The sequence below is a fragment of the Furipterus horrens genome, unplaced genomic scaffold, assembly GCF_987537825.1.
Source record: "Furipterus horrens unplaced genomic scaffold, mFurHor1.1.pri manual_scaffold_6, whole genome shotgun sequence".
NCBI classification, from domain to species: Eukaryota; Metazoa; Chordata; class Mammalia; order Chiroptera; family Furipteridae; genus Furipterus; species Furipterus horrens.
In genome coordinates, this window is record NW_028327176.1 from 193818110 (window position 1) to 193886266 (window position 68157).

Genomic DNA, 68157 nt, shown 5'->3' on the forward strand with positions numbered 1-68157 from the left:
TGCGTGGCAAGCGGGAACATAGCTCTGAATGTAACGGCAGCTTTCTAACCAGAACCAGAGGCTGGCTGTCAAAGTTAAGTTGTCCCTCAAATGTACCCAAGGGCTAAAACGCTGCCTTTTCCAGGTCAGGGATGATGGCTGAATCACCTAGAAAAGTTGCCCAACGAGCTGGAGTCAGAGTGGGCAGCAGCACGATCCACAGATCAGCCTCCTTCAAATCCAGGCCTTCAAATGAGGCTGCGTGCAAGGCCCAGAGGAAAACCAGGTGAGACAGTTTGTAACTGAAACTGGGAAAGACACCATGGATTTGGAGAACTTCCCTAGAAACCTTGAGAGGTGACCTCATAGAAAATTCTAGACACACCAATTTATGTAACTTCAAACTGAAAAACTAAATCCCCAATTCAACTAGAAACCCTCTGAAACAAATAAAACAGATAAAACTATCCCTAGCTTTTATCATCGCAGTGGTTAATTTTGTGCCAACTTGACTGGGTCACAGGGTGCCCAGACATTTGGCTGTTATTTCCGGTGTCTGAGGGTTCGTAGGTGTGAACACTGACATCGGTAACCAAGCAGAGCAGGGTGAGGAACCCCAGTGGAGGGAGCATCTGAGTGGGGACAACGGTCCCCTGGTCCCAGGACACAGGGCCCAGCACCGGCCGCTGTCCTGTTTCGCGGCCTTCACACTCCACCTGGAGTCCACGCCCCCAGCTCTCTGGTCTCAGGCTTGCGGACGGCAGCTCATAATCGTGAGTCGGCTCCTCACCATCAATCTGCCCGTGTCCCCTCGGCTCCGTTTCTCTAGTGAACAGGCTGATACAGTGAACACGGACAGCCTGTGGCTCTCACCTGGGACCTCGTAGGAGCAACGTGGGTGAGACCTCACCATGGCGTGTGCGACAGAGGACCTAACAGCTATCTGTAGGACAAATTTTAAAACACATGCCCACTAGGGGCTTTAATCGTTTTAATTAATTCCTGATGAGGTCAACAGTAAAACCCATTAGGCCACAAAGCAAATCTTAACTCCTAGGTTGCGTTGTATAATTTGACTTGCTCGCAACACCAAGAAAACTAGGCCAATGTCCTACCAAGGGGAGTTAAAATGTATGTAATAGCTCTAAAACAAAAACTACCTTAGCTCTATCGAAATATTTAGGTCTCAATTTTAATATTCCTAAACTATTTGGAAAAATCATCCCAGATTTCTGGCAAAAGCCTATTTAAAGAGCTATTTTGCTTTTACAACTTTCTTCTCTTTTGGTGATTTGACGATGTGTCTCTAGAACAGCCACTACACCTTTTTTAAGTATTTACTTAATTTTAGAGAGGGGAGGGAGAAGGAGGGGGAAACATCGACTTTCTTGCAGGCCCCCGGCCAGGCCTGTACCCCGACCAGGAATCAAACCGGAGACCTTCTGGTTGCAGAATGAGGCCCCCCAGTGAGCCACTGGTCAGGGCAAACTTTAAGGTCTTTAATTTATATCCACTAATGTTTTAATACAACCAAGATAGATTAAAGGTTAAATCGGGAGGTGTAAACCTGTCTTAATAGATGGGCTATCTGCACGGATCAGAGTCATCTTTTCCAGGCCAATTTCTTGCTCATGAATGTAAGAAAAACGGACACGCTCTGTTTTTTTCATCCTTAAAACGCAAAGATAGCTCCGGAAGACAGAAAAGTATGGGAAGAATGAGGAAAGTGAAAGGAAGAAGAAAGTGAACTTCCCGGAATAAGACAAGTGGTAACAGAACGAGGACGGTGGGGCTTCTTTTTTAATGAAACACGAAACACAGCAGCGCGATGGCCCGGACCTCAGTCCTTCCTCAGGGGGACGGTCTCCTCCCGGATGCCGTCCTTGGTCACAATGCAGATTTTGAGCGTGTCCCCCGTGTACACGTCCCTCTCGGCGGCAGAAATGAAGACATCCTTCACCAGCCGCATGGCTCTGTCCAAAGACAGTGGGACGTGCTCCACATTCTGCATGTTCTTGAAGCCAACCTGGTGGGACCGGAAACCTGGATCAGGCACCGTGTGGCGCACGAGGGTGGGCCAAGGCCCCGCGCCTTCACGTGCCTGCGAGTGGGGGACAGACCCAACGCTCCTCAACAAGGGTTCACGGGGCCAGCGCTCTGGCTCCTGAGCAGCCTGCGCTGCGGGGAGGCAGACACAGCTGGGCAGAGCCTGCGAGGGTGAGGACCTGAGGAGGAGGAGGAGGAGGAGGAGGAGGAGGAGGAGGAGGAGGAGGAGAACCCCGGGGCCATGACCAAACCCACCAGGAGAGGGACATTCTAGTCGGGCGTGAAGGAGAAGCGTGGGAAGGACCGAGGCTGCAGCAGGTGAGGGCGTGGAGACAGGACAGCGCGGTGCTCCCAGGGACAGCGGCGTGAGCACGGACGGGGGAGGAGGCAGGGGAGCAGTGGGCAGAGATGCTCCCGCCTGTGGCCCATTTCAGAGGAATGAGGAGGACGAACCAGGGCCGTGAGCCGGAGGCAGAGCACGTGTGAGGGGACAGACAACCCCCCAGGCCAGACCGAGCCGGCAGAAATGGAAAAGGAGGCGAAGTGACACAGAAGTGGTATCGGGAGAAAGGGGTTTTCATGACAAGAGTGACGCTGCAGGAGCAGTGAGACCCGTGTCAGCCCCAGAGGCCCGGCGTCCACGCGTGTGGGAGCGGCGAGGCTGCTGTGGGGAGGTCTGAGGGGCACGTCAGCCCAGCTGTCCAGTGATTTACGAGACCCTGACGGCCCCCGCTCCCCAGCTGACAGAGGAGACTCGAGGGGAGGGCGCGTGGCGTCCCCACGCCTGGGGCAGGGCTGTTACCTGGTTGTCAAGCAGGGGCTGCAGCATGGCGCTCGCGGACCCTCCGGCCTTGAAGGAGTCTCTCTGGTAGGACCCCACCGGGTCGAAGCTGTACACGGCCCCCTTCCCTTCAAGAAGGAGAACATTTCCGTGAGGACACACCCCGACCCCACATCAGGGTGAAACTGAGCTCAGGCCCAAGGGCACACGCACGACCCCTGACCCCGCCAACAGCCCAGCCAGCTCAGAACGCAGCACCGCCAGGTGCACAGGCCCCGCCGTCTGTCCCCCGCCCGCCCGCAGAGCCCACCTGCGCACGTCCCCACCCGGCATCTGCCACCAGACTGCACCCTCTCCGTGGTGATACCGCCCATCTCCACCCTGTGACTCCCTCTGTGGACATGACCTCGCAGGCACGCCGCGTGACGGTCACAAAATGCCTCCCAGACGTCCTAGTCAACAGGCTGGTGCGCTGAGCACAGACTGGAGTGCCCCCCGCGCCGATGGGAGCAGCCGCGGGAACGCTGACTGCGCACCTCTGACCCAACAGGAGGCACACTCGGCACCCCGGAAACGCAGTCGAGGAGAAACTCCGACAGACGCCCACACAAGGGTTCGTTCTGCCCAAACGAAAGCACTTGCTTTGCGCCGCAGAACGAAGGGGCGCCCCGTTCTTGCTGCAGTACTGCAGTGGGTGGGCCCTCCCGAGGGAGCAAGGCGACAGCGCCGGCTGAGGAGCGATCCGGTGGCAGAACTGGTCACACCGGGAAGTTCTGGCAGAGCAGGGCTCCCCACAAGAGCGCACACGCAGGCCAAGCCTCCTTTGCCCCCGCGGCCAAGGAGCGGCACCGGTTTTTGCAACGCGCGCCCTTCTGCGGTCGGTGCGGAGCACAGCCGCCGCCTCTGCCGCTCGCCCGCGTGCACACAAGACCACTGCCGCGCGCGTAAGCCGCCTCAAGTCCATGAGCAGAACACAGCACGCCCACGGGTGACAGCGCTGAATACACACGGCGCAGTCCTATCCTTCCGTACAGCCCAAGGGAGGTGTCTCCGTTACCTGTGTCACACACACGTGTGGAAAGATGAGCAAACGGAGACGGGGGGCAGGAGAAGGGTCACCTGCAGCTCTGCACCGTGGGGGCGTCACAAAGACGTCTCTGCCATGACACGCAGGCCTGTGAAAGCCACCTGTGCTCCGCATGAGAGCAATGGTGGATCCCTTACAAGGCACGACTCCCCAGGGGCATAAGTGACCCTTAAAGCACAGGCCGCCGGAACCGAACGCAGGAGCTGAGGACGTGGGCACGGGTGACAGAGCAGCCGCCACGGGCTGCTCTGCTTTGTCCACTGCAGGGTGGCAGGGCCCCCGCTCTGGCAGAGACGGGGCACCAGGCCGCCGGAGACCTGACGCCCGCAGGTGGGGGTGTCTGTCGGGGTGAACGGCAGCCGACAATCAGGAGAGAAATTTGAAGGACGCCCCCAAAGCAGAAGACAGAGACCAAAACAAACAAAATGAAAAAGCAACCTGATAAAATGCAGATAACCCAAGAAAACTTCCAAGAAAGTGCCAAAAAATCTAATGAGAACAGGATACTTAAAGAAACGTAAGGAAACCAGGAAATAAAAAGGAGAGCTGGTGGTGAAGGCAGAGGAAAAGGCACAATGAATGAGAGAGGACCCTGGACAAGGGATTTCAGGTCCCAGGATAAAAAAAAATAACGTAAAAGCGAGGTCTCTAAAAAGCTCTCCTGATTTTTTCTTCAGAACCCTGCTGGAGACACACTGAGAAAAGCGGAGGCGCTGGCCAGAGCTGAAGACAGTCTGGGGGGAGAAAAAGGCAGGACTGTTACTCCGCTCACCCACATCTCTCAGAAATAAAGTCACTGCAATGACAGCCACAGCAAAGCAGGCGAGGAGGGAAGAGGCAGCCGGAACGGCCTGCGGACACGACCAAACCGGGATCCCTGCCCCGCGGACCGCAGAGGGCAGCCCACGGCCCAGCCCCACAGCCTCGCTCCGCCACGGAGCCAACGGCCACGTTCCCAAACCAGCCTGGCTCTCAGGACGCTCACGGCCCTGCCTGCCCAGCTGAAAGTCAACGGTAGCTGTTATGGATGTGGTTAAAACCTGAATTTATTAATCTGACATTCAAGTCAGACATAATTTAAGTCCCAAAGGCACCAGACGTGCTGTGCTGGGCCAGGCAAGCTCATCTGTGGCTGAACGTGACGACCCAGGTCAGGGCAGCTGATGGCTGCTTGCCGCTCCCGTTCTTTCCACGCCGTTTTCACAGGAGGCTGAAAGCCCCGAAGGAAACTGCCCACATGAGCCGGGGCAGGGGTAAGATCAGAAAGCTCCCAGAGCCTGTGTGCACGGGTAACAGCTGAGAGAGGGGACAGCAGAAAACCTGGGGGACAGCAAGGGACACCAGCCTGGAGCGGAGGGACTAAGGGAGGCTGGACTCCTCCCTCCCAGAACTTGCCCCTCAAAAGTGAAGACTCACTTCCCGACACCCTCACCCAGACGCTGCACCAACCACACGGCACGGCAGCGCCGGTCTGTCCTGGGAGAATGTTTGGTTTTTGGAAGCAACCAAGTCACCACAAGCCAGACCTGGGAGAAGCCCAGATCAGCGCTCGAGCTGAGGAACAGAGGCAGATGGGAACACCCTGGTCTGGCTCGGCCAGCAAACTGGGGGAGTTTAAGGAACGTCCTGAAAACACCGGTGGAAACGCAGGCTGTCCTTCTCAGACGTCCCTGCTCACAAACTTTTTGAGGTCAACTAGGTTTGTTAATGAACGGCCATTATTAGGTTAAGCTTCTCGAGGCCGGAGTTGTTTTTGTAAGATCAAAACGTTACTCATCCCTTTCTGAAGTCATTTAAGATCTTGAGAAAATAGTAAAATAATGGCCTGCCTCACCATCACTGTCACGCCACCGGTGTCCCCGGCCACTACTTTACTTCCCTCTCAGCCCCAGTCTCCTCATCGCTGCGATTATCAGAAAACGAAAAGGTCGGGCAAGGTGGCCTCGAGGGTTCTCTTCCCCCCCGACGGAAACGCACACCCGAGGACGTGCCGCCCCAGCCGCCCGCACGCCGTACCTTCCTCGTCGAGCCCCCCGATGATGTTGTAGACGTAGTACGGGAAGAAGCGCCTGGAGTAGAGGATGGTGGACAGCAGTGCGGCTATCGCCCCGGTGGTCATGGCCTTGTTGTTGGAGTGCTTGTACATCTGCCGTCGCGACAGACACGGGCGTGGGCGCGGGCCGCATGACAGGCCGGAGCAGCGAGCAGGCACGTGGAAGGAATAAATGCATGTGTCGGTAAAAATAGCACACCTGCTTCTCTCATCATCAAAACCCACACTACGACTAAGATAAAATAATGACTCATTACACCCTGTCACTCTGGGGCTGTAAGAGCCTTTAGGTGAAAGAATGGGAAGTCTGCCCGCAGGTACCCGTTTACAGACTATTTTCCGTGCCATCCCGATCTCGACATAAGGACGCAAACTCAAGAGCAAATGCACCCTCGCGGGGCAGAGGCAGCGGCCCCGCGCCCCACGCGCACCCAGACCGCAGCCAGCCCCCCGCAGCCAGTGCTGCGTCCGGCCCACCCCGTGTCTCCACAGAAGGAGAGCCGCCTCTCTCCTCCGTCACATACTGCCTCCGTCTGCTGCGGCACTTCACCAGCTGCCACAAAGACCAAGTGACCCGTACAGCTGAGAGCATGAACCGTCCGGGCCTTCACAGACACTGCCGACCCGGCTCAGACCCAGGGCAGGGCCCTCTCTGCACGCAGCCACCTGGGAGAACGGAGGGCAGAGCCACCCCCACGCTGCACGGGGCTCCCGGACAGCGCGGTGGCCTTGCTCCCGAAAGCAGCTGCCATTGGGGACAGGCCCTTACTCACTGACTCCCGAGCCTGCATTTGCCTCTCCCTCAGGAGTCCTAACTTAGCTAACAGCAAACAGAAAATGAAATTACGTTCCCCATTTTGTCAGCTACACAGCAAATATCTCTACCTAAGAAGTACTGTGAAATCATACAGGGACGAGATACTGAAGACAGCGCAGAAATGAGCTGGGAGGGATGGGTAAGTGTGTGTCCAGAAGCTTTTCCCAAGTGGAAGCCATAGAAACTTCTTACTTCCACTTCAAAACCGGCACCAGTTATTCACCTTGCTGTGTACGTAACGATGTCAGAGATGCCGCAGGAAGGCCTGTGCATGAAGCTGAACTCAGTGACTCTCGTTTTATTTACAAACGGCCCTCCCCCCGTCACGTGTGCTTTTGTCCCCAAAGTTCCATTTGTGAAATACGGATCAGAAACCACACGTACACAAGACGTGTAAGTCACTGACGCTCTCCACGTGAGTACAACTTGCAGGAAGTACTGACGGCTGGCGAAGCGTGAAGGACACCGCGTCTGTGCACACTCAGGAGGCAGACGCAGGTGAGCACACCCCTGCAGTCCTGCGACCGCGACAGGGGAGAGGCGCTCAGGGCCCCTCCTCACTGCTGCCACTCACTTTTTCCTGTCCCAGCGGGACTCACCAGTGACTTAAGAATGACCATGTGAGGCCACAACATGACAGGGGAAAACCACAGGCTGCAGGGCTGGTACCGAAAGACCACCAGCAGCTCAGACAAGCCCCCCTGGCTGCGCCGTCTGGAAACACTACACCTCCGAGTGCCAACGACGGGGACTGGATCCCACCCCACCTGAGCCGAGTGTGTCCTCACTGGCTGCTGTTAACACCTGCCCCGTCCAAATAGCCCTGGCCTCCTCTGGAACCCACTGGAAACCAACTCACCTACAGAGCTGAGGCCACAGACCAGCCCCGCCTCGCCCTGGCTCACAAGCGCAGCAGCCCAGCCCTCCACGCCCACAGTGCCGGGCTCAGACCTCATCCCACTGCTGGTCTCCCTCCTCTGTCCCTTCCTCCTATCACCACCCCTCCCTGCTGGCCCACCTGCCTTCTGACAACCAAATCTTATGACGGTGGGAGGCAGGGACAGCTCAGGGTGCACCTGGCCGGACCCCCGACTCCTGTGCACGTGTCCTGTCTGTAAGGGGACGCAAATCAGCCCACAGCATTCCCGACCAAGCGCCTGCCAAAAGGCCTGTCTTCTCCACAGAAATCGACCTGCTTTGTTCTCCAGGGAAGAGAACCCTCCTGGGGTGGACGGTGCCCGCAGGGCCGCTGCAGGGCACGGGTTGTGTGCCAAGGAGTCTAACGAGTTACCAGCTTGCAGTGGTCACACATGTAAAACGAGTCTACCTTCAGTCTCGCTTCAATAATCTTCGTCAGGGTAAGACAGTCTCCATGGAAACCGCTGCATCCAATGACTGTTTTATCTGTCCTGTAAAAGGCACATTTCAGGACACTGAGTTGGTTAGACAGTAAAGCAAAACATGTTTTGGGCAATTTAAAATTTAAAACTCCTATTCCCTTTATTCACTGCATAGTAATGGGACTAGTTCGCCCTTTTTAATCTGACATCTAACTTCAACACCAAATAAGTTACAGATGAATCAAAGATTTAAAGAAATAATGAAACTATGAAAGGACTAAGGAAAACAAGGGTGTTTTTTTCCCCCATAATTTACAGTTGTGGGCAGCTGACTTAAATGGGATACAACCCAGTGTCCCCACAGAAAAGGTTCATTTTTGACTACGTACAAAATAAAACTGCTATAGAGAAAAATACAAAGTCTAACAGAAAAAAACAAAGAAAACGTACTTGTAGGACATATGACCAATGTCTAGTGTAACCTCCCCCCCAACAGCTGGCGCCTACGATGGGCACCGTGACGGCTCACGGGGCAGTGACGTGCAGCCTGGGGCCGTGCTGTCCTGTGCGCTTGACAGATGCTGAGAGAGATCTCAGAAAAATACCAGCGCAACCACGTGTGCTGACAGGTTTAAACTAGATTTACTGTGATTGTTTTGCAACATAAACAAATTAGAATCATGGTGTACACCTGAAACTAATTATATGACGGTCACATTAAAAGACACACAAGTCACCATAAACATGTGGCAATGGCTCCTTGGCACTTGGAAATCTTTTTTTTCAAGTATATTTTATTGATTATGTTGTTACAGTTGTCCCAATTTTTTTTCCCCTTTGCTCCCCTCTGCCCAGCACCCCCCTTCCCTCCAGCAATCTCACCCCCCTTAGTTCATGCCCATGGATTGTGCATATAAGTTCTTTGGCTTCACCCTTTCCCATATTATTCTTAACTCCCCCTGTCTGTTTTGTACCAACCGTTTATGCTTCTTAGTCCCTGCACCATTTCCCCCTTTCTCCCCTTCCCCCTCCCAGCTGATAACCCTCCAAATGATCCCATACCAATGATTCTGTTCCTATTCTGGTTTGCTTAGTTGGATTTTGTTTTTATTTTTTAGATTCTGTTGTTGATAGTTGTGAGTTTGTTGTCATTTTAGTGTTCATTGTTTTGATCTTTTTCTTAAATAAGTCCTTTTAACATTTCACATAATAATGGCTTGGTGATGATGAACTCCTTTAGCTTCACCTTGTCTGGGAAGCACTTCATCTGCCCTTCCATTCCAAATGATAGCTTTGCTGGATAGAGTAATCTTGGTTGTGGGTCCTTGCTTTTCATCACCTTGAATACTTCTTGCCAGTCCCTTCTTGCCTGCAAAGTTTCTTTTGAGAAATCAGCTGACAGTCTTAGAGGCATCCCTTTGTAGGAAACTCTCTGCTTTTCTCTTGCTGCTTTTAAGATTCTCTCTTTATCTCTCACCTTTGGCATTTTAGTGATGATGTGTCTTAGTGTGGTCCTCTTTGGGTCTAGCTTGTTTGGGACTCTGTGCTTCCTGGACTTGTATGTCTATTTCCTTCTCTAGATTAGGGAAGTTTTCCTTTATTATTTTTTCACATAAGCTTTCAATTTCTTGCTCTTCCTCTTCTTCTGGTACCCCTATGATTCTGATGTTAGCACGTTTAAAGTTGTCCCAGAGGTTCCTAATAAGCCTCTCATTTTTTTCATTTCTTGTTTTCTTATTATGTACTGGTTGACTGTTTTTTTCTTCCTTATGTTCCAAATCATTGATTTGAACCCCGGTTTCCTTCCCTTCACCATTGGTTTTGTGTGGATTTTCCTTCGTTTCACTTAGCACAGCCTTCACTTCTTCTAAGTCCGCCATACTCAAGCATATCTGTCAGGCCTGAGTATCTTTATCACCACTGTTTTAAATTCTGCCTCCATTAGGTTGACTATCTCCTCATCTGTTAGGTTGGCTATCTCCTTGTCGCTTAATTCTCCCATTGGAACCTTGATCCTTTCCCCTTTTTGGGCCATACTTTTGTCTCTTCATCTTGACAGGCTCCTGTGTTTGTTTGCCTAGAGCTGTCACACCTGTTACATTATAAGGGGTGGAGCCTTAGGGATTCGTCAGTACAGGGAAACCCGCTGTGTCACTGTGTGGGGGGGAGGGGTCACAGAGGGAATAATGCCTCTTGCTCAGCACTGGCCCCTTTTCCAGGCATCTCTCCCACTTCCATATGGGACTGGCGCCTCTCTAGCAGTTGTCCTGGCTGTCGTTCCCAGAGTGAGTGGGTCTGCAGATGTTCTAGGACCATGGGGGCCCTTTAAACAAGTGGACTCTGCTGAGACCAGCAGTTTCTGCCTCCACCCCAACCCCCACTGGTCTGCACAGTCAGAAGCAATGAGGCTTCATTTTCCCTGGTGCTGGGACCGTGAGCTGCGTGGTCTGGTCAGGAGCTGGGAGCGCTCCCCGGGTGTCCCTCCCCGCTTTTTAAAACATGTGACTGCGCCTTACACAGGCCTGCTGCCGCCGGTGTTGCTGCTGCTGCTGCCGCCACCACACCACGTCCTCTCCGCCTGGGCTCCGCCCCTCCTACCTGTCTGGGTGAGTATTTCTTCTTTATATCTTTGTTTGCTGGGCTTCCATGCAGCTCTGTTTCCTGGAACTTCTGGTTGTCTCTAGTTTTGAGGTAGTTGTATTTCTTCTTAGTTGTGGAGGGAGATGCAGCGTGTCTGTCTAGACCCCCATCTTGGCTGGAAGTCTGGCACTCAGACACCTAAACCTAAACCAGACGTGACCTCAACCTGTTCCACTGGCTGATGAGGCCCGACGCTGCTCAGCCATGGAGGACAGTCCTTGGACGCTGGGCATGAGTCTACACGACCTCACCTCTTAGAAGCTCCCCGCCTGGCAGGATCGAGCAGAAGTGTGAGCGCCCATCCGTCCCTGCAGTGCTCTGGTGCCGACGGGGCTGCCCTGACCCAGGAGGGACAGAGCTCCCCTCTCTGCCGCCTCCCTGCAGCCCCGCAACCGACCATCATCAGTCCCTTCCTGTTATAAGCAGGGCTAACAGGCTCTTTGGACTAACCCGGGAGTCAACCACCATTTATAACTGTTTCTAGAAACGCTGAACACAAACCACTGCCAATCTGAAAGGTGCATTTAGGTGACTTACGCAGACACTGATTTTCTTTCTGCGCACATGACTATTTTTGTGTTTTAGAAAACAATGTAGCCAGCCCATTAAAACTGTGAGCCACAGTGTGACTGCTTAGGACGTGGCCAAATGTTTCAGGTTAGAAAGAAATTAGGCAGATTAAAAAAAAAAAGTTTAATGGATTAATGAATAGACAGAAGGACAGAAAGATATGGCCAAGTAATCACACAAAATGCAAATAAGATCTTGGTGGTAGTGTATGTGCGCACATTATAAAATTTTATTTTTGGTGTACGTTAAACATTTTTCAGAACAAAATGTTGAGATAAAAACATTTAGGTTATCAAAAGCATTGTTCGTACCCAAGTACAGCAAATATCATGAAGATAGCATACTGAATTATTAAGAAATAAAAGTTTAGAAAACTGTTTCCTAACAAAAATGCAAACTGAGCTTCAAACAATCTAAAAACTCATGAGAATACATTGTTTAGAAGTTAAATCTCCTGTATCATTAAATTATCACAGGACACTGGGAAATGTGTCCTTAGAAATAGCTACTTACAATTTGTAACATTTGGGGCTGTCCCGGGTGTGGATTGAAAATCCTTCACTCAATCGAGTATCAGAAGCAACAATTGAAAAATCTTCTCCAGCAATTGCCAATATCGTCCTAAGGAAAGAAGACAAAAAAACAAACAAAAAACCCCATGAATTCTGGAAGGTAAATGAGCCTATCCCAATATTGAGTGCGGGTCCAATTCCAGCCACCGACCACAATAAAGCAGATATCACCACAGAGCGAGCCACATAGAAAGCTCCTGTTTACCCTATTCTGCTGTAAGTGCGCAACACCATTACGTATTTAAAAAGATATATACCTTAATTAAAAAATGTTTCTGCTAAAAAACGCCAACCATCCAGAGCCCCTGGGGAAAACAGGTCCCACTGACTTGCCCCATGCAGGGCTGTCACACAAGTTCACTCTGCAGAAAAACACGGCATCTGTGACAAAGTGAGATGTGGGCCCTACAACAACCACCGCCAGGCGGGAGCAGGCGCCTGAGTTGGGCAGAGGAGGGAAGAGGTGGGAAAGGAGCCCTGGCTGAAAGTCACCTGGAAAAACATCAAGAGCGCCCTAAAAACACTGGCCTACATCCCAGCAAAGGTTGCCCAGCAGGAGATAACAGAAGAGCCACTGAGTTATAGCCATTATCAAAATATTAAACACCAGCCTGGTTGGTGTAGCTCAGTGGATTGAGCACCAGCCTGCAAATCAAAGGGTCGCCGGTTTGATTCCCAGTCAGGACACAAGCCTGGGTTGCGGGCTGGGTCCCCAGTTGGGGTTGTATGAGAAGCAACTACACGTTGATGTTTCTCTCTCTCGTTCTCCCTCCGTTCTCCTCTAAGAATAAAAATAAAATCTTTTTAAAAAGTAAATACCTATTCTGTGCAAGGTTCTGATCTCATAACAGCCAAAGGCCATGGCTCTGCCCACGGAGTCAGGTGTAGACAGTTACCTAAGCTCAAGAGGTCAGGGCTGCATTTCCAGTGCTCAGCAGACACCCAAGTATCCGTTGGAAAATGAATGAACAAAGAAGAAACTTTTTGCGTTGTGGCTGTGCAGTTTACGATGGAGTTTACTGAAGAGGCCTAGAGTATGAACTGCAAAAGCAGACTGCCAGGGTCTAAGTCTGACTCTCCCCTTTGTAGATCCGAGATGCTTAACTCTGCAAAGCCTCAATGTCCTCAGCCATCCCTCGGAGAGCATAACAGCAGCTGCCCTTTAGGGTGTTACGAGGATCGAACGAGTTAATGATTGTAAAGCCCTTTGACTGGTGTCCAGAACAACCTGGTCCCCCAGAGTCAGCTGTGGCCACATGTGGGGGTCGGTGCGGGGCCCCCACCGGTCTCCCGAGAGCTGGTCTTGCCCTGTGAGTGTGGGCAAGTTCTCCAAGTTCACCTTTCTGTGTTACGTGACCATGAGAGTTAAATGGTGTCATTCGCATGAAGTGCCTCAAAACAGAAGCGCTCAGACAACTTCAGCCATTGCTGCCACGGAGGCCGCATGCGCACGGAAGCGCTCACAGGTGGCGTCCCAGACCATGCGGACGGCGGAGGAAAGGAAATGGGTAACTGTTCAAATAAACACTCCCAACAGCTTACTCAGCTGTCCCTTCACGTGCCAGCAAGTGCAGGGACATAAAGCTCGTGTGATGGGCAGGGGTCCGACTGTAAAAACAATCCGAAGTGCCAAACTCAAGATTTTTGCATCTTCGTGAGAAACCATAAAGGTTACACGAGCAAGAATGAGAAGAGTTCCGTCTGCAGAGTGCAGTTTCAAGGCCACTGAGAGGACCACACAACACGTGGAACGGAATGGAGACACTTCCAATAAGGCCAGCACATGGGAGGGCAGTATGTGAGCAGGGAAAAATGGGTAAACCCAACACCCAAACACCCAAACTGTACCCGTCTTCACAGCCACGGCAATGTGTCCGAGGCTGGAGCACCGCTTGTGAAGTCCGAGACTTTACACCTGGGCGGGCAGCCTGACACGTGACGATGAGGCGTGTGAAGGAGGTGGCTGAGGCCGTTAGCTCGCTCTCCGCTTTAATCCCTTGAGTTATGGTGGGAGCACAGCACCCAGGCAGAAACGTTTTGCCTAAGGAGCAGCAGCAACAAGAGGCCCTGACAGGTGACACTGGGGCAGCAGACGTGGGGATATTCGTCCAGGAATGAGACACGTGATCAACACAGGGGCTAACGACTTGGAGTTTAACCACGTTTTAAAAGTTAAAGTGTTAAAAGATACAGAAGTAGAAGCAAAGGCTGCCCAAGAGTCGGCAGCAATACCTACTGCAGAGAAAGAACAAAGACTCAGAGAAGGTCACTTAACTGAATGATCAGAAAGTACTAAGTGTTTGGTACTTAAACTGGGTTACAGGGGGTTGAAAAGTGAGGACTGAGAATGGAGGACTCAACACTGGACAGGCTTATAAAGAATCTGCGACTGCCTTACTAAATGGGTCTAGTAACTCATCTTACGAAGCAACTACGTCGTTAGTTCTCACAGAAAGTGCTAGAAGTGAAAGTGAAAGCATCAACTCAGGGGCCCGGAGTCCCAGCTCCACTTCACACCAGCGCGGGGGCTGGAGCCCCAGGCTCTCCATCATGGGCAATAAAAAAGATACCTTCTTGTAACTGACAAAATGCTTGATCCTACCCTGAAACGCCAAGGAGCTGAGGAAGAGTGGGGCTTTGGGGTTCAGAAAGTGGCAGAGCCAAGACTAAAACTATACCTTCCACTCCCTTCCAACACTTCCAAAACCTGCACCTGTATCTCAAACCCAAAGCCTATGAAATGACCAGGTCATGTCTACCATCGGTGCGTGAGCCGGGCATAGACGCTGTCAGCACAGTCTGGTCAGCAAACCGTAACCACTGCCCCCACTCACAGCCGCCCGGGGTCCTACGGGGTTGGCCAAAAGTCCGCGGTGTTTTTTCTGTGTGATGGCTGCAGTAGTGCTTAGCTGCCTTAAACTTCATTTGAAACAATTTTGTTAGACTGTATTATGACAGCTGTCATATCTGTGCAATTACAAAATATCAAAATTGGTGAATTTTTGTGCAGCCATTTTAATATTGAAGATGGAAGAAAATACTTAGCATTTTCAGTATATTATGCTTTATTATATCAGGAAAGGTAAAAAATGCAACTGAAACACAAAAAAAGATGTGTGCAGCATATGGAGAAGGTGCTGTGACTGATTGAACGTGTCAGAAGTGACATTTGGCCAAGTAATTCTGTGCTGTGAGGCTGTCTCATGAAATTAAGAGGTTTAGCAGCACTCCTGGCCTCCACCCACTAGATGCCAATAGGGGAAGACAGCAGACATATTCAAAATATCCAAATCAATAAAGTTATTGGTGAAGATGAAAAACACTTGAAAAATAAACTTTTGGCCAACGCTACAGACAAAGCATCTTCCTACAACCCCCCTTCTTTCAGTGGACATCAAGAAAAAGTACCGCTTACGATAATGCTAGTTTTGCCCCGGCTGCTGTGGCTCAGGGGACTGAGCGCCGGCCTGTGAAACAAAGAGTCGTGGGTTCGATTCCCAGTCAGGGCGCAGGCCTGGGTTGCAGAGTCCCACGTTGGGGGCCTGCAAGAGGCAGCCACACATTGACGTTTCCCTCCCTCTCTTCCCCTCTCTCTAAAAATAAATAAAATCTTTTTAAGTCAATGCCGGTTTTCTTCTTTTTTTGTTGTTTTGAAAAAGGGGCCACTGGACTGTAATATGCAAGTATGACATTTCCACAGGCCCCCTCCGAGCATTTCTTCCTCTGAACGTACGCCAACCCTTAGAAACAAGGGCTTGGCCGACTAATCCTACTTCCCACCTAAGATAACAAAACAACGACAGTCTGAGGAACCCTTTTGGGGACAAACATAACGATGCCTCCACAACGTGGCCCGACCCACCCTCGCTCTCAGTCCCCACGTGAACCCGGACCCTCCGGGAAGCGCTCCCGCCGCGGAGGCCCGGCCTCCGCGCCCACCCGCGGCCTCATTGCACGCCTGGCCGTCCACACCGAGACCCCAGCGGCCGCCCGAGCCGATCACGGCCACAGAGGCCGCTGCGACCCCCGCGGGCGAGGGTAGGGGCCGGACAGGACGGGGCGCGGCTGCCGGGCCTCACCCTCCGTTGAAAGCGTAGGGAGAGAAGCGCAGCTGCACGGGGCCAGCGCTGCGAGGCTCCATCACCGGGTCTCCGCCGGGGCCCCAGGCCAAGGCCGCGCAGGACGACATCCTCGGCACCACTCCTGCTGTCTCACGGCGCGATGGCTGTCCGGCCGGAAGTCGGAAGTGGCGCTTCGCCCGGCGCTCCGGTGCGCACCCAGGCCCCGCTCCCGGCGGTCCGCGTCCCCGCCGGGCCCCCACTCCGAAGCTGACGGAGGTGGGAGGGTTTTTTCCTTCGGCAAACATTCGAATGCACCCTCAGTGACAAAAAACTTAAAGTCCGACCATACAAATAGATTGGCGACACTACGGGCAGCGGAGAGTCGAGTCGTGGATCGAAGTGTAGGTTGCTGCCGCCGCACGTGGAGACGGGACTGGCGTCGCCCGGCTTCGTGAAGAGGTGCGCGCCGAGTCCCCACCACAAGGCGTGTCCGAGAATGTCGACGTGAAATTGCTCTCGATAGCCCGAGTCTGGAAGTGAGCAAATGCTCGTCAGCTCAGGGTGTCACAGCGACGTCGGCCACGGACGGGTTTCAGCTCAGGACGCACCCCACGTAACTGAGGGGGACGCGCCGGCAACACTCGGTTTCTCGATTTATAACCGTCTGTTAATCCGCACATGTGTGTATTCACTACCTTATGTGAATATGTTCTACAATTTTAAGTTCTTTAATATATTTTTAATTAACTTATTTTTAACAAGGTTAATTTTATTTTATTTATCTATTTTTAGAGAGAGGGGAAAGGAGAAAGAAAGGGAGAGAAACGTCAATGCGCAGTTGCCTCTCACGCGCCCCCAGCTGGGGACCTGACGTGCAGCCCAGTCATGTGCTCTGACTGGGAAAGGAAGTTTTTTAAAAGGACGAAAAATTCCAGGTGGAGAGGCAGGTAACTTGCAAAGGTCAGAAAGATTGTCATGCCTAATTCCAGCAACGGCCAATCAGAAAACGCCCTGGCCTAAGGGCCCCGCCCCGGAACTCCTGGTAGCTCCGCCCCCCTGCACCCCCCCCACCCCCTTAACCGATTTTCCCAGGATGCACAGGAAGTGAGGGACGCCCGCACTGCCCATGGTGGCCGCTCCAGCTGGGGCTGCTCGCTGAAGCCGGGCGCGGAACTGGCAGAAGTGACGCGATAAACTCGCGCCGGGAGCTCAGGAGGGGTCGCCGAGGGTCGCCGTGGCGGGCTCCGGGCCGGCTCCCGTTTGACTCGGTGTTCGCGGGCGGGTGCGGCTGTCGGCCTTGGCTCCAGGTAACAGCCGTGGTGGCGTTTCCTCTTCTCGGAGGCTGGTGCGGCGAGGCCCGAGGAGAGGGCGGGTGGAGGCCGGGGCGCGCAGGCCGCGCAGGAACGCTCCCCGCCGACCCGGCCGCGCCGTCCCGACTCCGTGCGGGCGAAGGGCCGCAGGGGCCGGGCCGGGCCGGGCAGTCCGCGCGCGCGAGGCCGAGGTCCCCGCCCTGCCGCCATCTCTCCTCCGTGTTCTTGTGTTTGCAGCACTTCTGTGGCTTTAGGGTAACAGTGTCCCACGGGGAACTTTCCGGGCACCTCTGACACTTGTCATTTTCGGGTTCTGGCCTGTGCTCAGGAGGGAGCGCCGGGACTGGCCGCCTCTGTGGCCCTTGGCCCGCGAGGCGATGGGCGGATGCCTCGTCCACCCCGGAAACACCGGTGCGCGCTGCGGCGGCGCCTGCCTCCCAACTCGCAACCGAGGCCCGCAGGGGCCCTGCTGGGCGAGGCCTTCAAACTGCAGTCGAGGGGGAGGGGCGCGCGCTCGGCCTGTGTGACAACCAGACGCCGCGGGTGCTGGGCCGTCGCTGCGCCGGGCGTGGTTCCGCGCCCCCCCCTGCCCCTCCCCCGCCCCCCGCAGCGCCGCGCGCCCTACGCGGACGGACCACGGGCCTCTGAGCCGAGGCGCTCGGTTCTCCGCTCTCACCGTCGCTTCACGTGTCCAGCCAAGCAAGAAGGACAGCCCGGGGCAGGCGCGCCCGTGTGCGTGTTCCGAGCAGGTCGAGTCTTCGCGGCAACGAAGCCCTGTGTCCAGGCCGCCCCCGTCACAGCGTTTTATTAAACGGCAGCTGAGTCAGCGACCGCCCAGGAGCGGATGGAGCCAGTTACACACCCACCGACGCGGAAGCGCCGCGCAGTGCGGGTCAAGGCTGGTCAGCATGTTTAAGGGCCCGAAGTTGGCCCAGTACGCGGTGTGTGCAGCGCCTTCACGCGTCTGTGCTCGGGCGTGGGGGCTGCTTAGGGACGCGTCTTCCCCGAGTGGTTTTCCCCCCGAGTTTTCAGCGCTGACTGACGCCTTCATTCTGAGCATTGCGAGTCCTGCACGGAGCGCGGAAGCAGACGGGCCTGTCCTGGCGGCCATTTTGCCCGCGGCCCCGAGACACGTGAAGGGACTCACCCCAGTGTTAACACGTAGAGTGCCTTCCACAGGAGCTTCGTCCGTGGGTTTGTGTTGAGGGGCTGTGTGTGACCCCGAATCTGGTTTCCCGGGTCGAGCTTCTCTGAGTTCTCACGGTGAACTTCCGACTTGTCTCAGCAGCGGCACTTTCTCGCGGCGCAGGGACCGGAGCGCGGAGGCAGCTGCTCGGAGAGGCCGTCCCGCTGGGGATGCTCCAGGGAAGCACCGGGCGCTGAGGCAGCCGCGGAGCCGGGCACCGAGTCGCGCGGAAGGAAGTGAGCGCCATGGAGCAGAACAGCAGCCTGCCGCCCTACGCCCAGGGCCTGGCCTCCCCGCAGGTAACGCCGCGTCTGCTGCCCGGGGCGGCCTCGCGGCTGTAAGCCGCCGGTGTTTCGTTGAGAAGGTCTGCGGGGCTCTGAACACGCGTGGGAGTGTGGAGTGTGGGGGGTTACTTGGAAGCTAAAATATGTATTTTTCTGTAAAAACATTAAGTATGTTTCATTGATTATGTTGTCCCAATTTTACCCCTTTGTTCCCTCCACCCACCCAGCACCCCCTTCCCTCAGCAGTCCCACCCCCTTAGTTCGTGTCCACGGGGCATGCATGTAAGTTCTTTGGCTTCACCCTTTCCTATGTTATTCTTAACTTCCCCCTGTCTATTTTGTACCAACCGATCATGCTTCTTAGTCCCTGCACCATTTCCCCGTTTCTCGCCTCCCCCCTCCCAGCTGATAACCCTTCAAATGATCCTAATACCTGATTCTGTTCCTGTTCTGGTTTGCTTAGTTGGGTTTTGTTTTTATTTTTTAGATTCAGTTGTTGATAGTTGTGAGTTTGTTGTCATTTTAATGTTCGTAGTTTTGATTTTTTTCTTAAATAAGTCCCTTTGACATTTCATATAATAATGGCTTGGTGATGATGAACTCCTTTAGCTTTACCTTGTCTGGGAAGCTCTTCATCTGCCCTTCCATCTAAATGATGGCTTTGTTGCATAGAGGTATCTTGGTTGTAGGTCCTTGCCTTTCATCACCTTGAATACTGCTTGCCAGTCCCTTCTTGCCTGCAAAGTTTCTTTTGAGAAATCAGCTGACAGTTTTATAGGCTCCCCTTTGTAGGTAACTCTCTGCTTTTCTCTTGCTGCCTTTAAGGTTCTCTCTCTATCTTTCACCTTTGGCATTTTGATTATGATGTGTCTTGGTGTGGTCCTCCCTGGGTCTAGCTTGTTTGGGACTCTCTGTGCTTCCTGGACTCGTATGTCCATGTCCTTCCCCAAATTAGGAAAGTTTTCATTATCTTTCACATAAGCTTTCAGTTTCTTGCTCTCCCTCTTCACCTTCCGGCACACCTATGATTCGGATGTTGGCCCACTTATGAGTTGTCCCAGAGGTTTCTAAGCCTCTCCTCATTTTTTCTAATTCTCATTTCCTCCTTCTGTCGTGGTTCCAGTCTGTTGATTTGAACCGTAGTTTCCTTTCCTTCACCACTTGTTTCATATGGATTTTCCTTCGTTTCAGCCAGGACAGCCCTCATTCTCTCCCCGTCCTGTGTAATCTCTGCTGTCAGAGCTGTGAGCATCCTCATCACCAGGCCTCAGACTGTGCATCTGTCAGGCTGTCTCTCCCCGTCCGTTAGGCGTGCTGTCTGCTCACTGCTTGGTTGTGCCACTGGGACTTTGATCTGCCCCCGCTTCTGGGTCGTACTTCTCTGTCTCCTCATCTTCCCCGGTTTGCCTCTGTGACTTGGGCAAGGGCTGTCGCTCTTCTTACGTTATAGTGGGTGGAGCTTTAGGTATTGTCACTACAGGGTGACCGGTTTCACCAGGTTGTGGCGCTGTGGTGGGGGAGGGGTCTGAGAGGGAACAGTGTGGCTTGCTGCCGCCTTTCCAGGCACGTCTCCCCCTCCCCGTCCTAAGCAAGCCGCCTTCTTTTCGGGACCCGCAGCTTCTGCCTCCGCCCCAGTCCCCACTTGCTTTCACAGTCAGAAGCATTGCGGCTTTATTTTCCCAGGCTCTGGAACTGCAAGCCGTGTGGTCTAGGCTGGGGCTGGGATCATTTCTCGGGTTCAAACGGTATGACTGTGGTTTTTGGCAGGGCTGCCAGCCGCTCCCGCCCGCCGCTCTCCCGGGAGCCGCGCCGCCTCTAGTGGAGCTGCCGCCAAGCTCGGCCCACAGCCGCCGCTCCGCTCCTCTTCCTCTCCGTTCCCGCTCTGCTCCTGCTCCCCTTCTGGTTGATCATTTCTTCTTTATTTCTTGTTGGACTTCCCTGTGTTAATTTTTTTTATTTTCCTGGGTTTTTTTAGTTTTGAAGTGGTTGTAAATTTCTTCTTAGTTGTGAGGAGAAGCAGTGCATGTATTTATTCCTCCATCTTGGCTGGAAGTCCCCTGATCACCAGTGTTTTAAACTCTGCGTGGATAAGCTGACTATCTCCATTTCACTTAGTTCTTTTTCTGGGGTTTCGTTCTGTTCTTTCATTTGGGCCACGTTTCTTTGTCTCCTCAGTCTGGCAGCCTCTCTGTTTATTTCTGTGTGTTAGGCAGAGCTGCCTTTACTCCATCTTGGTAGCATAGCCTTTGTAGCAAGGGCACCCAGGAGTTGTGTGGGGCGAAGCCTTAGGTGACAGCCCGCCTCACAGCCTGTGTCCCTGTGGTGGGGGCTCCGAGAGGCCACGGAGCCGCTGCCGGCTTCTGGCAATTTGCCCAACACTCACCCAGTTTCCAGGCACTTCACCCACTTCCTGGATGCGATTGGTTGCCCTTCCAGTTGCTGCCCTGGGGTTTGCATGTGTTCCAAGACCACGTGGGCTCTGTAAGCAGCGAAAATGTCAGTTTCTTGCGCCGTCCCAACCCCCACTGGCTCCTACAGCCAGAGGTACTGGCGCTCTGGGCTGTGCGGTCTGGCCTGGGGCTGCCAGTGTTTACCCACCACGTGTGAATGTGGGGCCGTCAGTGCTGCTGCTGCTGCTTGTTCAGGCCACCTCCGCCCTCCTCTCCGTGGCGCTGCCCCTCCTACCCGTCTGGGTGAACATGCCTTCTTTAAATCCTGGGTTGTCGGACTTCCATACAGCTCCATTTTCTGATGCTTCTGGTTGTCCATTTTTGAGATCTGATTGTAATTCTTTCTATGGTTGCGTGAGGAGGCAAAGCATGTCTACCTCCATCTTGACTGGAAGTTTGTAAGAACTTTTTCTTTAAATTTATTTTTATTGTTTTCCTGTGACAGCTGTCCCACTTTTTCCCCCATTGCTCCCCCCACCCAGCCCACCCCTCTCCCACAGCCAGTCCCCACCCCGTTATCCGTGTCCATGGGTCATTTATTCTAGTTCCTTTACTGAACCCTTCCACTACCTACCCACCTTCTCTCCCTCCCCCCCACCTCCCTGATAACTGTTACTCTGCTCCTTGTTTACATGCCTCTGGTTCAATTTTACTCATTTGTTTGTATTGTTCACTAGACTTCTGTATTAGGTGGTATCATATGGTATTTTCCTTTCACGTAAAAACTTTTTGATAAATACCTATGATGGTGTTCCAAGTAATTATAGGGTCTTTGATTTTAAAAGCAACTCTCACCCATTATTTTCTAGTTGCATCTTTTCCTTTTTAATTTATTTTTAGAGAGGCGGGAAGGGAAGGGAAGGAGAAAGGGAGGGAGAGAAACAGCCATGTGTGGTTGCCTCTCATGTGCCCCCAGCTGGGGACCTAGCCCGCAACCCAGGCTGTGCCCTGACTGGGAATCGAACCTGCGACCCTTTGGTTCGCGGGCTGACACTCAGTCCTCTGAGCCACACCAGCCAGGGCAACAGTGGTCTTTTTCAGTTGATGCAGCCTGCCTTTTTCCCAGCCAGTGTTTTTGTAGCAGTTAAGAGGGAGATACTGTGGGTAATGCCTGTCCTTGGGCCACAGTGTGTCCTTTGTTCTCCTTCCATGTTTCTTCTGTCACCATGTTGGTGAGACAGACATAAGTATCTTACATGCTTTAGTTCACACTTTCTACCAAATGAAGTGGTGGACGTGGGGAAGGGTTGCTGCTCTTTTTTGGGTCTTGTACCCATTTGCAGTCTAATGGAAACTGGGTCCCTCCATGCAGAAATTTTGGGTGTGATTTTAAGAGGGTCACAGCTGAAGCGAGCTCTGTAGTCTCCACAGTCTCCGTGGATTTTGAGGGGAGAGTAGACTGGGTGTCAGAAACGTGCTGGTGGTCTTGACTAAGTTTCCAGCGAGACCTGTGGTCCTGGGCAGCTCACATACCTGCTCTGAGTGTCAGTTTCTCGCATCATATGGGAAGAGGAGCATGTGTTCCCCTTTCCCAAAGGGCTTCGGGAGGACTCAGGAGAATAAGCAGCGTCACAGTGTCTACAGACGTGGAGAAGCAGCGCGGAGAAGCTCCTGATGCTGTTCTGAGTCTGCTGGTGTAAATGCTGTGGAGAGCAGTGATTGAGCTTTTTCAGTCGTATTCAAATCACCGTTGTCATTGTTGCTACCACGTCAGTGTCCCCTGTTAGCCTATAAGTGGGTCTCTCCGGGGTGACCGTGGAAGCGCACCCTCTGAGCTGGATGCGGGTGCTTTCCCGATGGTGCGTAGGGTCGTAGTGTAAACCAGGGCGTGCAGGCACCGCAGTGCAGTCTGGGGCTCTTTCTGACCATCTCGAGGCAGCGCCACCCCCAGGTTGGCCTGAAGCGAAGCAGCTTCCTCAGGGCTTCACACCCACGTCAGTTCCAAACCCTGAGCACGTACCTGCTGAGTCACAGCAGCGAAGGAGGTGGGGTGTGTAAGAGTAGCAAGGCTTCCTGTTATGCGCCATGACCCGTCCACAGCAGAAGGCTACACGCGTGGAACCAGCCAGCCTGACCCACTGTCCCCCTGACGTTCCTCTGATTCTTCACAGGGCGCCATGACCCCCGGGATCCCCATCTTCAGTCCGATGATGCCGTACGGCACAGGGCTGACGCCACAGCCCATTCAGAGCACCAGCAGTCTGTCCCTCCTGGAGGAGCAGCAGCGGCAACAGCAGCAACAGCAGCAGCAGCAGCAGCAGCAGCAGCAGCAGCCGCCGCCACCGCCTGCCCAGCCGGCAGCGGTGACAACGGTGACAGCTGCGGTGCAGCAGTCAGCATCCCAGCAGGTGACTCAGGGAGCCTCAGGACAGACGCCACAGCTCTTCCACTCACAGACTCTTACGACGGCACCCTTGCCGGGCACCACGCCCCTGTACCCCTCGCCCATGACCCCCATGACCCCCATCACACCTGCCACGCCGGCCTCGGAGAGCTCGGGGATTGTGCCACAGCTTCAGTGAGTACTTGTCTTGTGTCCTCTTGCTGCCCTGGGGGGTCCCAGGAGTGGGCCGCTGGGCCCTGTTGCAAAGGGACCCAAGGGTTCAAGCGGGTGGCGCTGACAGTGGCCCTGGTTCCAGTTTGCTGGCTCTTGCTGGACAAGGGAAGCAAAGCTGTCCCAGTGAGTTGCCCTCAGTACAAAGCTCTCACAACGTGGTTAGAAACTGGTAGCCGGGCCCTGGCTGGTGTGGCTCGGTGGACTGAGCACTGGCCTGCACACAGAATAGTCACCAGTTCGATTCCCAGTCAGGGCACATGCCCGGGTCGTGGGCCAGGTCCCCAGTTGGGGGTGTGTGAGAGGCAACCAATCGATGTTTCTCTCCCTCTCTTTCTCTCTCCCTTCCCCTCTCTCTAAAATAAATAAATCAGAGGTGGATTAAGGTTGGTTGAGGACCCAGGCACAGAAGAAAATATCGGGCCCCTTAAAAAAAAGAGAGAGACAGGGAAAATAAAAATACATGTTAACCGTATTTTAAAATAACTAGAAAACATTATGTACTATTGATGTTTTAGTTCCAATAAAATTTGAATACAATATATGCTTAATATAACTTATGGTAGCATAATAATAATCATAAAGTTTTGAACCAATAGTTGAACATATGTAAAAGTATACTTATAATTAATGATAGTATACATATAATAGGAGTAACAGAAATTTGAACCAAAAATCATAGAATTTTACTTGAAATTAAAATTACATATGTGAAAACATTTAAATTTTTTTCTTGCTGATGTAACAGGAATTAATTTTTTTTATCTTAATATAATTTCAACAATAGGAATTAATTTTATTTTAACATAATTTTAACTCACCTGAATATTCATTTATATGCACAGAAAACTGTCTTTAAAACTGTACACGACACAAGCACAAACCACACACTAATTTGCACCCTGAGTCTTTGTGTGCACCGTGTGCACCGCAGGAGAACCTTTGTGAGTACAAAGCAGCAAATGCAGTTCTATTGCTCTGACAGCGCAGCCACGCGGGGCCTGTGCCGCGGAGTCTGTGTGTAGTATGCAGCGTATTAATGAAATAATGGAAATAAACGAATATAAACATGCTACCAGGTTTTGCCGCCCATTGTAAACTTGTACGTAATTAAAATTGCACCTATGAAACCAAACTTGGCGTCACTGGAAACAAGTGTAAAGTTGGGGTTTTGCAGGGCCTTTCAGAAGTCGGGGCCCAGGGCACCGCCTGGTGCGCCCGCCGTTAAATCCGCCTCTGAATAAAATCTTTAAAAAAGTAAAAAGAAATAAATTGGTAGCTTGTGCTTATACATTTGGACCAATGAAATTGAATTTATACTAAAATTTCTAACGTAGTTTTTTCTATATATTTTGTAAGTTATTCATAAAATGACATAATACTAAAAAGGGAGCATCCATTGGTAATGTCTGAGGGTTAATCAGAAGAAAACAGGTTTTTTTCCTTTGCCAAGATACCATGTTCTTGCTCTTTCAAAAGACATTTATTCGGAGAGGGTAGAGAAAGGTGTCCTGCCTGTTTTCTTTGTGAAGAATGGTTTTCGGGGGGTGCGGCGTTGGCACTGTGGAAGGCGAGGGCTCCGGGCAGATCCCCACGTCCGACTCTGGCACGGAGCAGCTGCGCATGCTCTGAACTGGTCGCCTGTTCAAGCCTCAGCGTCTTCACCTGAAATAGCCATCACTTCCATGTGCGTTGTATTAAGCAATAATCTATGTACAATAAAATGCTTGCCATGGTATGTGGTATAAACACGTAATAAACACCAACAGGTCTTTAAAGTGTTAATTAAGTTATGTTAAAATAAGAATTTAGTGAAATTAAATTAGTTGTGAAAGAAACAGGTTTCTAGATAATCATCTAGCACCTCATCCTATAAAAGTTAAGTGAATAAATCGTGTTTTCAATTTTTTTTTTGCAGAAATATTGTATCCACAGTGAATCTTGGTTGTAAACTTGACCTGAAGACCATTGCACTTCGTGCCCGAAATGCTGAATATAACCCCAAGGTCAGAGCAATTTTAACGTATTTCAGACTAGAATACAGGACGTCATTTCTCAGGGCCCCTGGCTCAAAAAACTCATGCTGCAGTGGGATGCGAATGCCGGCTCTAAAAGCCGGTGGGGACAGGAGACCCCTTCAGTATCCGTGGACAAGCTTGGGATCGGTGTATTTGTTCCCTCGGGAGGGGAAGGTTTTCAGACGGAGTTTGCAGTTACAGAAGCCGGTCATGAGAAGCACCAAATAAAAGGTAGAAGCACAGGCCCTGGTACTTAGTAGGGATGTAATCAGATAAGGGGAAAGCCGCAGATAGCACCTAGCCTGTGGGAATGCAGGAGAGAAGGCGCAGACTGTGTCCTGCTCAGTCCTCACAGGTCTGCTCCATGCGCATCTCCCGCTGCCTGGCGGGGGTCCCGCGTGGCACCGGGTCCCCTTCGCAGTCATCCTCTGGCTCTCCTAACCCTGCACCCCGTCCCTGACTGTTTCAGCGGTTTGCTGCCGTGATCATGAGGATCCGGGAGCCCCGGACCACCGCGCTGATCTTCAGTTCCGGGAAGATGGTGTGCACGGGCGCCAAGAGGTGGGTGCGATGGAGCCACTCTCCTGTCTGCGTCGCGTGGGCCCAGGGGGCAGGCCAGCACTTTACATGTTGTTGCTGCTTTCTTATGACAATGGTTGGTTCCAGTCACTTTAGTCAACAGTCACTTTTCCTTAAAATCAGGCATGAGTGTTGGATGTACATTACTCTTCCTTATGTCCATACAATCCAGTTGCTTTTATGTGTGCTTGGTAATATGTAAAATCAAAACTATTAAGAAGGATCCCTTTATATTAAAAAATTGTATACGTAATGCAGATTGACCTGCAAGGGAAACGGTCTAGCTGGGAATCACGAGGGAGCAGTGGCCTCCTTGGCTTGGGCAGTGGCGCATGGCCTTCGCCCTGGGCCTCTGCGTTGGGCGCCGCTGCCCGTGCGCTGCATCTGTGGGCAGTGAGCTCTAGGGGCCTTGACTGGTCTCCTCCTGCCTCACAGTCCACCTACGTGGCAGGAGGCACAAGGAGGGGTGGAGACCAGTAACAAGTGAAGCGAATTGAACTTAAAATGAGATGCTCTTGGAGGTGTTAACACGTAGAGGGGGCTGTGGATGCTTTTGCTTGTTCTGAACTTCAAGGTTGTCTTGCTGAAGGGAAGGCCTCAGTGTGGATATCCTGGCTCTGGCCTCAGCATTTCCAGGAGGCCGGTGTGGGTCTGCCTCGGCTCCGTGTCCCTCTCTCTTCAGGGGTCTTGATGGGTGTATCGTCCTTGGGACAAAATGGCAGGAGCCTGGGGTTGATCAGGGGAGGCTCCGAGCCAGTCCCTGCACTGCAGGCGATTTGTGCATACTTTTTGCTCCGTTGCCCGGAGCACTTGCTCAGACTGAACGCTGTACACCTGTTTGGGTGATGGTTTTATTATGAAAGAAACCCGGAATAAATGCATTAGCCTTACAGGGAAGCACTGCGTGTCCGTGTTTCATCCCTGTACCTGCACCTGCGAGTGTGGTGTATGACACTATAACTGCTCTCGCTCTGTTTTCCGTAGCTGTGCATTCTAAGTCACAGTTTGATCCCACAGGGGAGTCACAGAAATGGGTCCGAAATAGGGTAGAATCAGTGTCCACATTCTTCAGACACAAGTGACGGCAGCATTTTCCTGTCAGAACGAAGCCCATCAGTGTTCATTTCGATAGGAATTTGTGGGCTGACACAGAGTGATAGCAGTGGTGTCAGTGACAGTGATGGTCGTAAGTCTCACGTCTGTAAATTCTTGGCTGTGAGTGATTTGGTGAATTTGGGGGGGGGGGTGGCATTTTGTAGCCTAGTTTCCTGCCAAGGACACCGGGTTACTTTACAATAAATTTGTTCGAGTCTGCTGGTCTTACTCTATTGGGAAGGAGGTGACCAGGTCACACTTTGTAAAGAGTTGTGCCTGTGGTAACCCTGTTAGCTGGCCTTGAGGATAAGCAGCTCGCTGTTCCCCTTCCCCTAGTGAAGAACAGTCCCGACTGGCAGCGAGGAAGTACGCCCGAGTTGTGCAGAAGCTGGGGTTCCCAGCCAAGTTCTTGGACTTCAAGATTCAGAACATGGTGGGCAGCTGTGACGTGAAGTTCCCCATCCGGCTGGAAGGGCTCGTGCTGACCCACCAGCAGTTCAGCAGGTGAGTCTCCCGTGCGCTGCGGCTGCTTTGGGCGGCACTGTTGAATCGGTCGTGACAAAGCGTCTGCAGAATGACCGGCCTGTGAGTACAAACCTGCAGCTCTGCCGTGACCACTGCGGAGCTTCTCCCAACAGCTGCAGTGATGGGAAAAGCCCCTTCAGCGGACGGAATCGATTCTCTTCCGCACGTTCTGTCAGTTAATTGCTCGGTGGACGCATTTCAAATGCGTGAGCGAAACTTGCCACCTCGCACATCAACTTTCCCCCAGTTGTTCTGAGTCTTTATCAGATCCGCCAGCAACATGAATGTCCTTTCTGTTCATCCTTCTGCTTCTTCCTGCTGAGACCTGCCAGGCAGGCGGCCCCTCTCTGGCCTCCCTGCACCCAGCACCCAGCACCCTCAGGCTTGCCTTGCCTCCATGGCACCCAGGCCTTCCCATCCCCTGGAGCATCTCTTCCTCTGAGAAACCTTCCCGATTTTCCACTAGATTACACATAGATCCTGACTGTTTTTCAACCTCTGAGCTAGTGGGATGATGTCACTAGGATCAGAATAAGACCCACAAACAGAGTGTTTAGTCAGCAGTCAGGAAAGGTCCCTTATCCTTCCAGGATGCTTTCTGTCACTTCGGTTAAATGGCCTGCCTGGCATTAACCGCCAGCAAACATTACAATTTAAGGAGACGAGATGGGAACGATTAAAAGACAGAATGTTACTCCCAGATCTGAGGAACAAATGCTACCCCTAAACTTGTCCAGAATGACACTGGGCAAAGTCCGGTGGGCTTCAGAACATTAATGTGGCGCCTTCCCGTTAGGTCAGAAAACCAGAGTCATTAGCCGGTCACTGGCCTCCCTGACCTTGCGGTCCCCTCTCCTCTGATGCTGGGAGCAGGATGTGCCTCCGTACAGTGGCCGGTTTTCCATGTTCTCGCTTGTACAGGTCTTTTATCCGAAAGCATGGGCAACTTTTAATTTGTAAATTGTCTGCCATTTTCTTTCTAGTTATGAGCCAGAGTTATTTCCTGGTTTAATCTACAGAATGATCAAACCCAGAATTGTTCTCCTTATTTTTGTTTCTGGAAAAGTTGTATTAACAGGTAAGTTGTAACAGAAAGGAGTGTCTGAAGGTTTGAAAGTTTTAAGAATGATGTTTTCTCAATGCTGAGACGTAATTTTGCTGCGTTGGGACAATTGGTCATGACTTGTAAAGAGGCCTTTTAAATTTTAAGACTTTGTTTATTTATTTTTAGGGAGGGGGAAGGGAGGGAGAAACAGGGAAGAAACATCAGTGTGTGGCTGCCTCTCGCACGCCCCCAACTGGGCAGTTGGAGAGTAAGTTCAGCCATTGTCACTGTCACTGCACCTGTGGCCACAGTCTGGTGCCAGGCCAGCACAGTGACACCTGCTGGGGGGGGGGGGGGGGGCGGAGGCTTTAGTACTTTGAAAAGCCCTTTCATTAAAAAACTGCTTCAGAAACAAAACCAGGATGGTGACCAGGGATGCCTGTGTGTGCTGATCTAACTGCGATGAAGAAAAGTGTGCTGGTGGTTTTGTTTTAAAGCCTTTATTTTACCCCTTCGTAGGTTAAGAAAACCCTTTCAGATTCTCATTGCTGCTCTTACTTGTCTTCATAGGTGCTAAAGTCAGAGCAGAAATTTACGAGGCCTTTGAAAACATCTACCCGATTCTCAAGGGCTTCCGGAAGACGACGTAACGGCTCTGCCTCTTCCCGCCCTCCCCACCCGCTAGGTTTTGAAAACCAATCGGTTCTGGTACGTTTACGTGGCGGTGGTGTGGGCGCTGGGTGCTGGGCGTCACTGCGGTGGTGGCACCGGGCGGCCCTTCCTCTAGATTTCGACTTTTAAACACTTATGCTGTCGACATGTTGATTTAAGGGACAAAACTTGAGTGTTAAAGCCACCTCTACAGTTGACTGGACTTTTCATTTTGTTTGCTTTCTTCCCCATAAACCACAGTTTTTATATTTCTACCAGAAAAGTAAAAATGTTTTTTAAAAGTGTTGTTTTTCTGATTTGTAACTCGCAGGGTTTATTTTTGTGCCAGACACATTCCGCCTTTGCAGTATTGCAGGACAGGACAGACGTATCAGTGCACACAAACGGCTGTAGATATTTCCTCTTCTCAGCATCTGTACAATAAATGCTGTTTATAAAAGTGTCAGGTTGATGTTATAAACGATGCCTTGTAAGATTTATGTGATCACACTGTTTAAAAAGTTGTATTTTAGATAATAACGCCTGAAATCATTTCAGTGTTCGCTTGTTTGTTTCAATCAACATTTCACTGTCCGTTGCAATGAAAACGGAAGGACTGCCTGAAAATGCCAGGTGCTCCTCAGACGTGTCTCGGTCGTGTGCCACCTATCGCGCTCCTCCTGTTCCCCAGATGCGGCCTGTGACTCGCCCACACCTGCAGCCCCCAGAGCCCCTCCTGCCCCAGGCCAGGCACACCCTCTCCCCTGAAAACCACCACCATCCGATGAGAGGCCAGTCTTCCATCTTTAAACATTTGGTAGGCTTTTATGTCTGTTCTACTCCTTAAGTTTTCCTCCATCTCTTGTCCTTAAGGTTTCAGGCCGTGTGACTGGTAGGTTCTCACAGTTCCGCGCCTTCTCGTTTGCTTCTCCCGCAGGTGGGCGGCTGCCTCCAGCGGCTCAGGCCCTTGGTCACGGCTAAGTGCCGTGTGCTTCCGTTCAGAATCAAATGTTTGGTTGTCTCTCTTCTTGATCTATCGTTAATTTGTTAGGGGATTGTAAATAATGAGATCCTAATCATTTCACTTTTTCTCATTCATTGGAATACTCATGAAGTGATACAGTTTAGAAGTTCTCAGGATAAAATACCTCACGAGTTCACACCGATATGTCTTAATTCAGATCTAGGTCTCCTGGGGTTTTATTTAACCAGGTCTGTATTATATGTTGTTTTACACTGAACATTATTAGTTAAAAACATGTTAAAATAATAAGTTATCTCACATTACACACACGATGTTCACAAAACCACAGAACACTACCATCGATATGATTATCAGAAGCCTTACAACATACATTTTGGCTTTGCTTTCACACTGTCAGAGGGGCTGAGACCAGCACCCAGCACTGCCGCACAGCGCAGCTGCCCGGCTGGGCAGAGTCCTGCCCAGGGAGGGCTTGTGGCATGGATGCACGGGCCACAGTGACTGCCATCCTGTGCAGGAGCCGTCACTGGGTGAGACGTCCCGTCGTTTTGGAGTGTGTTTAAACGTCTCAGCATGTCTAGAGGAAACTGAGTTGCATGATGTAGTATTTTGCGTTATATGTTTTTGATACAGTTGCTACTTTTTTAAACCTCAGTTTACTTTAGGAGATGTCTGAGGAGCCACCCCAGGCTGTTGGACGGGGGGTGTTCCAGGCTGCGAAAGGTACCTGCAGAGACCCCTAGATACAGAGCACAGACGGGCAGCTGTTGGAGGGGAGGGGCTGGGCGCTGGTGCGAAGGCGACCCTTCAGACAACAGTATGGTGACCACCAGAGAAAGGCGGGGGCGGGGGCGTAAAAGGGAATAAATGGCCTGGAGTGGTGAGCACACACTACACAGTATATAGATGATGTGTTGTAGAACTGTACCCGTGAAGCCTGTATAATTTTGTTAACCAGTGTCACCCCAATAAATTCAATTAAAAAAAAGGCCGGCAGAGAACAGGTTCACCTTTCCCTGTAGCAGTAAAAGTAGTGGAAGTGCCAGCACATGCTCCGGAAGGACAGCAGGTCTTGATTCCCTTTCCTGCAGATGGAAGGGAACGCGAGGCCCTCACGGTGAGGAGAGAGGTCACCAAGGCTGTATGTAGAATTTGTCCCAGGAAAGGGAGGTGGTGGACTGCAGAGAATGTTCCTTCTACCCGGCCTCAGTACTTGGTCCGAAGGACAAAAATGGGCACTGGGTCCTACTGAGAACAAGACTCCTTTCTGGCGTATTTCCTCCTGAAGCCGAGGGAGACATCGTTCTTGCGTGTTCAGCTGGGCGACTGTGTCCTCACGGTCTGAGTGGCGCAGGCCAGTTCACTGGGAGAGTCAGACCAGAGAAGAGGCGTGCGGGGTGCAGGGGGCGCATGCTGAGTCTGAGCCGGCTCCGCTTCTGACTGTAAATCCCTTGCTGTGTGACTTGAGTTGTGTCACTTGCAACTAAGGGCCCCGACCCAGAAAGGCTGAGCTGCATGGATGGGTGGGCTGGAGGGGCAGCACTGGGAAGGACAGTGACCCTGGCTCTGAGAGGCTGCAGTATCCTGAGGGGCAGGAAGTGGCAGGTGGTGAGGCTGACGGCTGGGCAGGGCTCAGGACACAGCCTACCTTGTAGGTGATCCTGTCTGTAGCTCGGCGCCTCTCAAGCACTTCACAAAAGACCCATCTGTCTCTTCTAGTCTTTAGTCCATCACAGGCCAATACATTTGTGAAACACAGTAAAATAAACTATTAGAAAAAGGAAATAAAGACATACAAACTACCAGCCAGATGTTTACTCAGGAGATGATACTGATGCAAAATCACACAGGGAGCCACACACCGGTCCTCCGTCGCTGTACTTGCCTCGGTGCAGACAGAAAAGGGGCAGCTTGCAACCCAACGCGGCGCACAGACCGCACCGGGACGCAGCTGCGGGTGGTGGGGCCACACGCGTGTTAAACAGTGTGGGGATGGGAGGCTTTTAGAATGGCTGCCTTCAGCGTGGTGTCACAGGCTCTGCTCCGGTCCGTCCACAACGCTCCTCAGGCCCCGGTGTGAACACCCAGTAGGCAGCCCTAAGACTGGTGACGGGTTGTTAGATCTTGGTAACCTCGTGAGTGACACGGTTAGGATTTTATCCTTTTACCTGTTCAGGCCACACCAGAATGGACTGGGCTGACTTGTGAACAGCAACTTTGTTTCTGACACTGGCAGGAGGAAGAGGCTGAATGCAGAAGTGTGTCCGTGTGTGTGCATGTGAGCGTGTGTGTGCGCGTGTGTGCAGGGAGAACAGACATGGTGTCTTCTTCATCTGCCTGACTGGTAAGCCATGTCACCAAGCACAAGCAGAGAACTGAAGAGCTGGTAAGCCATGTCACCAAGCACAAGCAGAGAACTGAAGACGTGCCATAGCTCTTCTAGCCCTGATGTTAGTCACGGATTTGGAGACCATGAGCAGTTGGTCTGTGCCTTTATTACCTGGTTATTTGATATTGAAATAGACCGTCCCACGTGCCAGACCACTGCTTCAAAATGGCCCTTCTACAGTAGTACACCCTTATAAAAATTGTTTATTCTGTGGTGTATAGTCAATGTTAAAAAATACATTCTGAAGGGAAAGTAAATACCCACAAACCCCCAAAATTGAACCAATAATCTTGGCGTGAATTTTGGAAAGATATTTTCAAAACTCAGCAAGTCACAGAAAGGTTCCTCCATGTGGGGTTATCGCCAGACATCCCTCTTGTGCGGGACTAGTGATTTGGAGGAAACTTTCTCCCCCGACTCTGGCTCCCCAGCGCGCCCTCTGACAGCACAGCTGCTGACACTTCGAGTCATCTTTGAGGACGATCTTGATGGAATTCAAGTTCGCACAGAGCTAATACTGTTCTTTGCTGCTGTGTTGTATGAGTTCCTCAAGTACTATGAATATTAAGCCCTTACCAGATACATGGTTTGCATATAATGTTCCCATTCTATTGGTTGTCTTTTTTTTTTTTTTTTCCTCTTTTGGCCCATGCAGCTTTTTCATTTGATATAGTCACACTTTTTTGTTCCTTGTGCTTTAGGGGTCATGTCCAAAAATTCATTACCAACACCCATTTCAGGAAGCCTTTATTCCTGCTTTCTGTAGGAGTTATGTGGTTTCAGGTGTTACATTTAAGTCTAATCCATTTTGAGTTAATTTTCATGAGTGGTATAAGATACAGGGCCAGTTTCATTCTTTTACATGTGAATATCCAATTTTCGCAGCACCATGTATTGAAAAGACCGTCTTTCCTCCATTGTTCCTTGAGCCCTTGCCACACACTGGTTGACCATATATCTGTGGGTTTATTTCGGGGCTTTAAATTCTGTCCCATTGACCTAAGTATCGTTTTCACACCAGTACCATGCTGTTTTGATAACTGTTGCTCTAGAGCATAGCTAGAAAGCAGGAAGTGTGGTGCCCCCGCTTTGTTCTTTCTCAGGATGCTTTGAAAAAGATCTTCAGTCCTTTGTGGCCCCATATAGATTTGAGGAGTGGTTTTTCTCCTGTAAAAAAAATTGCCATTGGAATATTGCTATGGTTTGCACTGAATCTATAGATTGCTTTGGGTAGGAATATTTTTTTAAAAGACTTCATTTATTTTTAGAGAGAGGGGAAGGGGAGGGAGGAAGAGAGGAGAGAAACTTTAATGTGCTAGAGAAACATTGATTGGTTGCCTCTCACACACCCCCAGCTGGGGACCTGGCCCGCAACCGAGGCCTGTGCCCTGACCGGGAATCAACTGGCAACCTTTTGGTCTGCTGGATGACACGGAACCCAGTGCGCCACCACTCAGGGCGGGTAGTAACATTTTAACAATCCTAATTCTTCCAATCTATGAATACAACAATACTTTTCCATTTATTTGGGTTTTCAGTTTCTTTCCTCGATGTCTTGTGGTTTTCAGAGTAGAGATCTTTCACCTGTTATTTTTACCAGTCTTGTTTTTGATGCTATTATGTGATCAAGTTACTTCCTTTTCAGGAAATTTGTTGATAGTTGCTGTTTCTAACATGGTTGCCAAGTCAGTGCTGTGACCTGTTGTTTCTGGTGACTCAGATTAGCCTGCCTCCCAGTGGTCGGCCCTGTGAACACTGGCCGTCACCGCCAGCGTTTGGGTGGAAAACACCCCTCAAGGGCAGCTTGGCTGGTGATGGCCAATGTGCCTGCAGGAATGGCCACGTCTTTTGCTGTGTTCCAATAACAGGCTGGAAAAACCCTTATCAGCCAGGATGCTGGTCTCCTTGGGAAAACTTACTGTGACATGTACCAACTGTAAGAATTATCCTCATTGGGACATGAGGCCCCACTAGTCCTGTTTTCCAAAAGCCACTGAGCTTCCTACCAAGGGTGTGACTTGTGCCAGTAGTTGCTGAGAACTTTTAACATGACCTCCAGTGGCCATGGTCTCCATCACCAGTTACGGGTGATTCTCAGACTCAACACACCCTCCCTCAACTTCAAAACCATTCTCCCCTTCAGAGTTGGGGTGAACGAACTCCTGTGGGAAGTCTGAGCTAGTTTCCCATATGGTGCTGTGTAACTGTTTCAGGTGCACATCTTTATGAATCACACACACATGGCAGGGACTTTCTGATACAAATGTAGTGAAATAGCCAAGAAGTGACATTAGCAGATGCAGCCTCCAAAACCACTTGTTTACGGTGGTAGCGTCTCAGCCTTAGTAGGGATGTGTGTGGGAGAACATGACCCTACATAGATTAGTGATCACGAGACAGTCACAGGAATTCACTGCTGGTTTGCAAGTGGCTGCAGTGCATCCGGGTTTGCCTCAGGGCTGCGCAGGCACCAACGGGGTGGAGAGCTGGAAATTAGCATAAGGTAACTGGAAACCACTAGGGGCTGGCGGGAGCCTTAGAACAGTTAACAGCATGGACTTAGGAGATACCTGTGTAAACAGATGCACCTGAAAGCTGACCACTGGGCTTGATGGAACCACCCTGGCTGGGGCTGCCCCAGGGGCATTTCAGTGGCAATGGCTGCACTCCTCTGGTTCCTTCCCCAGCACAGCGGTGTGAGACGTGCAAGGCAGACCAGTGTCATCTGTAAGCAGTGCCGCTGGCTGGCCAAGGTCAGCTGAGGCAGACCTTCTCTTCGGTTAGAACGTCTGATCACCATCATTCTCCTCTGCTGGCTACGCTGCTTGAGAAGCCCGGGCACCCCACCCGCTGGCCTCGGCAGCCTAGTGGGACTCAGTGTCTTCCTCGCGTCTGGGCTTCCATGTGCACCAGCGCCTGTGACAGCTGCCTGGTTATCAGACAAGTAAGTCTTGGAGTTCTACCCACTGTTCTCTTTTACTCAATACAGTGTAGTGGGGAAAATGAGTGATATTTTGACTCAATGAGGCACATAACCCATTTTTATTGAAGAAACATACAAACAGGTAGAAAGCTCATTTTGCTTAGCGCCACCTTGGTCACTTTCACAGGTCGTACACAGCCTTCCAGATGCACCTTCACGCACATACACGTGTACAAGTATTTTTAAAGATATACAATCATACTAGGAACACCATCTATAACAGCAGCATCTTGGTGTCGGTTCAGGCCTGCGCCTCATTCACTGTGCACACAGGTCTGTATCAGTGACACCGCCCAGCTCTCCAGGGGACAGACACACAGCTCCTGTCATTCCCCGTCACTGGACATCTTTGTTCCACTCACATTTACACATTGTAAACAATGCCTAAAACGACATCTTTGTACTTCTCTCTCTGGCATGATTATTTCCTTGGGATAAAGTCCTAAAACGGGAACAGCAAGGTCTCGGAGGTCACGAGCATCTGGAAGGCTCGATGAGGCTGTTCTACGGTGCGGCCGTCACGTCCTGCTTCCACACAAACTCCTCTGTGTAGCCGGTGCCCAGGCTGCAGCTCTCGGCGCAGGTGAAGACGGCCAGGACCCCCCAGTCCACACTCCTGCCCAGGGTGTCGGCCTTGAGGTGGTTAAGTAGCTGGGGCATGACCTGCGAGGGCGAAAGTCGGGCCTGCATCAGGCGAGGCGCGCCGGTGGCTACCCGGACCTCCCTGCCCAGGTGAGGACGGGGACCTTGAGCTTCCCATCCCCCCACACACAGCAGAGTTACAAACGTTACACAGTTAAAGTAGTTTGCAGCTCTTTCCTTCAAAACCCCTCTGTACTTCATCTGGTGTCTTTCTTCCCCATTTGAGAAAGCAGCTCCAAGTATAAGAGACTGGCTGATCCATCTGGCTTGGCTGGTGACCTAATTATTTTTATTACTAATATACCACAAAAAAGAAGAGAGGCTTCTAGCTGGGCAACTTTTTTGGTCATGTCAACACTGAATAGCAGATGCTGCGACTATGGCTCTGAAGAAACACGAGCAGCAGTGAATGCAGAAAGGAACCTCTGAGCCCAGCAGTCCAATGGGAACAAGTGAAGAACTACCCCCCCCACCCCCACGCCTGAAACTGCTTCACACAAACACTGGCTGCTCCTCTCAGGCATCAGAGGATTCGGGACTAAGAACCAGTCAGTGTTGGGTGCGGTCCTCATAATTCCCTTTTTCACCCCAAGGAACAGACACTACCTGTCCCTCTGTAAGGTTAGTGACTCCACAGCTGAAGAGGATTTCCACCCAACCCCAAAATGATTTTGATGCTAACAGTTTCTTTAGAAAAAACATTTGTGATTCCAGCCATTTGTTTTCCTAATAAATTCACAAACCCAGAGTAAACAGTTACGTTCTAAAACACTCCTCTCACAAAGTGCAGAACCAGACCCTGCTGAATGGAACAAGGTGGATGACACTAACAGTAGAGGCACCAAAAGTAACTATATGATTTCACTGGGGGGAGCAGCTGGGAAAAGCCAACCCATGCAGATCCTTGTTACTGTAAAGTCAGTCAACGTACCTGAAAACTAATGAACTGGCAAATATCAGAAATAGCGTCTCATTTAGAGATGGAAATGATTACCAGATAAAGCAGTAAAAGACCAATTTTAAGTCCTGAGGTGGGGCAGGAAACTACAAATTTTCACAATAAGGCAATTTGTGTAACAGCATACAGACCCCACGGGTACGTGACTTTGGAAAAGTGTTGTAATGTTTAAATACGTAAAGCAGGTACAGGTCGTAAAACTGTCCCTCTGTGAGGTCATACCTGGAATTCAAATATTCTCTTGGCGCCACAAGGGCAGTCTGGAATATCCTCTCCTTGGGGGATGTTTTCAGCAGAGATCCAGACGGGGGCAATCCCTCTGCCGTATCTGAGAATCTACAATCAATGAGAACCACGTTCCAACCTCCCACACCTCACAAAAGGCGCCCCGTTAGCTCCTACACTTGACGGAACCCCCTCGGAAAGGCAGCCTGCTGCCGCTGTCCCGCCCAACACCTGATCCAACCAGGACTTCAGCGTCTCTATAACTCAGGACGGCAAAACTCCATTTCTTAGCTGATGATACGGTTCTAATCTCAATCTTAGGACTACTTTGTGAACAGACTGACAATAACTATGTCCCCGTTACCAGGCTCTGAACCCCAAACGCAGTCGTCTATGCTCACACAGATCTAAGGAACCCTAGGGAAACATTGTAAAAGGGACAAATCTCAAGTGAAGCACTGTGTTTATGCTACATAGAGGTCAGCTTCACTATAAGATCTTATATAACAACTGAGTGGTTTTCCTCTATTTTGTAAACCACCTTGTCAGAGTTTCAGACCTAGACCCATTCTTCCTGAACCCATCCATATGGACTGGAGCCAGTGACTGGCTCTTGGGAACATGGCCGAGTTTTCTTTCCTGATCATTGTCCATGCTGAGGGAGTGAAGAGGCAGAACAGAGATGAGCCAGGGACCTGAGTGAGCAATCTCCCTGAACCCACAGCGACCCTCTGTCTTTCACACTGCAGTTGTGATCACAGCAGAAGGTCCCGACAGGACCAGGATTCTTTTTATAAAACCAGTATCTCGCCCTGGCTGGTGCGGCTCAGTGGACTGAGCGCCGGCCTGTGACCCAAGAGGTCGCCGGTTCAATGCCCAGCTGGGGCACAGGCCTGGGCTGCAGGCCAGGTCCTGGGTTGAGGGCGCACCACATCCATGTTTCTCTCCCTCTGTTTCTCCCCCACTTCCCCTTCCTCTGAAAGTAAATAAATAAGATCTTTAAAAAAAAAAAGCATCGATGTGTTACTGTATGTTGGTTTTACCAGCCAAAGATGCCTATTAGAAAAAAGGGAAAAATATCTTTTCTTTCTGTTATCGGTGCCTCAACTCCATGAACTGCAGGCCACATCCCCACCTGATGCTTTCCTTAGAAATAAATCCTACGTGATAAACAATGTTAGTTTTGTTCTTCCAATAACTGTTAAAAGGATCAGCAGATCAGTGAGGGGCTGCAGTAATGAGACAGCTTCTAGAGATGACACCCCTTAAATCACCCCTAAAAAGAACACAGAGGGCGCTATGTGAGTTCTACTTTACCTGTTCTGGTTCCAGGGCTATTTTAGTTTTAAACTTCTGGAAAATCTTATCTTCCCTGGATTCATGTTTTGCCATGGAATCCAGTTCTTCTTCAGGTGCTTCAGCTGGAAAAACCATCAACACGACTATTATGGCAACATCATAACCCTGCATGTGACAATTCAGGCGGGCTGAGGGCAGGCAGGTGTAACCCACCAGCTGAGTGCTAAACAAACCAGACAGTAATGACCAGATGTTTCCAGGGAAGTCCTGATTTAAACTGTTCAAGCTGGTGCTGAGAGACCATCTGAATTTCCAGGTGCTCCCTGAAGCATCATTTACTATGCAGGCTCCTACTGAGCACTCTTCTTTACTACAGCTTCCAATTTAAAAGAACAGATCCAATTCCAGTTGAGATGGCAGCGTAGGCAGATATGACTGGTCTCCTCACACAACCACATCAAAATTATAACTAAAGTATAGAACTACCATCACTCAGAACCATCAGAAATCTAGTTGAATGGAAGTCTGACAACTATGGAATTAAAGAAACCACATCCATCGAGACAGGTAGGAGGGGCACAGAGGAGAAATGTGCTGGTCCCACATCCACGTGTGGCGGATAAAAATCGGGAGGGGGATCTCGGGAGCAGGGAGTCCCAGCCCCACATCAGGCCCCACAGCCCAGGTGTTCCAGTGCCAGGAAGATTAGTCCCCACAACTTATGGCTGCGAAACCAGTGGCGATTGACTCAGTGAAAGAAACTTCTGGAGTCCCAAGCAGTTCATCTCAAAGAACCCACACATGGACTCAACTGCTCAGACTCACTCCCTCTGAGCTCTAGTGCTGGGGCATCAGATTGAAAGGCATCAGAGACATTCAGGGAGGAACTGAAGTGTCCTGCATCAAGGCCAGATCTGAGAGGAAGCCAGGCACTTCTCCCAGACAGAAGTGCTGGCAAAGGCCATTGTTCCCTTTCTGAGCCCTCCCCCCAGAACCACAGGGTCACCAGGTGAGAACCATATCTGAGACTCTATCAACCTGGCTAACACTGTTTGTCCTGTCCTGTTGATTCCCTGAGGCCCTGTTCCACCCAAATTTCAGGCCCACCCAAGCAGTTCCCAGTGGCTTTTCCATATGAATGACTTGTCTTGGCCCATGCTTCAGATTTTCCTAAATTGCACCTGGCTTCAGCATGCTCCCGACCTCTCCTGTAGTTAGTTGCCCCAGGCCTAGCCCCAGCCCCAGCAGCAACCAGCCTAGGTTCACAGCCTGGCCTCACCTGGGCGCCTCCAAGCCCAGCACAAGTAGCAGCAATCGACAGATCACTTTGTAGCTCATGCTGTGTGACCTGGGACAGAACACAGGCAGTGGCTGACCTTGGACTTGCCAACAGCAATCAAGGCTCAAGTACAAGAAAAGAGTGTACCCAGCCCACACGAAGGGCACACCTCGAGTACCCAGCTTGGGTGATGGGGAGACTGTGCCACAGGACCCTTCAGCACACCCACTCCATTAGGCCACACTACTGAGCCTGGGAGATGTAGCAGCTCTACTAATACACGGAAACAAACACAGGGAGGCTGCCAAGATGAGGAGACAAAGAAACATGGCCCAATGAAAGAACAGATCAAAACTCCAGAAAAATAGCTAAACAAAATGGAGACAAACAACCTGAGATGCAGAGTTCAAAACACTGGCTATAAGGATGCTCAAGGAACTTAAGAGAGGGTCTCAACAGCATAAAAAAATATCCAGTCAGAAGCGAAGGATACACTAATTGAAACAAATAATGATTTACAGGGAATCAACAGTAGAGTGGATGAAGCTGAGGATCAAATTGGTGAACCCGAACATAAGAAAATACAACCCATCACAGCAAAAAGAAAAAAGAATCCAAACAAACAAGGATAGTGTAAGCAGCCTCTGAGTCAACTTCATGAGGCCCAAGCTTAGCATTACAGGGTGCAGAAAGGAGAAGAGAAAGAACAACAAATTGAAAACCTATTTGAAAAAACAGTGAGAGTTTTTTGCAGAGAGTCCCAAACAAGATGGACACAAAGAGGTCCACTCTAAGACACGTAATTGAAATGCCAAAGGTTAAAGGTAAAGAGAGAATCTTAAAAGCAGCGAAAAAAAAGCAGAGTTACCTACAGTAGTGCTCCCATAAGACTCTCAGCTGATTTCTAAGAAGAAACTTTGCAGGCAAGAAGGGACTGGCAAGAAGTATTCAATGTGATGAAAAGCAAGGACCTACAACCAAGATCACTCTCTCTAGCAAAGCTATCATTTAGAATGGAAGGGCAGATGAAGAGCTTCCCAGACAAGGTAAAACTAAAGGAATTCAAGGATTTTCTTCAAGATCAAAAATATGAACAATAAAATTGGCAATAAATACATAACAACTAAATCTAAAAACAAAATAAACATACAGAACAGAAACAGAATCACAGATACTGAGAATGTTTGGATGGATGCCAGATGGGTGGGGGTCGGGGGGGGGGAATGGGTGAAAAAGGTGAAGAGATTGAGAAGCTCCAATTGGTTGTTACCAAATAGTCATGGGGATGAAAAGTAGAGCAGCTGAAGAACATACGCCTGCCTGCCTCATGACAAGGACAACGGTGTGGGGACTGCCTGAGGTGGTGGTGGGGGCCTAAGGGGGTAAAACTGGGACAACTGTAATAACCTAAGCAAAAAACTATCATTTAAAATTAAATAAATAAATAAATAAATGAATAAATAAATAACAGACCCCAGGCCTGTGCCCTGACTGGGAATCGAACCCGTGACCCTTCAGTTCATAGACTGGCACTCAATCCACTGTGCCAACCAGCCAGGGCAGTATCTCTCCTCTTGACATATTGAACCCCTTGTTTCAAGCATTATGTTCAATCGCTTAATAAATAATGTCCTGAAACTGATTCCTTACCCATGCTCCCTATAATCTCCGATTCATCTTCTTTTTCCAAAACTTCAGGTGTAATCTCATTTTCTGTTTCTATTACGATTTCAAATTCTGGAAAAAGGAAGTTGTGGTCTGGAACTGTATTGTCCAAATTACCTGAAATAAAAAAGTCAACCAGCATTATTAGTTAATAATTTAGTTTTGAAAATGGTCTAATGTCCTCTTTCTAAAGTATATTCCATTTTTTTTTTCTCTAGTAAATTAATATATGTAGCTCCGGCAGTGTGGGTTACAGGCTGGAACTAAGTAAGCAAGATCTCCCAGCTCTTCTATCTTAAAGGTGTTGCTACCACACTTCTGAAAAGTACTACAGCTTTTCTAATTCTAACTTTTCTCCACAAAACAAAAGATCGGGGTCATAGATGCTACGAAACTGAGCTGAAATTCACAAGCAAGACGGACTCACCTGCCTGTCTACAGGCCTGCTTGTGCCCCGCCCTCCAGTCCAGAGTCTGGTGCTCCTTACTGCAGTAACGCGCCCGGTGACACCCCGAGCAGGTCTTGGGGGCCAGGCAGCCGCACACCCGGCAGAGACGCGGCCCGGACTTGAGCTGGAGGCACACGGGCTCGCCCGTCTCTGCGGGGGGCTCCTCAGCAGGAGGCTCATGGGAGTAAAAGTCATTTTCACGGGGTAGCTGATTTCTAAAAACTGAGAAAAATGAGAAAAATATTTTAAGTAAAACATTAAGCCAATTCAAGTATCTGAACCTGCATTCCACAGAGGACAGAAAAGACCCTCATCTCTCAAAAAAACAGAAGGCAGCTGTGCTTTCCACGAGCTTATTCTCTTCAAGGAGAGAGGGAAAAAAATGGAAAAGAACGAGAAACTCGTCAAGCCTTGGGAGCTTGCTCCAGTGACCACGTTAATAATGAGTTTAACAGACGCGAAGTTGCGGGGACGCGGTCGGGACGCAGCTTTCCCAAAACTGACAGCGCGCGTCCCGAGCACCGGTTAAGAAAGGGCCCGGCGGGAGCGCGCACGCACGCGCGCGCCGGGAGAGCCGCGTCCCCGCCCCCGGCCGCCGCCCCCGCGCTCACCACGCAGGCCCTCGCAGCAGGGCGGCGCGCGGCAGCAGAAGAGGAACAGGCCGCGGTGGAAGGCGTCGGCGCGGCCGGGCAGGGGCGCGTACAGCTGCAGCAGGAAGGCCAGCGGGCGGCCGCACCGCGCGCACGCCAGCTCCGCGGGCCCCGGCAGCCCGGCCTCGCCCAGCCACGCCGGCCGCCCGCCCACCTTGCTGGGAAACTGCTCGCTGCGCAGCCGCCACGCCGGTGATGCCTTCGCGAAGCCCAGCTCCGCCGCGGCACCGCGCGCGGCAGCCATGGCGCGGGGAGTGCCGCCCCGACACCGCCCCGTCGGCCGGAAGGCGGAAGGCGGAAGGCGGACCCCGGCGCGGAGGACCGCGGGCCTGAAACGACTGGACAGCAGGTGCGGTGGGCGGGCCAACTGCCGGTCTGGTGACTGGGCGGGGCGCGCTGACGATTGCGGGTCCGGGTCCCGGGCGCAGGCCCGGTGCTGGGCGTTTAGGGTCTGGGGCGCCGCGGAACCCGGTCCTGGGAGCCTGCGCGGCAGTCGGACACACAGCGCGGGCGCACTTCCGCCGCCCGGGGCCGGGCCTGCGTGCGGGCCGCGCGGGGGGGCGCTGCGGGCGGCTCCCGCCGTACACCTGGTGCCCCGCGTGGGGAGTGGGGGGCGGGGCCGCGGCGTGACGAGCGCGCGAAGGTGGGCGAGAGCGAACCCTTGGGGCACAGGGAAACGGTTAGGGAGGGTTTAGGGGCCAGAGCCTAGGGTTAAAGGGAAAAGGTCAGGGTGCAAGCCCAGGGGCTGGTCATGAGGCCTGTCCGTGACACAGACGTCCCTGTAAGCGGCTCGCCTCGCCGCCTGCAGAGCAGCCCGGCTCCAGGGAACAGACGAGAGTCGCACACGTGACGCCGTCGATCTCAGAGAATTCACACGGCGATCAGTGGAAGGAAACGAGCCCGAGTCAGCGCGGGGGGCAGAGCCGTTGTCGGCGTCTTGTGGGAAGGCTCTCCGGAGCCAGGTGGGCAGCAGGGCAGAGCCTCCGGCGGCGGGTGCCAAGGGAGGGCAGTGGGGTGCGGAGCGGCGCTCTGGCGTGTGGAGCTCGGCTCTCTCAGTGGTCTGGAGCCTGCCTCGGTTATACGCACCTGGAAAGTGGGGTACTCCACCCTTCTGGGTCTTTAGTAAATGCCTTGGCACCCCTGATGCCAACTGTGGCATTTCCCCAGGAGCCCCCCTATGGGTAGTGCCACTCTGCAGACACGACTGTTCTGACCACATGTGCAAATATCTCAGGTGTGTCTCCTTGCCAGGTGGGCCTGCTCTGACTTAAGTATTTTCCCTCTTGAACCGAAGTGTCCTGGCTGACTGGCAGCCGTCTTGGTTGACATGAGTGACTCCACTTTGTTTTATATGCTGTATGCTGTGTCTGCCGGACCAACGCCGTTTTAGTGGTCTTGCTCTCCAGAGGGCTAGACTTTAAGGTTAGGTTTTGCAGCTGGCTTAGTGTCTGGTGGAAAGGGACCCCAAAATCCCCTCTGCGCCCTCTACCCCACCCCCTGGCTCTCAGAGCATCCACTGCCCTTCAGCCTGAGCCGTAAACCCGGGAGCAGGCCCTCCGCAGGGACATCCTGCAGCACAGGGCAGCCGCGGCCCCCAGGGGCTTCCAGGAGTCCGTGTGTGCCGTCCCACTGCCCTGTGGCCCTCCCGGGGAAACTGGGCACAAGGCCTTCAGCTTTCTTGCCAGTATTGCCACCTGCCCTGAGACAGTGGGGGTTGAGTCCAGCAGTGGGGAGGCGACCACAGGCCCTTCCAGGTCCTATTTTCTGGCTGCCCTGGGGACCTGCCACCATCCCTCTTTCCCTTTGGACTGGACGTGCAGCCACCTCACAGCCCTCTGAACTCACTCCTCCCAAGCAGCTACCCTGCGTGCCCTTTCTGAAGCCAGTGATGGAGGGAGAGCGGACAGCCAGAAGCCCCTTCTCTCCGCGGAGCAGGCCACAGACCCCCTCAGGGACAACCTGGGCAGTGTCTGTTCTGTTCTTACCTGCCACCCGTGCAGACACCTGAAGCAGTGTCATGGCCAGGAGGTGCATGGCAAGGCCCACGTGGCCAGCCCCTGTGGTGGCTGCTGTAGATGCAGACAAGTCTGTGCGCCCTGCGACCCCCAAGGGCCCCAGTCCCCAGCCAGGTGGGGACTCCCTGAAGGCCAGCCTTCCTACAGCCTCCCTGATGCTCTCTGGTGTCTTGCTGTCCTCCAGCCCACGCCCAGCAACACCCGAGCCCGAGTGGTTGGCGTACTCCCCATGCTTGAGTGCTTCCTAGGTGTGTACCCTCTTGTTGCTGAGGTCTGTAAGGACTGGGCGTTACCCATGTCTTCAAAATGCGTCCCGTGGAGGGTATCCGGGCTGGCAGATTTTCAAATGACATAAAGAACCCTGGTGTTACAGAGCCTGGACGCTCTGCTCCCAACATTGGCCCAGGCTCAGCACATCCCGTGGGAGAGGAGGACACTGGGCACTATGCCCACAGCAGGCACCTACAGCAAGTGGGAGGTTCCTGGGCACCTTCGTTGGTGACTGAGCCATGGGCCCTTTCTGCAGTGTACAGCTTGTGTGGCGCAGTGTCCTTGTCATGTTTGCCCAAAGCATGTTTTGTCCACCTAGTCATTCAGTTGCCCCTGTGTGCCCAGGTCTCACCATTTCGTAAGACCCCGGGCAGTCTGGCTCCACAGCGTCACCTTAACCGTCAGCCTGTCCATCATGAGGCCAGCTGAGGACCCAAGCAGTGGGACCGTCCGCGCCCCTCCCCCACCGCCCGGAGGCTCCTCTGCAGTCCCAGCTGCAAAGCTGCGGAGCCCCCTCCGCCCAGGGGCTGTGTCCGTAGACAGGCGGGTGTGGGAGAGCACCCTGGGGCCCTGCTCTCAGCCAGCCCTGCTGTGGGACAGACAGCTGAGCTCCCCGACCCTGGCCCCCACCTCCTGAGACGGCCGTGGTCGGTCCCCTCCTCCGCCTTCCCCCTGGTTTCCTCCCTTTCTGATCTCAGGCTCAGGCCCTGGTGCTCAGCGGGTGCATCGCTGACCTGACACCCACGGGTTCCCTGAGAAGTGGGGGTGGGGAAGCGCTTCCAGACCGGGCCACCAGCGGGCAGGCGCGCACGGCAGCACCGGCCGGGGCCCGGGCCCCAGGGAGAAGGGGCCGGGGCGGGGGGGGGAGGCTTCCCGCCCCCCACCCCCGGGCGCCCCACCTCCAGTGTGCCACACCTTGATTGTGGTCTCAGGGGTGTGGATGTGGTCATAGCAGCTCCACACTTCCCATCAGAACTGGGGCGATCGGTGGGCCATCCGCAGGCACCGGCCGACCCACTAGGCGCACCCACTTAGGGGTGCAAAGCCGCCCCGGTCTCCCTGGGTGCTGAGGTCGGGCCGGGCCTGTGCACGCGCGGGGACCCGTGCCGGGTCTGCACCTCCCTCCCCGGCCGCACGGGGGGCTGAGAGCTGCTCTGCACTTGCTTATGTTTGCCTTGCAGACAAGGAATTTAGCCTCAACATAGGAGACAGAGGCAAAGCTGAAAACACAACAGAAAAAAAGATTTATTTTCAAAACTTAATTTGTCCTTCAAACTCAAATCCAGAACGGGGTGGGTCTGCAGACCGGGCTCTGGGGCCTTCTCCCACCGACCCCTGTTCCACTTCAGTACCTTTCTCCCTGCACCCTTCGGACAAAGCTAGCGACGGGGGTGCCGTGCTTTCTCCGTCCTAAGTGGGGTTCCGTCGCCTGTCCTCCCACCGCTGAGCGGCAGAGGTCGGGAGGCCACGGTTAAGGCCGCGAGGACACCGGCGCAGGTCCGTCTCAGCACCTGCGGGGGTGACCTCGGCGCCAGCGTGGCGGAGAGCTCACGGTGGCCCCCGCGGTGAGCTCCGTGCGGGCCCAGCTCCCCCTCCGGGCGTCTTCTCCTGGACTCCCCACCAGTTCTCTGGTCCTTCGGATGGTGCTCTGGTTTCCCTCAGGACCTCAGTGAGACTCCTCTCCCTCCGTGCGCCGCGTGGAAGCTTCACGTAACTGGGTGGTTTTCAGGGCAAACTGGCGGGAGGAAAAAGAGAAAGAATAAGCAGGATTTCCACAGCTGGTGGAACACAGGGGTCAATTTTCCAGCTTTGCTTGGGCATTTCAGGAGCTGACCCTGGCTCTGGGTGTAGCTTCAGGGCGGGAGCAGGGCCAGGAGAGGAGCCGAGGGAAGGGTCCCTGGCAGCCCCGACGCTGGCTCCGACCGGCACCTGTCCAGTCCTCTCTGCTTCCATCCCGTCCTGCCCGTGGAGCTGTGCCGAGGCTCACCGCGTTCAGCACAGAGCTGACATCCAGGCAGGAAACCCGTCGGGTCACCGCCGTGCCGGTCAGTCATCCAGTTATGAATTCTGTCCGCAGTTGGCTGGCTACTGCTTCCTTCCAAAATCCACAGGCACTGGCTTCTCTGTTCTGTCTCAAGATCGTGGTTGTCATCAGTGCGGGGACGGCTGACCGCTGGACGTTGGCTCCAGAATGACGCGTTCTCTGTCGTCAAGAAGAAATAAAGGGGCGGGGTGGGGGGGTGAGGGGGGAGAAAGTGAGTCTGGACAGCGAGCCGACTGTCTCTGGAAACGAGTGGACAGTGTCGTCTTTACTCACGGGCCTCGGAGGGGCTGCGTTGGTTGGCGTGACGTCCCGTTCTTTCAGTCCTCTCCCCGGTCACTCCTCTTGGAGACGGTGGGCAGAGTCGGCTGCACATGCTGGGGACAGGGAGGCGGGCGGCCGTCCCGGGTGCGCAATGCACGGGGGTCGCGCTGTCCTGCGTCTCCCAGCCCTCCCGCCCTGCGGTCCAGGTCCGGCCAGAGGCGGGACCGGAGGGAGCGGCCCTCCCGGGCCCTCCTCCCACTGCCGGTCCGCGGGTCCTGCGTGCCGCTGGTCCGTGGGCCTCGCCAGCTGAGCGTGGAGGGGCAGCCGGCCTCCGGGGCCCTCGGTGCAGCCGCAGAGCCGAGAAGCCCCGGGTCCCCGAGTCACTGTGTGGAGAGAGAGAGGATGAGCCGCGGGGGCTCCCTGGCCCGCATCGTGGGACACGAGGAGCAGGGAGATTTCACTGGGTTCGGACACCGAAAGCCCGCCGTCACGGCCTGGCGTTGTCACCCTCACCCATGAAGCCTCGGATGGGAAGCGAGACTCCCTCTGGCTTGACGGCTGAGTAAGTGTTGGACTTTGGACGAGTCACGTTCTGTCTCTCAGGTTCGTCTCGCCCCCGCCTGACGCGGCTTGTTGGTTTCACTCTCTGGCCTTCGTCATCCTTCTCGCCGCCCAGTGGAGAGAGGAACCGGAGCGTCTCTGGAAGGAGGGCGCGTATGGAGATGAGGCGTTATGACCACAGTTTTGAGCACCGTTCCGCCCAGTACACAGAGAGAAGTCATGAACCGTCTCTCACCTTAGACCGAGCGTAAGTACCGTCCGTGTGGCTGTGACGTGCAGGTGGTGCCGCTCCCGTCGGAGGACCGCGAGCCCCGGAGCAGCGCCGCTCACGGGCTCGGTGCCCGGAGCCGCCGGGACCCGGCCTTGGCGCCGACAAGGCCTTCTGCGTCCTTGGTGAGGTTTCTTCCTGGGTTTGCTGTTGTCTTTTGACGCAGTTGTCAGTGGGGTCGTTCTCTCGGTTTCCCTTTCTGGTAGTTCGTCGTTGGTGCCTAGAGATGCGACCGATTTCCGTCCGGCCCTTTGGTTCGTGTCCGGCTCCTGTACTGGATGCGTCCGTCAGCCCCGGCAGTGTTGGGAGACGTGTCGCGGCTCTCTGTGCACAGAATCTGCGAATAGCGACCGCGTCACCTCCTCCCGCCCAATGCGGGTGCCTTTGGTCTCTTCTCCTCGCCCGGTCTCTGCGGCCAGGACGGCCGGTGCCGTGTCGGATGGGAGCGGTGAGAGCGGACACCCCCCGTCCTGTTCCCGCTCTGCAGGGAGACGCTTCGGGTTGTCGCCACCGAGTGTGTTACTGGTTGTGAGCTGGTCACGTGTGGCCTTCATGCTGACGTGTGTTCCCTTTCGTAGCCCTTTGCTGAGACGTGTTCTCCTCACCGGGCGCTGTGTTTTATTAAACGCTTTTCCTTCACCTGTTGATGGGATCATGTGATTTCACACTTGATGCTGTTTCTGTGGCGCATCGCGTTTGTTGGTTTGCAGCTCCTGTACCGACCTTGCATCCCTGGGATAGTGAGATAATAACGCCCCGCTGTCTCATTATGGTGCATGATATTTTTTTTTTTTTTTTTTTTTTTTCGTTGTTGATAATCTCTTCAAGGTATTGCTGGGTCTGGTTTGCTAAAATTTTGCTGAGGATTGTAGCATCTACGTTCCTCAGGGCTATTGCCTCTAATCGTCTTCCTTTCTAGTGTCTTTATGTGGTTTGGGAAGGAGGATGATTCCAGACTTGTGAGAGGAGCTTGGGAGACTTCTTGTCTCTTGATTTTTTGGACGAGTTCGAGAAAGATGAGTGTTAGTTCTTCTTTGAATGTTTGGTAAAATTCACCTGTGAGCCATCCGGTTCGGGACTTTTGTTTCTTGGGAGTTTTTGATGACCGCTTCAATTTCATTCGTCGTGATCGGTCTCTTCAGGTTTTCTGCTTCTTCCTGGTGGAGTCTGGAAGGCGGCGCGTGTCTAGGAACGTGTCCGTGGCGTCCAGACCGTCCAGCGTGTCGGCGTGTGGTCGTTGGCGACGTGTTCTTACCGTCCCTAGCGCTTCCGTGGGGTTCGTTGTTACTGCTCCTCTCGTTTCTGATTTTAATGATGGGGGGATCCTGTCTCTTTATTTATTATTTCATTGCCTTTTAGATAGAGAAGGAGGGGTGGGGGGGAGAGGGGGAAACATCAATTTACTGTTGCACTCTCTTACACACTCACAGGCCGCCTCTCGTCCGTGCCCTGACCCGAGGTGGAACCCGCGCCCTTGGAGGACTGGGACGCCGCTCTCACCGATGGGCTCTCTGGCCAGGGCTCCCTTCTTCTCCGGATGAGCCTGGAGAAAGGTTTGTCGCTTTTGTTTGTTTTTTCAAAGGGCCACCTTTCGGTTGCAGGTGCTTTGTATTGTACTTTTCTTTTTTTTTTTTAAAGACCATCTACCTGTTTCTGGCCTGATCCTGATGATTTCCTTTCCTCTACTCCTCTGGGCTTGTTTGTTGTTCTTTTTTTGAGATCCTTTACGTAGAGAGTTAGAGTGTTTCTTGGAGATTTCTCTTGTTCTCTGAGGTCGGCCTGCTGTGCGCATGTCTCTCCAAGACCCTCCCTGAGCTCTCTGAGCAAACCCCCGTCGGTGGGGGCCGCCGGAGCACGTGGCGGTTCTTGTTTCTGTCTGTTTGATGGTTCGTTTTCCTGAGGAATGGCGCACTCTTTGTCTCAACCGCCGCGGCAGCGGTCTTACGAGGGCCCCAGACCTGGCTTTCTTGTCAAGGTGAAACTCAGAACTCAAAACAGACCGCATCCCGGGACCTGAGGTGTCCTGTGTCCGCAGGCTGAGACGAGCCGCGTGAGCTGAAGGGCTCCGCAGAGGGCCCGTGGGTCCTCAGAAGCCGGGGAGCTGCTTGCTTCCTGCCGTGGGCGATTCACGGGTCCCCGGGAGGTGGCGATGGAGTTCTGAGAGCGTGGTGGGGTCACGCGGCTGCCAATGCACCCCTGCGTGGTGAAAGATCAGTCCCCCCGGCTCGTGGCCGATCCTAGCCTTGGCCTCCCTCCGTTGCCTTCTGCGAGCGCTGCAGTTCTGTTCAGACGCGCGACCGGGTGCCCGTTGACCGGCCGCTTGGGCAGCACCGCCCTGGCCCTCTGCCCCCAGGGCTGGGTGAGCCAGGCTGGCGGGGGCGCCGGGGAGGGTGGGCGTTGGGGGCGCATGAAGCTTTCTCGGGTGGGTTGAAAATGCTACCGCAACCATGAAGGCTTTAAAAAAAAAAAATGCACGCGTGTGTCTTCTCCCACGCGAGAACTAAGCCGCCAAAGCGAATGCTTAGCCCACTGTCAAGGAAGCCGGGGTCTGTCCTGCAGCACTGCCAGGTGCCACCAGAGCAGTGACGGAGGCCCCTGGAGGAGGAGACAGGTCGCTCCCCTCCCGGCAGTGTGACTCCTCCCGGGCCGGGCGTGTGCCCAGCGGACCGCTGCCGGGCCCGGGAAGGCCTTTGGACGCGAGAATGACATGATGTGATTTGTGTGTTTTAAAGATCAGCCCGAGTTACCTCTTTTATTTATGGATTTTAGATGTTATTTATCTCACTTAGGTTTCTGATATTAATAATGTTTTCAAACTTTGCGTTAGAGTTGACCTTCAATATTAGTCTCAGGCGTACGGCCTAGTGGTTAGACATTGGTGTCACTGACAAAGCGGCCCCCCCGAAAAGTCTGGGACGGGGTCTCCTTTAAAAGGGTATTCATCCCGTTCAAGAGGGCCCCCCACCCCTTATCTAATTGTCTTTGAATTTATTGGCACCCTACCGGTTGACCCGGTTCTCTAGGTGGCAGGGGCACAGCCCCGTCCCGCGTCGTCTGTGTGCTGTGAGTTCGCCACCCGACCCTCTTCCGTCCCCATTCATTGCCCCTCCCCCCACCCCCGACCCCCCTGAGACCCCTCTGTGATTTGACATTGGAAATGACACGTGAGGTGTGTCCCGAGAGCGCGTAGGACTCAGACCTGCGATTTTCACCCGGGGGCCGCGCCTCGCCGGTGGGCTGCGAGGACTCGGAGAACACGCGGCCTGTGACCGTTCAGTCAGGGGCGCTGGTCTGTCTTCAAGGCCGTCCTCGCTTTCTTTTCCCGATTCCTCCTTTTTCTCTCCCTGTTTTCTGTTTTCTCAGATGTTTCCCGTGAATTGACCGTCCCGTCGGCTGTGCCGACACGGCCGACAGACCGAGGAGAGCCCTCTGTCTGGGCCCCTGCTTGAAACGAGGTGGTCAGTTTTTAAATGGGACCACCTAAGGGAAGGGGTCGGTCCCCTGACTGAACGGGCAGGTGTTGCGTGTTCTAAACATCCGCGTGGCGCCCCGGGTGAAAATGGCCCCTCGCGTCCCATGAAGAGGGCGAGGTGTGCTTCAGGCCCAGAGGGCGGCCGCGCAGCCGAGGAGGCGGGAGACACGAAGGCCGCAGACCGGGGCCACCCGCCCCTCCGAGGCCCGTGAGTGAGTGGACAGGGTGGGGGACCCGAAGGCCCTCTGGGAAGAAGGACGGTGCGGGGGCCAGGGGCACGTCCACAGAGGAGGCGGGGCAGAAGGCCCAGACGGAGCGGAGCGGAGAGGACGGGGGACCCTGCGAAGGGCAGGGCAGGGTGAGCCGTGGGGACAGGGAGGACGGGGGACCCAGGAGAGAAGCAGGGAAGGGGAATAAGGGGACCGTCCATAGAGGGGGCGCAGTACCCCCGTCACCTGTCCCTCATGGAAGGTCCCCTGCCCCCCGCCCTGCCTCCTCCATGGAGAGTTCCCCTCCCCCTCTGCCCTGCCCCCCCTCAGTGGAGGGGGTCCCACCCTCCTCTCGTGTGCTCCCTCAGTACGTGGTGCCCACTGCGCCTGCCCTCCCCCTTCCACGGAAAGTCCGAATCGCCCTCTCCACGGGCCCCCTCCACTGAGGGTCCCCTCCCCCACCTGCCTCGTTCCGCCCACGGGGGGTCCCCTAACCTCTCTGTCTTCTCCCTCCACGGCGGGTCCCCTACGCCCTCTGTCCTAACACCCATAGGAAGGGTCCCTTACCCCCTCTCTTCTGACCCCGCTATGGAGGGTCCCCAATGCCCTCTGCCCTGCCCCCTCTCTAAAGGGCCCCTTCTAATCTCTGCCCTGTTCCCTCTATGGAGGGTCCCCTCCCCGCTCTGCCCTACCCCCTCCATGGAGGGTCCCCTCCCCGCTCTGCCCTGTTCCCTCCATGGAGGGTCCCCTCCCCGCTCTGCCCTGTTCCCTCTATGGAGGGTCCCCTCCCCGCTCTGCCCTGTTCCCTCCATGGAGGGTCCCCTCCCTGCTCTGCCCTGTTTCCTCTATGGAGGGTCCCCTCCCCGCTCTGCCCTGTTCCCTCTATGGAGGGTCCCCTCCCCCATCTGCCTCGTTCCGTCCACGGAGGGTCCCCTAACCTCTCTGTCTTCTCCCTCCACGGCGGGTCCCCTACGCCCTCTGTCCTAACACCCATAGGAAGGGTCCCTTACCCCCTCTCTTCTGACCCTTCTATGGAGGGTCCCCAATGCCCTCTGCCCTGCCCCCTCCATGGAGGGTCCCCGTCCCCCTCTGCCCTGACCCTCCTTGGAGGGTCCCCTCCCTGCTCTGCCCTGTTCCCTCCATGAAGGGTCCCCTCCCCCCCTCTGCCCTGACCCTCTACGGAGGGTCCCCCGCCCCCTTCTGCCCTGACCCTCTATGGAGGGTCCCCTCCCTGCTCTGCCCTGACCCTCTATGGAGGGTCCCCACCCCGCTCGGCCTTGACCCTCCATGGAGGGTCCCCTCCCCGCTCGGCCTTGACCCTCTATGGAGGGTCCCCACCCCGCTCGGCCTTGACCCTCCATGGAGGGTCCCCTCCCCGCTCTGCCCTGACCCTCTATGGCGGGTCCCCTCCCTGCTCTGCCCTGACTCTCTATGGCGGGTCCTCTCCCCGCTCTGCCCTGACCCTCCATGGAGGGTCCCCTCCCCGCTCTGCCCTGACCCTCTATGGCGGGTCCCCTCCCTGCTCTGCCCTGACCCTCCATGGAGGGTCCCCTCCCCGCTCTGCCCTGACCCTCCATGGAGGGTCCCCTCCCCGCTCTGCCCTGACCCTCCATGGAGGGTCCCCTCCCCACTCTGCCCTGACCCTCTATGGAGGATCCCCTCCCCGCTCTGCCCTGACCCTCCATGGAGGGTCCCCTCCCCGCTCTGCCCTGACCCTCTATGGAGGGTCCCCTCCCCGCTCTGCCCTGATCCTCTATGGAGTGTCCCCTCCCCGCTCTGCCCTGACCCTCCATGGAGGGTCCCCTCCCCGCTCTGCCCTACCCCCTCCATGGAGGGTCCCCTCCCCTCTCTGCCCTGACCCTCCATGGAGGGTCCCCTCCCCGCTCTGCCCTGACCTTCCATGGAGGGTCCCCTCCCCGCTCTGCGCTACGCCCTCCATGGAGGGTCCCCTCTCCCTTCTGCCCTGACCCTCCATGGAGGGTCCCGTCCCCGCTCTGCCCTGACCCTCCATGGAGGGTCCCCTCCCCGCTCTGCCCTGACCCTCCATGGAGGGTCCCCTCCCCGCTCTGCCCTAACCCCTCCATGGAGGGTCCCCTCCCTGCTCTGCCCTGTTCCCTTCATGGAGGGGCCCTAGGTTTCCCCTTTCCTGCTTCCCAGTGTCTCCTGTCGCCCCTCTTCCCATGACTCCGCCTGCTTGTCCCCTGTCCCCTCTGCTCTGAACTGCTCCATCTGGGTCTTCTGTGCCCCATGCCAAGGTTCCTCTGCGGAGGGTCCCCCTCCCCCCTGTCCCGTCTGTTCCTCCGCAGAGGGTCTCCTGCCCCCCTTGCCCCGTCCCGTCACTCACTGGCCTCTTCGGGGCGTGCGTCCCGGCCCCGCCTTCACGTCTCCCGCCTCTGGGCCGCGTGCCCGCGTCTCTGTACCTGAAGCACATGTCTCTCCCTCTTCATGGGTCTGAATCCTACCTGTGCTCTCGAGCCCCGTGTCAGATGTGATTTCCAATGTCAAATCACAGCGGGATCTTTAAAAACTATCCATCACATCATGCCATTCTCGTGCCCACCCGAGGGCCCTGTGTCTGCCCACTGGCCCTGCCCTGCCCCCCAGCCAGCCCGGCGGTCTGTGCCCTGGGGGAACTTGCTGTCCTTTGGAGGTGGCTTCCCCCCCCCGTCCTCCGTAGGGCCAGTTGTGTCCCAACAGCCAAGTCTGTGTTTCATTAGGACAAGATCTTGGGGAGCCCTTCCCTGCCCCTGCTGGGGAGTGCCTGCGGAGGTCCCAACCCGGCGCTGTGAGCACGGGTCACAGATCTAAGATTCTTAAGACGGGTCATAGAGGTATCATGGCAACCATTGCAGGTGAGCCCTGGGTGGGCGTGGGGCGGGGGGGCAAAGGTCAGCCGTTGAGGCTGAATGGAGGGACGGGGAGCCGAGGTTTTGGGTGGCCCCTGGAAGCCAGGAGTGGCTTTGGCAGGGACCTGGGAGGGAACTCTCCCGTCAGTGTGCCTCCGGGGCGGAGCGCACCCGATGAGCCCGCCTCGGCTCTCTGACCCGTCACGGCACCTGCGATCCGGCGCACGCTCTGTGGTGTGGCTGCTGTGTCTGAGGCCCTGTGTTGGGGCCGCAGTAGAAAACCAGTGTGGTCCCCCTCACTGCCTAGTCACGTCGCCTGAGCCTGTTGTTTTCATGGCTCTCAGCATCTCCCGAAACACAATGGTGCTGTCGTTTGCCCCCTCTGTCCGCCAGCCGCTCTCAGCCCCTGAAAGGTGGGCTGTGCGGACCCCGCCCCCGAGACCCAGGCCCAGCCAGGGGCTACAGAGGAGCGGAGGAGGGCACACGCTTCTGATATCATGACATTTCATTTGGTTGTTAAAACTGATTCATCCGCACAGGCTTCCCCAAACCGCTTTACAGTATCTCCAATCAATGAGCGCCCCAAGGAAAACCACCCTTTGACTCTTTCGTCCCACCCACGTGTCAGTATCCGGTGGAGTCGCGCAGGGGCTGCTCTGTGAGCGGCCTCATGGAGGGGGAGGGTCCTGACCGCAGATCGGTTCCCACCGGGACGGGCTTCCTGTGCCCCGGGCCCTTGCGCCAGCCCTGTGGCCTCTGGTGGCCAGTTGACCCTGCTTGCTTGCTGTCGCTTCTGGCGGGGCCCGGGGACCTCCACCTCCAGGCCGTGATGGCCCTGGTGGTCTCAGCTCCTCGCGTTTGAGTTTTTGCTCATTTCTTTCTTGGGGACCAGGAATTGTGGTCTTTGGAAGTGGAGGCAGCTCAGATGCTATGTGCTGCCAGCGGGCAGGGCTCAGGTAGTGTGGGGTGCTCCTCCTGAATACCCCACTTCCTGTCCCTCTGCCGGCCACCCCCTCGATAGCAGCTGCCCTCTGGTTCTGTTCGGGGTCCCCAGAAACAGTTCCAGGGACACAGGGTCATCAGTTCACCGTGGGACAGCCTGTGCCTCCAGCCACAGGGGTTGCTGAGTTGAGGTTGCCTTCCTCAGCTGTAGTCCCGGTGGAGAAGCCTGAGCTGGGGTGTGAGGGCCTCCGAGCTGGCTGAACTCAGGGCGCTGTGGCTGGGCTGAGGTGCAGAGTCCGTGGGCACGCGGGGCAGCTCCGCCTGGGGGGCCATGGGCCCTCACGCAGGGCAGGCCAGGGGCTGGAGGGGCCGCTCCCAGGCTGGACAAGTAGGGCTGCCAGAGACAGCAAGTGAAACACAAAACATTGCCTGAGACATGTGAGAAACCGAGAGAGTACTTGTCGTTTATCTGAAATTCAAATGTAGTCGTGCACCCTATTGGCAGGGCCTCTGAGTCCAGGGTACCAGGAAGCCAGCCTCAGAGTCTGTAGCCTGGGGGGCCCTCGGAAAGGTAGGTGCCCCTGCCGGCCTCGGCACAGGACAGGCAGCTCCCGTGTAAGTCAGGCCCCAGGTGCCCGTAAAGCAGCTTCAGGACACCTTCGGGGATCCAGACCTCCAAGCCCAGGAGGGTCCTCCTGGCCACAGCCACCAGGGGGCAGCAGCGTCCAGGACTTGAGGTTCCTCTGTGGGGTGGGGGCCCTGACCCAGTTATTGGGTCACGTGGTCAATCAACAAACACCGACGGAGGCCATGGGGACAGGAGCACTGTGGGGACAAGAGTGTGGCCTGACTCAGGGAGATCCAGTGCCTGCCGCGTCAGGGTACCCAGGGCTTCGAGGAAGGGGCTCCGGTAGCCTTGTTCCCACACCAGGCTGCTCCCCCAAATCCTCCCTGAGCCTCCCCAGGGAAGCCCACCCCAAGCCCAGGGCGCAGCTGGTGGGGCTCCGAAGCCTGTCTCTCTGCTGCCCCCTGCTGTCGGGTGTGGGGAATGCCCACCCTGTCACCTGCTGAGGTGCCCTCAGAGCCCTGCAGCCCCAGCCTCTGCTCACAGCTGCTCCGCCCTGGCTGCACAGCAGGTGAGCGTTGCAGGAAGCAGAGGGCGCTGCCCTCTCCCACCCCCAGCCCCTGAGTTGGCCCTGCAGCCAGGGTCCAGGTTTTTGTTTCCACCCACCAGTCGCACCTCTGCACGGGTCCCTCTGAGCTCTTCCCACGCTGGGGCCACCCGGTAGGGGTGCCTGGTCCCAGTCCGGCTCTGGCCCCACATCTGGAGGCGCCAGGGGCCACCCCCAGTGCTTGCTCTGAGCCAGAGAGTCGCGTAGACCCTGGCCCATGGGGGGGGACTCGCATCCCCCACCTCTGCCAACTGACATGCAAGGTCAAGGTCAGTGACCCAGGCTGTCTGAGTCCTGTCTCACTGGTGGGATGGAGAGGGCCCTGTCCAGGGTCATGCAGGCGAGCTGGGACTTGTGTGCCAGGTCCCATGTGGGTGCGTATCCAGGCAGTGGGGGCGGGTGGGCCGCACACCGGCTCATTCATTGTTCACTCGCTCCTTGCTGAGCAGCTCATTCTAAGCCGAGCCCGGCACTGGCTCTGGGGGTGAAGGTCAATGTGAGCAGAGCAGCAGCAGTGACGGAGCTTGGGGAGTGCAGGGAGGAGTGGGGGCCGCTCCCAGAGCAGGGGGTCTTAAGAATGCACTGGCGTGTGAGAGGGGGGTGGGAGGAGGTAGAAGAGGGTGACGGGGGGGTACATGGTAGTGGAAGGAGACTTGACTTGGGGTGATGCACACACAGTACAATATACAGGTGATGTGCTATAGAATTATGCACCTGAGACCTATACATACCATTTTATTAACCAGTGTCAGCCTATTAAATTCAATAATAAAATATGTCAGCTTTCTCACATCAAGCTCTAGTCTGCAAAGGACAGAAACTTGTGGGCAAGTCGAAATGGGGAAACATCCCTTCAGAGTCCACAGACTTGACCCTCCAAGCTGCTGTCAAGTACACGACGGGCCCTGTTGTCTGGCCTCTGCGTCCGTCTGTATGCTTCAGGTAAAAGGACTCCGACAGGGTTTCTCTGCGGTGCTCGGGGTCCCAGGAGGGCTGCCACTACGAGGCGCTCTCAGCCACCTCCAGGTGTGTGGGAAGGACCGGTAACTGTGGTCACCCAGTTTCTACCCTGGGTCTCCAGTGCTTCCTCGTCCCGCACAACTGAGGCTTCGCCCTGACCGACGTCCCCCCTCCCTTGCTCCAGCCCCCGGTCACTGCCGTTCTGCTCTGCTTCTCTGTCAACTGTTGTTGAGTCCTGTTGCGTGAATATTTGTGGAAAGAGACGCAGAGATAATTCCAGCAAGCAGGATGAGTGGCCAGCTATGCACGGAGGGCTGTGGCTCGCTCAGGCCATCAGCGATTATTCACAGCCCTCCGTTTCTTTTATTGGGTGCAGAAAAAAAAATTATTTTAAGTAAAACTAAATAGAAACTAAAAAGACTTACATGGTAACAAACATTCTTCCCACTAAAAGGAATAAACATTAACCTATAGAGGTACAGAACTAAAAGGCTTACGCTGTCCCACTAAGAGGGATGAACATTGACCTGTGGAGCTACAGAGCAAAGTGGTAAATCACAAAGGTCCAAGGGTCTGTTCCACATCCCGTGTTATCACTATGGGAAGGAGGCTTAGGTCTTCAGCCCGCTCTGTTCCCTGGATTCCGTGACTTAGCCATCAGGAGCCGCGTGCGGCCGCTGGCTTCAGCAAGACTCGCAAGTTCTTGCAGGCTGAGGTCACAGGACACCTGGGGGGGGGGCGCTTGCAGGCCCCCCAGCAGAGGGCTTGTGACTTTCGCCTACAGAGTCCACAGAAAGGCGGGATCACACAGTATTTCCGAGTCTGGCTTCTGTTATCTATGATAACGTCCTCGGGTTTATCCACGTCCAAGGTGGAAGGATCTGGTCATCCACTGAGCGGCACTCAGCCTGTCCCTGCGTCTCAGCTCCTGTGAGTAACGCTGACACGAACCGAGTGTGCGGATGTGCTGGCGGCACTGATCCCACTTCTTCTGCAGAAACACTCGGAAGGGCACTCGCTGGGTTGCACGGCAGATCTAGTTTTGACTTTGGAGGAGCCTCCAGACTGTCCGCCCCGGGCCGCACTCATGCTCGTTCCTGCCAACAGCGGGTGGGAGACCCTTTTCTCTGAAGTGAGCCTGTTGTTCTCAATGTGGGGAGACCGGCGACGCCTCCACAAGCCTCCCTGTCGGCTCCTCCTGGGTGTGAGCACCTGGCCTCCCAGCATCGCTGCGCTCGAGAGCCTTGTGGGCAGCAGGGCTTCAGCCTGCGGAGGGAGCAGAGGCTGAGCGGGTCTGACACAGCCTAGGGGCCGGGGCCGGGAGGGGCCCGCACCTCCACGGCAGCTCCACCCGGCCCTGGAAGATGCAGGCAGCCTGGCTCTGTCTCCAGAACCGCATCGGAGGGGTCTGGCTTGAGGGGTTGGCTGCAGGCTGGCGGTCTTGGTCTCTGAGGTCTCAGGGGCCTCGCTGCAGGCCTGTGAGAGACCAGCCGTTTCCTTCCCGTCCTGCACCTGGTTCCCTGACGCTGCTCTGCTCAGACGCACCCCTCGGCAAAGACACCTGCCTCACGTGCTTTCCGAGCGGGAAACACCTGCATCGGGTATTTCTGGTTAAATCTGTTTAAATTGCTCTCATCGTCACCCACCTTGTCATTTCGGCCGAGCGTCCCCTACGTATGGAGGGCCGAGTTCTCTAAGAAGAATTCGCGGTGGTTTGAGCTTTTTTCTCTTTTTTCCCCACTCCCTTCCCCTGGTCATGATCTAGAGATAAATTGGAAACTCACTTGTATCTCTTGCTGCATCCAGTGAGATGGTTAAACCCACCACGAGCGTGTAAGTCAGTTTTTACGCCTAGAACGGTAGTTGCAGTTGTCACGTGCTGACAGTGGCGATGCGGCCAGTGGGAAGCAGCTTCCCATGAGCCCTGACCAGCGATCAAACCCGTGACCTTTAAATTTGTGGGACAACACCCGACCAACTGAGCCACCATGGACAGAGCAAAAAAAAGTTTTTAAACACTAACCAACTCTCTCACCAAAGCACTATTCTAGTAGTAACACAGGCACTGAGAGGATTAAGGGTTATCACTAGCCGAAACAGCACTGGGGGTCTTCCGCCAGCACCTGTAACCAGGATAGTGATACTGTCAGTGACTGTTACAACCAGTGATACCTCTTAACTCCCTCAATGCCTGTTATTAAAGGCCCCCATAAATCCTGACGCTAGCGATCATGAGTTCTGGGGGTTCCCAGAAAACTAGAAGAGTACTTGAACTTTAAAGGCTCTCCTCATTTGTTCATGACAGCGATGATGGTTCTTAATACCGGTGTTAACTGCCGTTCACTTTGCATGGTTGAAATATTATTCTGTTATATTTTATTAAATATTTTAGCCCACCATTTGGTTCATAATATTTTGTTTTCTTGTTTTCCTCCTCTAAACCTAGGTGCGTCTTATGGTCAAGTGTGTCCTATAGTGCAAAAAATAGGGTAATTTTGTTCTAAGTGCGGCTGGTTGTTTTAGAACGAGACAGAGGACAAGCAGGATGAGAGCAGAATGTTGAAAGGGAAGCGGTAGAAGATTTGTGAAGAGAAATATAGAGAGAGGAGGTTTTATAGATGGTGAAGCTGAATACGATGAGAGTAAATTTAATTAAGAAAATGACTGTAAATAAGAAAAGTAAGGTGATGTAGAAGCAGAATTTGGTTCTATTTTATTTTGTTAAAAGGACGGTTTTCTTGTATTGTGTAGCAGCAGATAAGATAGCATGAGACATTTTCTGCCTACACAGTGAAGATACTATGTGTCCTTAAAATATGTTTCTGTTTTATATTGTTTTAACCAGGTCTTTGATTACTAAAGAAGGCAGTCTTCTCAATCCTAAAATCCAAAGGTGTGAAAACCACATACTGACCCAGAGCCAACGTGACAGGACCCCTGCTCTCCCGGGTAAGACTCCTGCTGACACTCACAGGACTCAGAGCTCACACCCCAGGATCCTCTCGTCTCTCAGGTTGGACTCCTCCACAGTCGCATGCCCCAGAGGCGATGCCAAAGGACCTCACACTCTTTCAGGCGGGTCCACATTTTACACTAAATGGATCTGGAAGTGCTGTGAGAGGATCTCCAGTTCTAACGTGAGGGAACATGTCCCCATGGTCAGAGGACTCAGAGGTGACATGACAGAACCCCCTACTTTCTCAGGTGAGACGCCTCCCCACAATCCCAGGGCCCAGATCTGATACGTCAGGGTTCTATACTCTCTCAGGGAAGACCCCTCCCAGCACTCAGAATTCCGAGCGGATGTGGCAGGACCCTCTATGCCGACAGAGTGGAATGCCCCCCGTGCTCAGATGCACACTGCTAGGAAACGCTCTTCTCTGCTGCCATCTAGTGCACATGTTAGGGATGACACCTAATAATTAAGCCCTTATTGTTAATGCAGAGAAGGAAAACTCTGACTCCAAAAAACCTCCGCTGCCTTGCAGCATACCTCTTCAGGGGAAAGGCTAAGGGAGTAAACCCCGACAGAAAATCCGGAGCCGGAGTCCCTAAGGCGGTTTGACGTTGTAGTCAACACCGGCAACTCCTGCGGCGCACCTGAAGCCAAGCTGTATTGACTCCGTCTTTCCCTTGGACCCTTCAGCTGCGAAGAGAGGGGGGTCTGCTGCATGGGCAACAGCAGACCCTCCATATCACCCTGCCCAGGCTCTGTAGCTTCAGCTCCACTGGAGAGGACACTCCAGCGTCATCACAAGATGTCGATTCAACACGGGAGGAGACAGATACCGTGTCACTCCCGAGTCGGACTGCACACCCATTCTCGGCGGTGCAGATAGACCCTTAAGAAGCTACACCATCGTCTCTCGAGACGGACGGCTGCCGCCGCCGCCGCCGCCGCCGACGATTGTTAATGCATAAATTTTTTTGTGTTGAAATTATTCTTTAACTTCCCATTGTGATTTCTTTTGAGGGTTATTTAGAAATGTATTTTATAACTTTTATTTTTTTTAAGATTTTTATTTTATTTTATTTTTAGAGAGAGGGGAAGGGAGGGAGAAAGAGAAGGAGAGAAACATCCATGTGTGGTTGCCTCTCGCTCATCCCCAACTGGGGACCTGGCCCACAACCCAGGCATGTTTCCTGAGTGGGAATTGAATCAGCAACCCTTTGGTTCACAGGCTGGCTACTCAATCCACTGAGCCACACCAGCCAGGGCCCAAAACTGTTTTGAGCAGTGGAAAAAACATCTGGATAGGTGTATGGCATCAAATGGAGAGCACTTTGAAGGTGACTGAAGGTTAAATATGTAAGAATAAATACACAACTTTTTATAAATACATCTTGGGGGTTTTTTTGCCACCCCACCCCCCATATACTGCTCCCTGGGTGGTAGCCTAATCAGACTGACTCTGGACTCAGGCCTTTGCAGCAGCTGAGTCTCTGTGGCTGGGAGCACTAGCTCTGTGAGGTCCTCCTGGAAGGCTCTGCTTTCAGTGATGGGGGGAGTAAGGCGAGTGGGATTCAAAGTTGTATGGAGACAACACGTTTCAGAACAAGAGGCCAAAAAACAGGGAGGAGGTTGGTGTTGGCATCTCCATAGCATTTAAGGAGCTGTTTGTCTATCTCATCTCTTGTTATGAAAGTAGAGGATTTGTTTAACCAGTTACTTCTTTACAAATGACACTCTTGGGGAGAGTCAAGGGCCGGTATACTTATCTGAAGTGCCCTCAGGGCTGGGGTGTAAAGTCCGTGGAGGCTGCATTTGCCCTGACTTACCCTCCCTGAAAACATAGGGCTTCTCCTCTGAGTGTGTCCTCTGGTGTGAGATGAGATTTGACTTCTGTGCAAAGCCTCGCTCACACTCCCTGCAAACATAGGGCTTCTCCCCTGAGTGTGTCCTCTGGTGTGAGATGAGAACTGACTTACATGCAAAGCCTCGCTCACACTCCTGCAAACATAGGGCTTCTCCCCTGAGTGTGTCCTCTGGTGTTTGATGAGAACCGACCTCTGTGCAAAGCCTCGCTCACACTCCCTGCAAATATAGGGCTTCTCCCCTGAGTGTGTCCTGTGGTGTGAGATGAGATGTGACTTACGTGCAAAGCCTCGCTCACACTCCTTGCAAACATAGGGCTTCTCCCCTGAGTGTGTCCTCTGGTGTCTGATGAGAGCTGACTTATGTGCAAAGCCTCGCTCACACTCCCTGCAAACATAGGGCTTCTCCCCTGAGTGTGTCCTGTGGTGTGAGATGAGATGTGACTTACGTGCAAAGCCTCGCTCACACTCCCTGCAAACATAGGGCTTCTCCCCTGAGTGTGTCCTCTGGTGTTTGATGAGAACCGACCTCTGTGCAAAGCGTCGCTCACACTCCCTGCAAACATAGGGCTTCTCCCCTGAGTGTGTCCTGTGGTGTGAGATGAGATGTGACTTACGTGCAAAGCCTCGCTCACACTCCCTGCAAACATAGGGCTTCTCCCCTGAGTGTGTCCTCTGGTGTTTGATGAGAACCGACCTCTGTGCAAAGCCTTGCTCACACTCCCTGCAAACATAGGGCTTCTCCCCGGAGTGTGTCCTGTGGTGTGAGATGAGATGTGACTTACGTGCAAAGCGTCGCTCACACTCCCTGCAAACATAGGGCTTCTCCCCTGAGTGTGTCCTCTGGTGTCTGATGAGAGCTGACTTATGTGCAAAGCCTCGCTCACACTCCCTGCAAACATAGGGCTTCTCCCCTGAGTGTGTCCTGTGGTGTGAGATGAGATGTGACTTACGTGCAAAGCCTCGCTCACACTCCCTGCAAGCATAGGGCTTCTCCCCTGAGTGTATCTTCTGGTGTCTGCTGAGCTGTAACCTGTCATTGAAGCCTTGCCCACACCCTCCTAATTTGATTGTTACAATTCTTGACGCTCCTACTTCCATGAATAATTTCTCTGTGTCCTCTGGATTCGCCTTCTGGCCTGTGCTGAGCTCTTCCTCCATCATCCCCTCATGCTCACTCAAGCTTCCCATTTGTCTATCGGGAGGTTTCAACAAGGCCCCTGAAACCCTCCTCTGCCTGATCCTTTTAAGCAAAGGTTTGGACCTTTCTTTGGCCTCTCGACCTTCCCCTGTGTCCTTCCAACTGTGTGTAACGGCATGGTGCTGCTGCTGCTGCTGACTCTGCTCCGCTGGGCTGCGGTCCTCTGACTGGAGGTGTTTTCTTGCAGATGTTCCCGGGAGAATCTGAGAGGGGTGACTGCGTTTCACATGTTGGCTGAGGAATTTCTCACTGGAGAAGGCGAGAGAGCAGGAGGGACATGGGTAGACCTCTGGCTTTGGTTCTGCTGAAAGAGAAGGTTTTGGTCAGCAGTGACATGGACAAGGCTGCCTCAGCTGCACACTTGGTCTCCTGAGAAGACCTGTCTCGCCAAGCATTCTTATAGTGTTGACAACGCAAGCTCTGTCCCCCACACTGTTCCTATTTTTCTTTTAATTTCTATGCATTGCAATGTTTTCAGAAAGCAGAAAGCCCGTATCATGGGTCATGCCTGCACATAGGCCAGACTAGGGACTTTCAAGTAGCGTCAGAGGCTGTTCCACTCCCTGTGTGGATGGAACTGCAGTGACCTTTTCCATGTACGTGTATCTTCTAAGTAAGTCATAGTAAAGAGAGAAACCACAGGCCCCACCTAGCAATTGCTTCTCTCGGTTCTCTGAAATTATAAAATAAAAACATGTCCTTCCTCAGCCTCACACCAAGTACTCACACTTTATTTCATTCAGTGTTAGCCCATTTCAAATACACTAGGAAGTCCTGTTTTAAAATAGTTATCCAACCACAGTTCCAACACACCCGACTCCCATACCCCTGCAGCCCATCCGCATCTTCTCTCACTTGTAAATGAAGTCATCACTGTGGGATTCCACTGAAGTTGATTTTCCAAAATTTAACAAAGCCTAATTTTAGAACAGAGTCACGCCCTGGCCTCTGCAGGGCTTTCCGGCCATCACTCTCTCATGCTCACGCTGCAGCTGAAAACAGCAGAGTTGTCCCATCTTGCCAAGGAACATCCAAGTGGCTCAGCTTGGATCATGGACCCTGTGTTTCCAGCTGCTGGACCTGTATCTGATTTGCATTGTTACCCTCCATGTTGAGGTCGAGACCGAGTGTCCCTCAGCCAGCTCAAACCCCCCCTCTCCTTCTCTGCACTAGCTGCCCCTCTACCTGGGACCCTTTGCCCACAGGTATTGTTCTAAGTGTTCTCCATGGAAAGGACCCTCCCTGAGCACCAGCCACACTGCACCCTCCGTTCGCAGTGATCCCCAGGTACTTGGTTGTGGATTCCTTTTCCCTAAAGCACTAATCGTTGTGTGATATTGTGCACATGCAAGCATCCGTCCCTGAGTTTCCCTCCTTCGCCCGTCAGCTGCTCAAGAGCAGCGATTCTCATCTTTATGCTAATCGGTATGTCCAGTTCCCAGAACTCTGTGTGGCACAGAGTAAGAACTCACAGGACAACTACCTGAAATAATGAATAAGTGCATATTAACATACACATTTCATCTAGAAATACAGAGGAAAGTAAGAAGAAACAGCTATAAAAAGGTCTCAGCCCAGGAAGGCTCCAGGGCCACCGCCCCAGTGCCAGCCTCCCACACTTGTCCCCTCCAGCTCTCCTCAGAGCACACTGAACCCTTCCGTCGGTTCCCCATCCGAGAATTTCACAGATCTGCTGCGAAGTGAGTGAAGCTTAAGCTTCAGGAACCCTCACTTCCGAGGCCTGGGAAGGGACCCTCACAATGTGTTCCGTGCTCGTGCTTTTTGTAAAGTCCGCAAAAGTAAGGTCTTCTACCTGCAGTTAATGAGCGCTACCGTCTGTTTCTGCAGCGGAACATACTTGTTCGCAGATACTTCCATGTGTAGTGAGGTTATTGTTACTCACCTCAGGGTCGAAATGGCTCTCGGGACGTGTTCCTCACCCACCCGCTGAGCCTGCATACCCAGTATAGTGACAGGAAGGCATAGGAACAGAAGTTGTCACCATCGTTGGAAGTTCCCCGACAGTGGGAGAGGAACAGGGTCTGACATGGGCCAAGTCAGAAGCCCGTCTGTGGCAAACTTCATCCCTAAGGTGTGTGCCGTTGCCATCTGGGGATTCAGGTCTCGTGATGCCGGAAACGCCGGGGGATGCCTTACGGGTATGTCAGCTCATCGAACCACTGCGGTGATTTGGTGAGGTTTCTCATTCTGTTTTTCAACTTGATACCCAATTTTGTATTTGTACTGTCGTATTCTTTTGCTTTAAGAGGACACTCCCCCACCCCGCTACACACACACACACACACACACACACACACACACACACAGATAGTATGTTCTATATAAACCCGAATCAGCCCCTGCTTTCCCTCGTCCTGAGAATAAAGTCCATTTTCTTCATTCTGACCTGCAACTCGCCACTGCCTTGCTGCTGATGCTCTGTCCTGGACCCACCCCACCCCCACCCCCTGGACCGCCCTCTGTCTGTCCCTCACCCTCTCTGGAATGCTCTCCTCTCTGCACTCTGTGTCCCACCGCCGAAGAACTACCCCGTCCTCTTCCCTGTCCCCGTGGGACTTCGGGGTCCTCTATCCTGCTCCCGAAGGTCTTACACACCCTCCGCCCCGCTTCCGATAGGCTGCCGGCACCTCGGCCCCGCCCCTGGAGGATTTAGAAGCCACTTCCGGGAAGTCTGGCCTTCCGCCACACTTCCGCCCTCCTGGTACCACCCAAAGGACTTCCGGGTGACTTCCGCTTCCGGCATACCCGCCCTCTTGTTCCCGCCCTAGAAGGTCTCACGAAGCCGAGGCCCAACCCCCGAAGGTCTATGCACCCTGTCCCGCTTCCGGTATGCCCGCCATCTTGGTCCCACCCCAAAGGTCTTCCGGGTGTTCGCCTCGCCCCGCTTCCGGGAGTCTTCCGCCACCCTGTCCCCGCCCCCGAAGAACCGCCGCGACCTCTTCCCTCTCCCCGTGGGACTTCGGGGTCCTCTGTCCTGCTCCCGAAGGTCTTACACATCCTTCGATAGGGTTCCGGCACCTCGTCCCCGCCCCTGGAGGACTTAGAAGCCGCTTCCGTGAAGTCTGACCTTCCGCCACACTTCCGCCCTCCTGGTCCCACCCCAAAGGACTTCCGGGTGACTTCCTCTTCCGGCATGCCCGCCATCTTGTTCCCGCCCTAGAAGGTCCCACGCAGCTGAGGCCCAACCCCCGAAGGTCTACGCACCCTGTCCAGCTTCCGGTAGGCCCGCCATCTTGGTCCCACCCCGAAGGTCTTCCAGGTATTCCGCCTCGCCTCGCTTCCGGGAGTGTTCCGCCACCCTGTCCCCGCCCCCGAAGAACCGCCGCGTCCTCTTCCCTCTCCCCGTGGGACTTCGGGGTCCTCTGTCCTGCTCCCGAAGGTCTTACACATCCTCTGCCCCGCTTCCGATAGGCTTTTGGCACCTCATCCCCGCCCCCGGAGGACTTAGAAGCCGCTTCCGGGAAGTCTGACCTTCCGCCGCACTTCCGGGACACTTCCGCCATCTTGTTCCCGCACACTGACTGCTGCTTCCAGCAGGCCCGCCATCTTGTTCAACCCCTCTTTCCCCCCACACTTCTCTTCCCTCTGCTCGCCACCAGGCTGCAAAGTAGGCAGGGAACCAGCAGTGTCCCCATCAGAAATGAGAAACCGGGACCCACTCAGCCCTGATGCCAAAATGTGCGTTTCCACGGAATCCGCAGTGATTTGCAACCATGTCTGAGACCCGCTGACAAGGAGCAAGAAGGGTGGGGGTGCTCAGATCCTGAGACTCATCTGAGCAGGATGAGCCTCTCAGTGACCGCGGAAGCAATGTGACAGAACCCCTGGGCTGCTCCAATTGAAAACAAACCCACGGGCTCTTTAGTCAGGGGCCCGATTGCCCGCCACCAAAATGATAACTCTCAATACCAGAATTTAGTGAAAAGAAAAAGAA

General features: G+C 53.8%; 4 protein-coding genes across 8 annotated transcripts; 1 reads left to right on the forward strand and 3 right to left on the reverse strand.

The window, feature by feature from the left end:
* Positions 1–1464: 1464 nt before the first annotated feature.
* On the reverse strand, positions 1465–16130 carry PSMB1 (proteasome 20S subunit beta 1). The gene is made up of 6 exons (XM_090280114.1): positions 15965–16130; positions 11827–11934; positions 8091–8172; positions 5910–6039; positions 2828–2934; positions 1465–2005 (listed from the first exon to the last, which is right to left on the reverse strand). The coding sequence occupies exons 1-6, from the start codon at positions 16072–16074 to the stop codon at positions 1820–1822; spliced, it is 723 nt and encodes a 240-aa protein (XP_090136240.1). The 5' UTR covers positions 16075–16130; the 3' UTR covers positions 1465–1819.
* Positions 16131–16158: 28 nt separating this feature from the next.
* TBP (TATA-box binding protein) lies at positions 16159–30197 on the forward strand. Of its 4 annotated transcripts, none has more exons than XM_090280111.1 (8): positions 16159–16347; positions 18542–18741; positions 23288–23694; positions 25649–25736; positions 26218–26309; positions 27759–27926; positions 28931–29025; positions 29563–30197. In XM_090280111.1, the coding sequence occupies exons 2-8, from the start codon at positions 18688–18690 to the stop codon at positions 29640–29642; spliced, it is 984 nt and encodes a 327-aa protein (XP_090136237.1). In that variant the 5' UTR covers positions 16159–16347; positions 18542–18687; the 3' UTR covers positions 29643–30197. The 4 variants fall into 4 exon arrangements, with proteins under 4 accessions (XP_090136237.1, XP_090136239.1, XP_090136236.1 ...); XM_090280113.1 differs by having other exon boundaries at positions 18545–18741; XM_090280110.1 differs by lacking the exon at positions 16159–16347 and adding an exon at positions 17026–17253.
* A 5832-nt stretch (positions 30198–36029) lies between these two features.
* On the reverse strand, positions 36030–43436 carry PDCD2 (programmed cell death 2). Of its 2 annotated transcripts, XM_090280115.1 has the most exons (6): positions 43128–43436; positions 42496–42738; positions 42054–42185; positions 39143–39246; positions 37823–37936; positions 36030–36663 (listed from the first exon to the last, which is right to left on the reverse strand). In XM_090280115.1, exons 1-6 carry the CDS (start codon positions 43408–43410, stop codon positions 36505–36507), a joined length of 1035 nt encoding a protein of 344 aa, XP_090136241.1. In that variant the 5' UTR covers positions 43411–43436; the 3' UTR covers positions 36030–36504. The 2 variants fall into 2 exon arrangements, with proteins under 2 accessions (XP_090136241.1, XP_090136242.1); XM_090280116.1 differs by lacking the exon at positions 37823–37936.
* Positions 43437–62885: 19449 nt separating this feature from the next.
* On the reverse strand, positions 62886–66966 carry LOC150008079 (uncharacterized). The gene is made up of 4 exons (XM_090280858.1): positions 66912–66966; positions 64035–64506; positions 63195–63758; positions 62886–62922 (listed from the first exon to the last, which is right to left on the reverse strand). Exons 1-4 carry the CDS (start codon positions 66964–66966, stop codon positions 62886–62888), a joined length of 1128 nt encoding a protein of 375 aa, XP_090136984.1.
* Positions 66967–68157: the final 1191 nt, after the last annotated feature.

What these genes read in the sequence shown, in the direction of transcription:
- LOC150008079 (XM_090280858.1), bottom strand. Translation starts at nt 66,966, where the DNA reads ATGCCGGAAGCGGAAGTCACCCGGAAGTCCTTTGGGTGGTACCAGGAG. An exon ending in GTGGTACCAGGAGGGCGGAA is followed by an intron (nt 64,507 to 66,911) that starts GTGTGGCGGAAG and finishes CTTCTCTTTCAG; the next exon opens with CAGAACCAAAGCCAGAGGTC. An exon ending in GGGCAAGGCTTCAATGACAG is followed by an intron (nt 63,759 to 64,034) that starts GTTACAGCTCAG and finishes CTCACACCACAG; the next exon opens with GACACACTCCGGGGAGAAGC.
- PDCD2 (XM_090280115.1), bottom strand. Translation starts at nt 43,410, where the DNA reads ATGGCTGCCGCGCGCGGTGCCGCGGCGGAGCTGGGCTTCGCGAAGGCA. An exon ending in GCAGGCCTGTAGACAGGCAG is followed by an intron (nt 42,186 to 42,495) that starts GTGAGTCCGTCT and finishes TTTTTATTTCAG; the next exon opens with GTAATTTGGACAATACAGTT. An exon ending in TAGCCCTGGAACCAGAACAG is followed by an intron (nt 37,937 to 39,142) that starts GTAAAGTAGAAC and finishes CATTGATTGTAG; the next exon opens with ATTCTCAGATACGGCAGAGG.
- PSMB1 (XM_090280114.1), bottom strand. Translation starts at nt 16,074, where the DNA reads ATGTCGTCCTGCGCGGCCTTGGCCTGGGGCCCCGGCGGAGACCCGGTG. An exon ending in AGCCCCAAATGTTACAAATT is followed by an intron (nt 8,173 to 11,826) that starts GTAAGTAGCTAT and finishes TGCCTTTTACAG; the next exon opens with GACAGATAAAACAGTCATTG. An exon ending in CGGGGGGCTCGACGAGGAAG is followed by an intron (nt 2,935 to 5,909) that starts GTACGGCGTGCG and finishes TCCTTCTTGAAG; the next exon opens with GGAAGGGGGCCGTGTACAGC.
- TBP (XM_090280111.1), top strand. Translation starts at nt 18,688, where the DNA reads ATGGAGCAGAACAGCAGCCTGCCGCCCTACGCCCAGGGCCTGGCCTCC. An exon ending in GGGATTGTGCCACAGCTTCA is followed by an intron (nt 23,695 to 25,648) that starts GTGAGTACTTGT and finishes TTTTTTTTGCAG; the next exon opens with AAATATTGTATCCACAGTGA. An exon ending in TGGAAAAGTTGTATTAACAG is followed by an intron (nt 29,026 to 29,562) that starts GTAAGTTGTAAC and finishes TTGTCTTCATAG; the next exon opens with GTGCTAAAGTCAGAGCAGAA.